This window comes from Prosopis cineraria, unplaced genomic scaffold (assembly GCF_029017545.1).
Source record: "Prosopis cineraria cultivar Desert tree isolate PC_DT_omini unplaced genomic scaffold, ASM2901754v1 PC6, whole genome shotgun sequence".
NCBI lineage: Eukaryota > Viridiplantae > Streptophyta > Magnoliopsida > Fabales > Fabaceae > Prosopis > Prosopis cineraria.
Window position 1 is genome coordinate 9,721,330 of NW_026555337.1, and position 71,852 is coordinate 9,793,181.

At 30.1% G+C, this 71,852-nt stretch overlaps 8 protein-coding genes, 1 non-coding gene and 3 pseudogenes across 12 annotated transcripts in view; 8 read left to right on the top strand and 4 right to left on the bottom strand.

Annotated features, from left to right (window-relative positions):
- Window positions 1-2,172: 2,172 nt before the first annotated feature.
- Window positions 2,173-5,363, bottom strand: LOC129313676 (6-phosphogluconate dehydrogenase, decarboxylating 2). Of its 4 annotated transcripts, none has more exons than XM_054956978.1 (3): window positions 5,236-5,363; window positions 5,043-5,101; window positions 2,173-4,295 (listed from the first exon to the last, which is right to left on the bottom strand). In XM_054956978.1, the coding sequence occupies exon 3, from the start codon at window positions 4,283-4,285 to the stop codon at window positions 2,825-2,827; it is 1,461 nt and encodes a 486-aa protein (XP_054812953.1). In that variant the 5' UTR covers window positions 4,286-4,295; window positions 5,043-5,101; window positions 5,236-5,363; the 3' UTR covers window positions 2,173-2,824. The 4 variants fall into 4 exon arrangements, with proteins under 4 accessions (XP_054812953.1, XP_054812954.1, XP_054812952.1 ...); XM_054956979.1 differs by having other exon boundaries at window positions 5,308-5,326; XM_054956977.1 differs by lacking the exon at window positions 5,236-5,363 and having other exon boundaries at window positions 5,043-5,225.
- A 5,330-nt stretch (window positions 5,364-10,693) lies between these two features.
- LOC129314384 (GEM-like protein 1) lies at window positions 10,694-12,998 on the top strand. The gene is made up of 4 exons (XM_054957819.1): window positions 10,694-10,887; window positions 10,972-11,079; window positions 11,937-12,211; window positions 12,631-12,998. The coding sequence occupies exons 1-4, from the start codon at window positions 10,767-10,769 to the stop codon at window positions 12,817-12,819; spliced, it is 693 nt and encodes a 230-aa protein (XP_054813794.1). The 5' UTR covers window positions 10,694-10,766; the 3' UTR covers window positions 12,820-12,998.
- A 1,323-nt stretch (window positions 12,999-14,321) lies between these two features.
- LOC129313775 (uroporphyrinogen decarboxylase 1, chloroplastic-like) lies at window positions 14,322-17,924 on the bottom strand. Its single transcript, XM_054957151.1, has 6 exons — window positions 17,731-17,924; window positions 17,501-17,646; window positions 16,206-16,588; window positions 15,822-16,106; window positions 15,152-15,387; window positions 14,322-14,696 (listed from the first exon to the last, which is right to left on the bottom strand). Exons 1-6 carry the CDS (start codon window positions 17,748-17,750, stop codon window positions 14,537-14,539), a joined length of 1,230 nt encoding a protein of 409 aa, XP_054813126.1. The 5' UTR covers window positions 17,751-17,924; the 3' UTR covers window positions 14,322-14,536.
- On the top strand, window positions 17,836-21,199 carry LOC129313828 (uncharacterized). Its single transcript, XM_054957240.1, has 4 exons — window positions 17,836-17,886; window positions 18,729-18,820; window positions 18,906-19,169; window positions 20,819-21,199. Exons 1-4 carry the CDS (start codon window positions 17,836-17,838, stop codon window positions 20,910-20,912), a joined length of 501 nt encoding a protein of 166 aa, XP_054813215.1. The 3' UTR covers window positions 20,913-21,199.
- TRNAE-UUC (transfer RNA glutamic acid (anticodon UUC)) lies at window positions 18,565-18,636 on the bottom strand. The gene has a single exon. It is a non-coding gene; the product is annotated as a tRNA-Glu (tRNA).
- Window positions 21,200-22,253: 1,054 nt separating the features above from the next.
- Window positions 22,254-24,311, bottom strand: LOC129314372 (peptide-N4-(N-acetyl-beta-glucosaminyl)asparagine amidase A-like). Its single transcript, XM_054957798.1, has one exon. It carries the CDS (start codon window positions 24,280-24,282, stop codon window positions 22,444-22,446), a length of 1,839 nt encoding a protein of 612 aa, XP_054813773.1. The 5' UTR covers window positions 24,283-24,311; the 3' UTR covers window positions 22,254-22,443.
- Window positions 24,312-33,279: 8,968 nt separating this feature from the next.
- Window positions 33,280-34,420, top strand: LOC129313829 (cytochrome P450 71A1-like; annotated as a pseudogene).
- A 2,356-nt stretch (window positions 34,421-36,776) lies between these two features.
- LOC129313830 (phenylacetaldehyde oxime monooxygenase CYP71AN24-like) lies at window positions 36,777-37,637 on the top strand. Its single transcript, XM_054957241.1, has one exon. It carries the CDS (start codon window positions 36,777-36,779, stop codon window positions 37,635-37,637), a length of 861 nt encoding a protein of 286 aa, XP_054813216.1.
- Window positions 37,638-37,709: 72 nt separating this feature from the next.
- LOC129313831 (phenylacetaldehyde oxime monooxygenase CYP71AN24-like) lies at window positions 37,710-38,547 on the top strand (annotated as a pseudogene).
- Window positions 38,548-42,549: 4,002 nt separating this feature from the next.
- On the top strand, window positions 42,550-44,247 carry LOC129313832 (cytochrome P450 71A1-like). The gene is made up of 2 exons (XM_054957243.1): window positions 42,550-43,506; window positions 43,612-44,247. The coding sequence occupies exons 1-2, from the start codon at window positions 42,550-42,552 to the stop codon at window positions 44,245-44,247; spliced, it is 1,593 nt and encodes a 530-aa protein (XP_054813218.1).
- Window positions 44,248-47,466: 3,219 nt separating this feature from the next.
- On the top strand, window positions 47,467-49,149 carry LOC129313833 (cytochrome P450 71A1-like; annotated as a pseudogene).
- Window positions 49,150-70,365: 21,216 nt separating this feature from the next.
- Window positions 70,366-71,852, top strand: part of LOC129313834 (exo-alpha-bergamotene synthase-like) — a 5,642-nt gene continuing 4,155 nt past the window's right edge. The window contains exons 1-3 of the mRNA XM_054957244.1: window positions 70,366-70,611; window positions 70,722-70,980; window positions 71,665-71,852. The exon at window positions 71,665-71,852 is cut by the window's right edge and continues 191 nt beyond it. Of these exons, the coding sequence (XP_054813219.1) occupies window positions 70,366-70,611; window positions 70,722-70,980; window positions 71,665-71,852 (693 nt within the window). The remainder of the gene's footprint in view (window positions 70,612-70,721; window positions 70,981-71,664) is intronic.

Genomic DNA, 71,852 nt, shown 5'->3' on the forward strand with positions numbered 1-71,852 from the left:
AGTAAATTAATAAAAATTTATAATTATTTAGATTAAATCATTGAAAAATTTCTTATAAATGATATTAGAAGTTTTATCTATGGAGCATCATTCTCATCAAATGATCAAAATGAAACTTTATGTGAAATTAAAGAATCAAATATATACTTTTGCCTAATTTTTTTTAAATATTCAAATTTAAAATTGCTAGAGAACTCTTTTAAATTTCAAGTTTTTTTGCAAATAACCCCTGCTATCAATTATTTCGTTATTTTACTAACAAAGCATAATATTTTATTAATCAAATGCCTCCTTAAACTTGTTTTATATGCAGATAACACCTATCAATTTTTTAGTTATTTGCAGACAATCTCTTAAAGTTAAAATAATAAAGAATATGTGAATAAGTTCCTCGTCAAATTATATTATTTTAATAAAACAATCAACCCATAAGTGTTAGGTGAGTTTTTTGCATAAATGTAAAAATTTAGGGTTTATTGAAGTATAAATATCAAAAAAATCATTTAAACATAACCCAAGCTTAAGGAAGTTTTGTATAATTTAAACTTTCTTTTCTATGTATTGTAAACAATATGACACTCTTATAATTTAACCAGGTTGACTCTATGCTCTAAAATAATTGTGTAAAATCTTATGAATTAAACAACTATTGAGGTAACCAAACTTTTTTGATAAAAACCCTGATTCAATTTCGTTTATCTAAGATTTAGTAATTCAAAAAAGTTATTGTAACTTTCATATTGATATTAATTAAATTATATTAAATTGAATTGAATTAATTAAAATTTATATTAAACTGAATAAAATCAAATAAAATTGAATTTAAAAATGAATATAAAAAATTACGATAATGCCAATTGTTATTATTTCAGAGCGTGACTTCTTATAAATTTAAAACAATACTTGTAACATTTTTAGGTAAGATTGTTTTTTATAAATACAAATATTTTATTTTTCATATTTACAAATTTAGATTTTATTAATTTATCTTTTTTAAATGTTAACATTAAATCCTGTTAATCATATATGTCAAAATAGCATTATATGTTGAATTATAGGGCCTGTTTGGCAATTTATTCTGAGAATAATTTTTTGTTCTATAACAAAAGAACAAAAAAACCTGTTTGATAACATGTTTTCAAAATGTGTTTTAGAAAATAAAAAATAAAATATTGTTCTAAAGAACAGAAAAATGAAAATAACTTTCAGGTGTTCTAAAATTATTGTTTTGAAGAATAAGAAAGAATGAGAAAAATAATTATTTTTTTTATTTTTTTTATTCTTAGAATATATTTTATAAAATACCAGTTTCAGAATAATAAAATAAAAATAGTTTCATACTAACTAATACTGTAGCACAGTTTCTGACTAGTTAAAGCAGTATATTCTTAAATTCATTTTGTCAACATCAAAACAAGGAATGCTGTCATTTAAATTCAAACAATGACCCAAAAAATTTAAATTATAATGGAAAAACATGCCTAAGAAGTTTTGAGTTTGACCACATAAAATAGTGAAAAAAAAAAATTACTTGATCACGATTCAAGAGTGGTCATAACAAGAGGTTCTTTTATGTATCAAAAATTGAAGCGCTATAACCATCCAATTTCAATATTGATAAAGACCGTGCAATAAATTCCTCCATTGGAGAGAACTGAAGAAAAAACTTTTCAGAGACATCCAGTAACGACATTCGTTAATGAAGAGAATTATTGGTCCGTATTTTTCAGGGTCTTGAGATAGAGCAATGCAGATGTTTTAAACCTAAATCAATTTGACATTACTTTTATTAAAAAAAAAAAATTATCATTATCAATCTTATTGATGCTGATATTGCTAGAAAAATGAAAACAACTCTCGAAAAGTATTACCAAATTGGTAATAATCTTAGGGTCAAATCTAGGTTTTGTAAATTGTCAATTAAAGATAGAGAATGGGGTTCAATCTCTACTAATAATCTTAGGGTTCAATTAAAGATTTATCCTTCACCATTAACCCTCTTTGTTAAGACAGGGACTTGGTCTCGAACTTCTTTAACGTGATGCTGCAGGCAAGAATTGAACCTGTGATCTTGGCAAACAAAATTAATTTCCTCTCTACAGGTTATAGACCTAAAGTCAAAGCATTGCAATTTCTTCTTAAGAGCGCTAACAAAAAGGAAGATATTTCAGAAGCAAACAAGAATGCCCATGTTGGAGGAGCATTAAAACAAAGGTAAAGAGTTGCGCTTTGTCATCAGCAGATACAGAAATACTGAAGAGGCTCAAATAAAAAGAATCATACTATGTGTACATTTTCCAATCCAATTTTTAGCTAAAGCTTTGCTCTGAAGGGCTGTTGTGATGAGATCCAAAATTCTGAAGAAACACAGTAAACAGTCATGGATTTTCACTTCAAGCATCTGGTTAACTCAACCAGGGACCAAATTTGCACATCTGCACAAATTCCATATCATTGTCCACGTACTTGGTCCAAAGATTCTTATTCTGGTTCAAAGCAATATCAAGCCAAGGTTTCATCATCAAATAATAAAAAAGTTTCAACTCGTACAGTGACCTACTAAACATAGTTGGCTGGGCTGCGGAAATCTTCGCAGAATGGACAAAAGGCAACATAAATTGAGCCAATTTCAGAAAAGCACAATTCCAGCAGGACCAGCTTTGACATGTTAAACTAGTTGAAAATGTAAAAACCAAACACTCCAAATGAACATAATAAAATAGTTTCATCATATAGCAGTTATGTAATCCCCACTCAACAGACAGTCTAGAGGAGAAAACATTACATTTATTGGGAATTCTGACAGGTTTCAATACCAATAATCTCAAATTTTCGACTGTTTGGCAAGCTTGAACCATTCAGTATGGAAAGACCCCTCTATATCAATCCTTTCATATGTATGAGCGCCGAAGTAGTCTCGCTGAGCTTGCACCAAATTAGCTGGCAATCTTTCCCTTCTGTATGTATCAAAATAGGCAAGACTGGCAGACATGCCTGGGGTACTGATACCAGAATTGATAGCAAGGCATACAACTCTCCTCCAGGCAGATTGCCTATCAATTATTTCCTTTGCAAACTCTGGATCCACAAGAAGGTTTGCAAGGTTAGGGTTCCTGTCATACGCCTTCTTGATTCTGTCCAAGAATATTGCTCTTATGATGCAACCTCCTTTCCAAATTCTTGCTAGTTCTCCCAACTTCAAATCCCATCCCTTCTCAATACTCTTTGCACGAATTAGATTCATTCCCTGTGCATAACTACAGATTTTTGCAGCATAGAGAGCTTGCCTGACATCATCGATCAAATTTTTCTTGTCTACAGGTTGATCAGTCAAGATATCGCCAAAGCCACCTGATTTGAAGACCTTCGCAGCTTCAACTCTTTCCTCCTTCAACCCACTAAGGAACCTACCATCCAAAGAAGCTTCAATAGTGGGAGCAGCAACTGATAAATCAGCAGCTTGCTGAACAGTCCACTTGCCAGTACCCTTCATGCCAGTTTTGTCAAGAACCTTGTCAACTAGATATCCATCTCCTTTATCATCCTTAATTCCAAATATGTCTGCAGTAATTTCAATAAGAAAACTCAGAAGCTCTCCCTTGTTCCATTCAGAGAAGACATCATGTAGTTCCTTGTTCGACAGCTTTCCAACTGACTTCAGTACATCATAAGCCTCAGAAATCAGCTGCATGTCCCCATATTCAATTCCATTATGGACCATTTTCACAAAATTACCAGATCCACCTTTACCAATATATGTCACACAAGGACCACTGTCAGGAACTTGAGCTGCCACCTTCAAAAGAATGTCTTCTATATATTTGAAAGCCTCAAAAGAACCACCAGGCATCAAAGAGGGACCGTATCGAGCACCCTCCTCACCACCTGAAACTCCCATCCCAAGGTAAAGCAAACCCAGTTCAGCCATTGCTTTCTCTCTCCTCTCAGTGTTCTCATACCATTCGTTACCCCCATCAATTATACAATCACCTTTCTCCATGTACATAGATAGGGTCTTAATGGTCTGGTCAACAGGTGCCCCAGCTTTCACAAGCATGATTACAACCCTAGGTTTTTGAACGGACTTGACAAAGGATTCAGGGTCATGGAAGCCATATACAGGGAGATTCCCTTCCTGTTTAGCTCGTTCCACAGTCTCATCAACCTTGGATGTGGTTCGGTTGTAAACAGAAATAGGGAAGCCTTTCTCAGCAATATTAAGAGCCAGATTTTGACCCATCACAGCCAGTCCAGCAAGTCCTATTCTAGTGGGAGGGGTGGCCATAATTTAAATCCTGCTCAACATTTGATAATGCACAAGAAATAATGAAAATAGTAAATATACAGCAAAGTTAAAAAAAAGGGGGGGGGCAAAATCCCTATAGCATCATCCAAAGGAAAATGAAATGTGCAAACCACCAGAACTAAAGACAATAAGTACTTAATTAAGGACATCTACAAAATAATTTTCCTCCACAATGTGAGATATTCAAAACAGGAAAAGAGATATGTAAAAACGCTAGAGCACCTTTATCTTATGGCAAGGTTCTCCGAGCTGCGTCAACAAAGGGAAGATGAGCTACTAAAAAGCCACCCTACAAGCTTGTACTTCTCTAGGTCCACAAGCATGAAACAAGGACCGTGTCTTATAAGCCTAAAAAATGTAAAATGTACCATACATATGCGTGGATATACATAAAATGGCTGGAGTTTTGTAATATGTCACATTATTCCAAACATTGGATGATGCCTGGTAAAGCCAGGGGGAAAAAACAACACATTCACTGGATGCAAATAAATATAACGAAGATCAAGGCAAAGAAACATGTCACACCCGTTAAATAAGAGAAATTTTTTATCAATAGAGGAATCAATTAATCCCAGGTGAAGCAATTATTGTCTGGCCTATTAAGAAACCAGAGACAGTAGACTCTAATCGACGAAAGACCAACAGAAGAAGAAGCAAGGTGGAATTTTTCGGCAACAGAAAGATCGGCATACGAATAATACCGCAAAAAGGTGGAAAGGTAAAAAAGGCAAACCTGAATCCTGAATCTTTAGGATTGAAAAATGAAAACAGTTGAATTGCAGGAAATGAGATCTGGGTATGGCAAAAGGCAACAGGTTAAAAGGGCTGATGGTATATAAAAGTGAGGAGCAAGATCGATACAAATAATTATATAATAACAATTTGGCGTCACAAGCCGACAGCGCACCACTACCAAACTACACCACCTTCCAGTAGAGGGAGGGAATCAAGTCTAAAAGATAAGAAATGAAGACATAAACGAGTCAAAGTTGCTCAACTAATCGGTAGGTGGAAATGTTTCGAGGAATCAAGACCGTTGATTTCGCAAAGCAGCCGGATCATGGACGAGTAGCTCACGTCGATTCATCTTCTTTGTACCTTGATCCCTCCCGCTTCACAGGTTGGGCTGTTGGGATTGATTTTGGATAAAACATCAAACTAATTAAACCCAGTTTGGCAAATCTTTAAATGGGTTTTAAGGTTAGTTTGTTTCTGTTTAGCTTGCTTCGGCTTATGCTAAAATTAGAGTTTAATTGAAAAAATAATATTTTTTATTGTGTATTAATAAAATAGATTTAAATATATGTTTTCTTACAATAAAAATAATGACCGTAATGTGAATTTAATTTATAATTTATAAAGTTATGAGATCAAATCTCATTATTAATATAAAAATTTTATTAGTAAATAATTTATAAATATTTTTATAAATACTCTTTAATTTATAAGTGTGCCTAGCAATTATGGTGAGCATCTGCTATTCAACTCACCTAAAAAATTTAGTTAAATAAAAATAATGTAACATATTTTATACACTAGTGATTCTATGCTGGTTATTTTAAGCATCACTTAGTATAACAAAACAAGTTGTTCCTCCGCAAAGACGACCCTCACTAAGGATTATGATTCATGAATGATGTGGAGGCCATTTTATTCCTTTTTTTTTTTTTTTTGGGTTCTCTATGTCATATTCGTTTAGAATTCAATTCAGCAACCTTTACGACTCTATAACTTGTTTGTTTGCCTTTATATTTGTTGGAGTTATGTTTTTAGATCATCTGTAAAATTAATTCAAAAGGATGTATAGTATGTCATTTTCAACATCAAAAACGATGAACAAACATTGAGTATGTTTGAAAGCTTAGTAGCTTACTGCAGAATTGAATTGGAGGACAATAGTCAAATCGGGTGGAAGGGATGGTCTCAGAATCAATCGGAGGTGGCTTCCTTCTCTCACTCCCATCCTCCTCTCACGTTTTTATTAAATCTACACCATTTAAATTAAATACTCCTTTTGTTTAAAATATAAAATATTTTTTAATTAAATTTTATTTTTTAATAAAATAATTATCTACTTTTAAATTAACGCTATTTTTTTATACTTGCCCATATTAGACACTCTACAATAAATATAAAGTCATTATCAATAAGGGCATTTTTGAAAAAAAGATAATGATTATACCTCGAAAGACAAAAATATCTTACATTTTTAAACATCCAACTCCTCAAAAAATGCCTTACATTTTTTAACGCAGGGAGTATATTTTTTTATATTAATTTTAAAATTATGAAAAAATGTTAATAAATATGTTTATTACTAATTTGAAATAGTACAGATTTAATATGAGTGGTTTAATTTTTATACTAAAATTTTTATAATTTTTATAAATTGATCACCTAGTATACTCCAGATAATCTAGATTGCTTACTAAAATTAATAATTTTTTAAATTTTTTTATTTTCATAAATATATTTAATCTACTATCCAAGTTTAATTTAAATATTCATATTTAACAGGGGGTGAGAGGAGGATGGAAGAAGGGAAGCCAACTTCAAATCAATGAGGGGGCAAACCAATAGATGAGATATGTGATTATCTATAGAAAAAAAAATTTAAATAGATCATGTATAGTAGATTTATTTATAAATAAATGTTACGAGATTTATAAATTACAACTAAACCCTCTAAAACTTAAGTGTAATTTGAGATTGGGATGTAAAGATAATATTATCCTTATTAATTGGATTCACTTACAATTGTAAACTTTACAATTTACAAGTAAAAAGTTCATATTTCATAAGTTAAGTTTATTGTTTAACGCTTAATATAATATAGAGTTTTCATAGAGTTAATTATGTCTACCTAAGACTATAATTACATAGTAAATTATGAAATTTTTATTCCACTTAGACCAATTATAGTCTTAAGGAAGCATAATTAATTTTATGGAGGAACATGTTACATCAAATGTAAAATAAGAAATTTTGACCTATAAATTATAAATTTTTACTTGAAATTGTGAAATTGCAGTTATATGTAAAAGTTAAATTAACAGGATAATATTGTTTTTCACATTGCAACTACAAATTACACTCAAGTTTTAAAAATTTATCTATAGTTTTTGAATTTTGCAAAACTTATTTGTAAATAAGTTATTTGTAAATAAGTTTACTATATGGAATCTATTCGCAATTTTCTCTTAATTACATTTATTATAGGCTAAAGTATACATTTAGTTTCTCTAACTTTATATAAGATTTTAATTTAATCCTTTAATTTTGTAAAGTATCTTTTTAGTTATTTAACCTAATATCATGACTTTCAAATGATTTTTTTCTTCAATCATTGTACTTTTAAAAAATTTAAACTTAATATATTAACATCTGAGAACGTTCTGTCAATATTTGAAAGTTCAATGTAAAAATTTATTAGGATAAACTAATAGTGTTAGAATTAAACGATTAAAAAAACTTTATAAAATTAAGGTACTAATAGGAATCGTCGTGTAAAGTTAAAATATTAAAAGTATATTTTAGCCTATTTTATATGATATAAAGATTAGGATTTTTATTTTATTGGAATTATTTCTTAGATTTATTTGAATTTTTTAATTAAAGACAAACTTCATTTAAAATAAATAAAATGATTATAAATTAAAAGATCATTAGTTAAAACTAAACGGCCCAACAGAAAACACAACGAGATTATAAGCAGATAAAACAAAGACTCGAACACGCAAACTCAATAAAAAAAAAAAAAGAACACACAAACAGATTTGATAAAATTTGAATATTAAATTTGGATTATGGATATTAAATATGAAATGTTGTTTTGATAGTGAAACATACTTATTAATTTTTTTTAATATATATAGTATATATAAATAAATATTTTAAACCGAGATGGTCCATATTCACAATCCTTAATAGAGGGACATTGGAGGGATTTCGCCCTGGGGGTTAGGAAAGGATGCTAAAGTAAAGAGTGACACGTAGCATAAATATTTCACAAGTTTTTTTTAAATATATATAGCGACCCATGTACGAGGGTAACTCATAGCCATTCAACTTGTTAACAATCAACACGAATGATTTGTAATAAAATTAACCTGCCTATTTTTTCTCTTAATATTTTGGTTTTGCATTTTTCATATTTTCTGTTAATATTTGGTTCTGCATTTTTCATTCAACTTCAATTTGTGAGTTATTTACTGGCCTTTAGTTAACATCATATCCAAGGGCGGAACCAGGGTAACTATTCAGGGAGGCCAACTTTTAGATAACAAAAATGTTAATTTAAAATTTTAAAGATTTATCATGTTGAATTTTTTAAAATTAATTTTATGATTTAAAAAATATTAGATAACAAATCATGTATAATTAAATTCACTTTTAGAAAAATTTAAGATGCTCAATCTATTTATCAAATGATGCTCCATCTTTACCTCCTATAATTTTAATAGTTTTTTTTGTAATTAACTTAAACAAGACATAATGGAGTTCTCTTTAATAAAGGGTGAAGGGAGTCATGTACTCCCTTAAAACCACAATATAAAATAAAAAAAAATTACATATAGATTCTATATAAAAAAATTAATCATTATGAGATTCATTAATAATTGATGTAAGGTGATTTACAAGACAAACAATTGTAAATCGCCTTATATCAATTGTTAAGGATCTCGCAATAATTATTTTCCTCATGTGAAATTTTAATATAATTATCCTTATAAAGTATCTTTTAAAAATTTTATTTGATTTAAAATATATGATATTGTGTTGTTTTTATGATTACTTTTTTAATTATACTTCTACTTTATTTATTAATTATCTCTCACAATACATGTAGTTACTCTCCCGATCATATCTAATATTCTATAACTTGGAAGCATATTTTTTCTTTCTATCTGTTTGTTTGTCTTTTTTAAATAAGCAAACAACTAAAATTGTGTTACGTACGTATACCAACCTATCTTTAGCCAAAAAAAAAAAAAAAAACTAATCCAATAGTTCCAGGTCAGAATCCAATTAATGGTTAGATTGAAAGGTCGCTCACGCATGATCTCGTTTGTAAATAACAACTTCTTGCAAATTCTACCAATATTGTACAAATAGATCTATTAAATTTATATATTTGTATAAAATTTTTTACACAGCTCAATATCTGGTTTTATTTAAAATAAAAATACTAAATTAAAATAATTCAATTATTCCAGGCATATATCACTTAAAAATACCACATAATTAATATTTCACTAAATATATAAAACTTTTTTAAATTTTAAGACAGTTACATAAAATTTTTTTATATTAAAACTTTAAAATTAATCTACATAACCTTTTTTTTTTACCACATATTCTTCTACTGGTATTTTTTAGTTATTTTATTAATAGAAGTTGTCATGTTATAATAAAAAAAAAAAACTGTAGCAGCTTATGTAATATTAACTAGGTAGCTTTATAACAATATCATTGACTTATATTGGATGATGTAGAAGCTGCTATGGTGTTATTTTTTTAATATATCATGACAATTTTTGTTAGTAAAATAATTAAAAATAATAATAAGTATACAATAAGAAAAGTTAGGAAAATTAATTTTAACTTTTTTAAAAATTTTAATTTAATTAAAATATATCTTTAATTTTTAAATTTTATATAATATTTTATTTTAATTTCTTAATTTATAGAGTGTTTTTTCAATGCTTTAATTATAACAATATTAGTTGTCTTACAATTTTTTTTACATTATATTTTTAAATATTGATAAATATTTTTAAGAGTTAACATATTCAATTTATTTTTTAAAATAATAATAATTGACATAAAAAAAATCATTTAAATTAATAGTATCAGAAAAAAAAAAAAATATTTTATAAAATTAAAGAATTAAATTAAAATTTTATATAAAATTAGAGAATTAAAAATATGTTTTAATTTTATTATTTATTCTTAAAACATAATGTAAAATTTAAGGAACCAATTATATTATCATCAATTATCAATCAATTTATAATAAGATGTATCATAAATTTATATCATATATATTGACATCTTACCATAGAAAAAAATTATACGCTTAATTTTAGTTGAAATTTTTATTTTTGATATGTAATTTTTTTATAAATTATTTATTTTATAATAAAATTTTTTCATTAATATTATTAATATATAAAAATTTATATGTTTTGATTTGATCGTTAAAAGTAGAATAAAATAAGATTAAGTACATGAATTTTACGCATTAATTTATTGTTTAGTGCAAAATAATGTAATTGAATCATTTGGTGACAATATTGGCCAAAAAAAAAAGGAAACATTTGGTGGCAAAGGGAAGCAAATTGTAGCCCACATATTTAGTTACCATTCTGTCCCCTGCTCCTAACTTACTCTGTTCTCTTTTTCATCGCCTCGTCCTCTCCACGCCATCTCTCTCTCTCTCTCTGTCTCGATCCAGATGGCCGATTACAGAGAAATACCTATTCGATCAAATTCTCCAGACACGGCTGGTCATAACAACAATAACAATCCCTATATTAACGTTTCCCCTATTCCTACTTCCACTGCTTACAACAACAGTGAGTATTTCTCAGAGAGATTTTGTTTACTGTACGAATTCCTTACCGTTTCACTTTTATTTCTTCTTTCTGCCATGATTTCAGGCCCTAATCCCGTGGATATTATTTGCGATACGTTATATCGCTGTGGCAAAACTGTTGAAAGGGCAACCAGGCAAGCGGAGAACATGGCTGATAACTTCTGGAATCACAGTGAGTTCTCTTTGTCTTCGTGATTCTTTCCATGGACTAAAGCGGAAAATGAAACATGAGAAACCATAGACTGCTTATGAAGTCAAGTGGACTTGAGAAGAACCAGGTGGAGATGTAATTGTTACAGTTGTGATAATGACTTAAGAGCTATGAAATGGTTAATGTTCTTTATGTAATATTAGAATATAGAATTTCAAATCTGAATCCAGCGACGTGAGGTTTCTATCACTTATATATGAAAATAAAAGTAGGATGCTAGTACTTTGTGTTAAACTTCCGAAACTTTCAATTCAAAGGTTCTGGATTTTACCTCAAACATTCTCTCTCTCTCGCCCCCTAGGAGAAGTTTCTTCCTTGCTGTGTCTGTTGTTTCTTTTCATGATATCTTAATCATTAAACAACAACAACAAAGACAAGAGGCAAAATCCAGATTTAATTATTGGAAGAAAATTAATTACAAAAGGAAACTAGTTGGATAAGTCTAGTTAGGATCGCACAAAAATAAGTAGGAGATAAAGTAAACTGGATTTTATTCTTTCACTTTCAACTTCTCTCAACTGTGTTTCACGCAAAATTTTTTATCAGCTGAACAAGACTAGAATGCTAAGAGTTAACACCTATGTGACAATGAAAACGGCTGCATTTAACAACCAATTGCGGCTCTTTTCCAGCAAGTTTCGCTTTTTGCTCTTTCCTTGCTCACGGTGATTTTATAAACTAAAAGTTGTTTTCAACATTAAGATTGTACTAAACTATTATATTTTATTTTTTAATCTCTGGACTCTAGTTTCAAGTTTAGCGGATGAATTTAGTTGTTTTGAAGTTCTGAGCCACTGGAATATGTTTTCAATATGCAGTCAGATTGGGCTCTAATCCAGCTGATGCAGCAATGGCTAGACTTGTTCAAGGAACAAAAGTGCTCACGCAAGGAGGGCATGACAGAGTATTTCAGAATACATTTGGTATATTGCAAGGAGAGAAGCTGATAAAGCAATATGCCTGCTACCTATCAACTTCCTCTGGACCTATAATTGGAACACTTTACATATCAACAAAAAGAATGGCCTTTTGCAGTGATTATCCACTCTATAATTACCCATTCTCCCTCTACGGTCAATCCATATACTATAAGGTAGTTGTTACCTTCCTTTTTCCCCATCGAAAGTTAACATTAGTTCTTGTTATGCTGTCATTATGATCCTAGCATCTTGCTTATCAGTAGACATCTATGATTGTATTCTTGTTATTGGTATTCAAGATGCTTGATATTAACCCAAGATACAAGGAAGCATAATATGACATCAAGAACTGATAGGATTTCACATGCCTTGAGTTTTGGCTTTGATAGCTTTTGCAGACTGTCTATTGTATTCTAATTAGAAACTTTAGAAGCTTAAATCTGATATGTCACACCTTGCTAGAAGGCTAGGATAAAATGATCTTATATAGTTACTTCCTGGGAAGATCATGGTTAACTACTTCAATTTCTTGATGCTTGTAACTCTTATTTTTTTTCTAATATCAGCTTCTGATTTTGTGTTTGATATGTAGGTGGTAGTTCCAATGGAACAATTGAGCAGGGTCACTCCTTCCTCAAGTAGATGGAACCCTTCAGAAAGATACATTGAGGTTGTCACAGTGGATGGCTATGGATTCACTTTTATGGGGTTTATAGCATATGACAAGGCTCTCAAGACTCTAAGTGAAGCCTTACAACAATATCGCAACCATTCCACTTGAAGTTGAATGCTCTGCTGTTGTAAGAATGTACATGGCTCATAAAAACGCGTACTGAATTCAGTGGTGCTGTATGATCAATAATGTGCTTAGATATGCCGTTGACTAACAGAGGCCTTGTAGCTTTCTGTTTTCCTGTTTATATGTGTTTAACAAAGATCAAATATATAATTGCTTTTTAACCCTTTGTTTAGATAGGAAGAAAGAAAATGGGAGGAGATACAATAGAAAGAAAAGAAAACTGAAAAAAAAAAAGAATTATCATTTATTGTGTTTGGATAGATAAGAGAAAACTAGGTAAAAAGGAAATGAACAAATATTATAATAACTGTAATAGCTGCACATTGAAATATCTCATGTTTCATGTATAAAAATTAATTGGAGGAAAAAAATATATTAAAATCAGTATCATCAAAATAATTTAAAATCAAATTACTTGGTAAAAATATATTTTCATGTTATTATATTTTAAAATTTAATAATTTAATAACAACATGTTATTTTTCTATTTAAAAAACCAAAAGTGAATAATTTTTTCCATTTAAAATTAAACAGTGCTTCCCCTCCCCAAAAAGGCGGGGGGTGATGGGGTTTTTGGCTGTCAAAATTTGTTAGTATTGCTATGAAATAATTAATTGAAGTCAGTGGGAATAACGCGTTGTATACAGTATTTTCTTGCAAAATCAATCCATGTGTGGAGAAAAATAAATGGGCAAACAATATTATGGGTTTCATGTCTCATTTTCTCTTCTAATTTTTTTTCCTTTCACTTTTTCTTTCTTCATCCAGACAAGGTAAACATTGTCCTCCTCCTTTTTGTCTTCTTCAAGTTTTTTCTCCATCCAAATAGAACATAGATGACTGTTATTATTCTGTTGCAGAAGAAATGTGGCAAATTTAAAAAAAAAAAAATCTTTCTGAAGCAAAATCTGAAATAAGAATTCATAGGTATCAAAAATCTCAGGTCAATAGATAGCACAAGCAGAGATCTAGTTACTAGGCAATTTGATCATACAAGCCAAAATTCCTTAATGACTTAAACTTGGATCAATTAGAATTATATTAAAAATAATAATTTGGATCAAGTCTTACGTACTAGCCCAAATAGACCCAAAAAATCTTAATTGGGAATTTTGAAGATTTTCTTTACTCTAAATTTATTTCAACTGTTTGAATAAACCAAAAGAAATTCGGGCTAACCCAAATAGGCTTAACTTGAATACCCAAATTCCTTTTTATTTATAAATAATATAAAAATAAGATAAAAATTGAAAATATTAATTTTTAAAATAAAAATTGAAATTACATAAAAAAATAAAATAAAATAAAAATTGACAATTCGGGTATTTGGGCCAGTGGAAAAGCATGAGGGGTTTAGGCCAAATTTAGCTATATAAGTTTTTTTTACATGGTAAGATATTTTAAGCTCGCCTTGCAAGAATAACCCACTCTAGACTATACCACACACTGAATACATATTCAATATATTGAATAAGACTAGACAATTGGAAGGAATTCCTCAATATATTCAATAATAGAATAGCCGAATGTAAAACAGCAAGTTCACCGAGTTAGCTGGCACAACAATGTACAGCACCTTGGACCTTTCATCCTATAGCTACATGAGATCAATTGAGTCTGAATGCATTCTTCTACAAAAATGCTTGAACTTGCTGACAAGCAAAAGGAAAACATGTGGTAACTTTAGCAGGATTTGTCCTCATATTACAAGTTCAGCAGCTCTATCACTAAATAGTGTTTCAAACTCCAAGCTCTTTGCTACTTCAAAGAAATGTGCAACTGCTTCTTCAGGTGTGCCAACGAGAACGCCATGCCCTAGATTAAGAATGTGTCGTCTAGGCCCAGCACACCTCACAACCCTGACAAACAATTTCCTCAGTCTAATTATCATATGAAAGGACGAAAATAACTCAAGATCCATCAAATTAGTGTTTTCTTGATTATGGTAATTTGATTAGCTTAGGCACAACGGTTAATATGGTATCTAGTGACTTCAAATTCAGGTCACCAATCAATGAAACTACGAAAGTATGCCCCTTCTTCCAAAGGCCCTAATCCGACTCAATCAGTCAATCTCTGTTAAATTAAAAACAGCTGAATTTCTTGACGTTATTTCTGTTTGTATTTGTTAGTAGCTACTCCCAATTTCACTATTTTTAGTGCTATGATCCTACTGTAAGCATATATCAGGTGGAGTTCAATCTTCATAATTTAGATGATAGATCATAAGTCATAAGAATTATTACAGCCTGTAATGGTCAAGATTGGGTCTAAATTTTGTATATACTGAAGTTTAGAGTATCAAGTCACTAACCTCCGAATTTCTTCAGTCACAGCATTAAGAGGGGAGAACAAGTAAGCAGGGTCCACATTTCCCTGCACACTTATTCCATTACCCAATCGTCTTCTTCCATCAGCCATATCTACTGTCCAGTCTAGACCAATAACATCAACTCCAGTTTCTTTCATACGCTCAAGAAGGCCACCGTTACCATTTATATACAGGACAAGGGGGGTTTCAGGGCACTTTTCCTTCACCGAATTAACAATCTGGGGAAAAAAAGAATAACTATTGAAGAGAAGATAGAATTTGGCTAGAAGGGCAAAATACTATAGAAATATTAATCTTAAAATTCAACATAAGCACATGAAAAATGTGGCTTCCTGATTGGGATTTAGCCCTCTAGTATTAGTAAACAAATAAGTTCCGAACTTCTGATAGTTTTCTTCACCAGGTCAACTAGCCAATAACAGGCCAAAGAGGCTTCAAGCTCCGTACCAATTATCTAAAAATGAAACCAGTAATAATGAAAATATATGCAAGCTATGAACCATTGATCTACTTTGTCTCTTCAACTATACAAAGGCTATGAATCTGTTTTAACATAAGCATGAATTTATATAGGCATTGATACCAAAAAATGCAGGGTGAAAATGAAACATAATTTGAAAACAAAAAACATAGTGGAGTATATTTAAGTTACCTCTTTGATATAAGGCTTTGACCAGCGTTCCCACATATCAGGTGGTAGTTGTCCGCCCCATGAATCAAATATTTGTATGCAATGAGCCCCAGACTGAACTTGGAAAATAACGTATTCTGTTATTGCCTGTGTCAAATGAGAAAGAAGAGTCTTCAATACATGTGGTTCTGTATGGCACATGCTCTTTATCTTCGTATATGTGCGCGTTGTGCCCCCTTCCACTATGTATGTAGCTATTGTCCAAGGTGCTCCCACAAAACCCAAAACAGCAGCTTGACCACCAACCTACATAAAACCATAAAGAAAATAAATTAAATGTTAACTCAAGGAAACAGAATTACTTGAATGGTCATGTTAAAGATGAAGGGAGACAACTGAAGTTACCTCCTGGCGTAGTATCTTGAGTGATTCTCCAACAAAACTAAGTTTGTCCAAATCAATTGGATGCAAGGATTTTAAATCCTCTGCAGAGCGTATTGGTGATGATATAACAGGTCCTCTCACATCTTCTATGTCAAATGGGACACCAAATGCAGGAAGAGGGGTAAGTATGTCCGAGAAAATAATGACTCCATCAGGTCTGAAAGCTCTCCAAGGCTGCAAAGAAATTTCCACAATGAGATCAGTTGTCTCTGACCTCTGTCGGAAGGATGGATATTTCTCAGCAAGCTTTCTGTAAACAGCCATGTACCTTCCTGCCTGGCGCATCATCCATGCTGGAGGACGACTAACGGGATCTCCTCTGGCAGCCTTTACTAATAGTGGGTCTGAATAAGAACAGAAAATGAAAGGATACATAAAAAAGTAAAGTCAATTGTGATGGAAACAGGTTTACATGGACATGTAAGTTCATGTGTCTGCACAGGAGAAATGAAAAGAGAAGGCAAGACTGTAAGGGATGAAAACAAATCCTGTGGGACTTAGGTGTGAAGGGCTTGTTATCGCTGCCTTAAGCACATTATGGATTTGTGTTCCTTACTAATAAAGACGAAGCCTATAAGGAGAATTAACATCAAAATGACCATCATACCCTACTCAATAGAAGTAATATAATGAACAAATACAAGTTAGCGCCTTCAATAGTACCTCTCCTGTTCCTTTCAAAGAAATGATACAAAACATAGTTAGGAAGTAATGGAATGAAGGACTGAGGGAGATCAATGCTCAAAAGTTCTTTTTAATTCCATCGAAGCAGTGATCCTATGAGTCACTCCCCAGGCAACATTCAATCAATCAGCCGTTCAAATTTCCAAACCAGGTTAAATTGCTTCTAGCCAATTTCACTCCAAGAACCATCTATACACAAACATATTCTTATAAATGATAGTAAAAAACAGAAGAGAATCTTGGGGTTCTAAAACAGTTACCCCCCCCCCAAAAAAAAAAAAAAAAAACTAGCAGCCGTATCTTTCAGGGCACAAGTACACCTGATAGAGCCACACATGCAGTGCAAACAGATATATTATTCTTTCCTAGTAATCATTCTGACGAATTCTCTTCACCTCTTAATTATTGACCCATATCATTCTTCCCTGAAGAATCTCCACCAACGCCAGAACAGATAAAACAACTTCATTTCCAGTAAAATAGAACGTAATCAACAGAAGAAACAAGAAGCAGAGCAACCCAATTCGCTATTGATGCTCGAAAATGTTTCAGGAATAGACAATAGGCCATACCGTCATTAGAAGGTGCGGATGTCGAACAAGTGACAGAAAATTTTCTGTGGGGCGATTTTGCTTTTGCAGGGACTGAAATCACAATGGAGCCACCATAGTTGAAGCCAGATTGCACAAATAAGGAGGAAGACTTCCACCCCACAGCACTGTACAAAGCAAATTCCAAAGTCAACACAAATTGAAGTTACCAACTATAGAAAGAGAGACAGATAGAGAGAGGAAGAACTAGCCTGTTAACGGAAGCACTCATCTGGAGGGGGAAGAAATAAGCGGGGCTTGCTAATTTTCTTCGTTAAGGATAAAATTTCGTTGTTGCTGAGATTCCTTATCCTTCAATGCTTCTTCGTCTTCGTCTTCCCCCAGCTGCTGATAGTGGGGACCTGCAAGTGAATGATAGACCCACGGCCCATGAGGCAGCACACCAGGAGAGAGAGAGAAAATCGAGATAAAATTTTCCCCCCGGAAAAATATTGCTCTTTTGTTTGCCAACAAACAAAATTTATATTGAGTCAATATATTAACATCCTTCCTCCACTTTCTCCTATTCTATTCTAGTTGCAAGGTGAAAAAAAAAATTATTTATAAATCATGTTATTTATTTTTTCTTTATTTTATTAAATATTGACCTTAGAAAATATGTTATTTAAATGTACATATTTGATTGGAATAAATTTAAAAATATATAAAATTTTTAAGCAAAATTAATGAATTTTAAAATTTCCATTTCTTAAAAATAGGATTGGAAAGAAAATTGTGTATAAAATAAGTTTTACAAATAACTCATTTATCATAAATTATAAATATAGTTTTTCAAAAAAATAAAGAATTTAATAATTACATGGTAAAGATGTCTCTTTAGGACCCTTGGAGGAAACATATTCTCAATCTCAATTGGTTATTCTGTTACTGTTATTTACTCATTTAAATTAATTATTAATGTAAAGTATAGAATTTCGTTCAGCTGTAGAAACGGCTCCATCCGGCAAAAGAAATAAGAAAAAGAAAAAGACCGTTCGATTAATTTGATTTTTATTGTTACATTAAAACAAAACATATTAGTTTCATTCCGTTGCCGGGAATCGAACCCGGGTCTCCTGGGTGAAAGCCAGATATCCTAACCGCTGGACGACAACGGAATTATGGTGAACGTATCGTTTGAAATTATGTTCTATTATACCAATGGCCTCTTTTATCACCACCAAATTGGTTTGCCCATTTGGATGCCTAGACTGAACATGGGCTTGGCGGGGGCGATGGTTTTGCGTGCAGCATTTGTCGCCGGCGACTGAGAGAGTTGTCCGAGAAGAGGGAATCGTTGCCGTCGGTGACAGTACAATTGCCTTTATGTCAATCTGTTTTGTTTCTTCATGATAGTTCAGTAAACTTATCTGCCTCTCCCGTCCAGGACCCAACGCCGCCAGCTGGTGGAAGGGAGGCTGGCTTCCATTTCCTGTGCTAAAATTTTGCCCAACCAAACGGGTCCTAACTCTGTGAGCTGTTCTCCTTGGAGGTGCTTTCGAATGATTTCATCTAAAGAAAATGCATTTTGGGGATGGATTTTTATATCACTTGGCTCTATATTCTTTGTTGGGTACTTCTTTGCTGCAATTATTTCCAAGCTTCTCCCACCTTCAAATATAGCGATAGTATCTGCCATGCAAAATGACTGGTAATCAATTATAATGTGAAGTTTCTATCTTTATATTTATTTTTTGTCTGATTTGTTTATATATATAACGGAACGATACATGCATAAATCATAAGGCCTCGACATTGAATTATGTTCCATACTGGACTTTCTGCTTTTAACTTCACGTACTGTTGGTGGATTCGATATACAGTTTTATCATTCATGCTACCAGATGGCTAGATTTACTATCTCTGTTTCATTTTGATAGAGTCATATGCTAATTTTTTAATCATATGAAATAACATGGTCAAAGTTTTACTCTTGCCATTTTGAGTGTGTAGATGCTAGGGAGGAATGAACGTGGATCAATTGTGGGCAACAACTTGGAAAATATTTTGTTTTTTTAGCATTTAGATCAAAGTTTTAAATTTAGCTTTGAGGGAAGATAAAGCAAATGCTTCTAACTTCTTTCAAAATTTCTGACAGGCTGCTCTGGGGTAAAACTTAGAGGCATTTATTGTGTGTGTAGTTTCATTTTTTAGAGAACCAAGTTGTAAGAGTATGTCAAGAGGGTTCTGTGACCTCTTCTTCTTTTTCTTTTAATTGTATGGAGTGCCTTCAAAATAGCTGGTTTGGTCTGAGGTCCTTTAGCTTCATGTCTAATATACTACTAATCAGGTCAACTTTATCAGCTTGACAACATGCTAGGTATATCATGGATTGGGGAGCTTGTGCCTTCTCATATATTAATAAAGGGGCTACATAGGGTTCTTGTTCATCATTTGATGAAAATGACTTGTTAGTTTATGCTTGTCAGAACATGATTGATGCAGTTATTTTACGTTAAAATTGCTAGTTCTTGTTATTTTTCCATTTAAATGATTGCTAGTTCTAGTTACTTTTCCATTTACATGATCTATTGAAATGCGGGGATTTATTTGGTTTTTATCATTGCTTAATCATGCATTTTCATAATTCATTCTGAATGAAGAAAGATTCAGAAATGAAAGACAGCTAATCTATGGAATTGCATCCAAATACAGATCAAATTAAATTAGTCTTCGAAAAGATATCCCTTACTATTTGAAGTTTTGTTTGAAAATTCATTCACCACCATTTATGTACATTATGGGTTTTTGAGGTAAGTTCATGTGTGACATCACATGCTTTGACTCCAATAAAAGGGCATTGTTTCCAGCTAGTGAAATGGTTATGTCCTCTGGTGCAGAGTTACAGCTAACCTATTTAGGTTAAGTCTTTTAGCCTTTATAGAATATGGGGAATTGTTTGGTACACTTGTTTCATAAATTCCCACTTCTTAGGTATGTCAAATGTCTTCTTGAGTGGGATCCCAAAAATACCTTTGAAGGGGACGTGAGGTTCTTGAATTCACCCTGATGAGTTGTTTTTTAACTGTCATAATATGTGGGAAATAACTTTTCTCTTCCTGGTGGATTATTTCTAAAGAATTTTATTTATTTATTTTTCTATTATAGCTTTTTCAATTGTATGTTTTACTAGTGTTATCATAATTATTCTTAATAACTTGATCATCGTCATTGTTGATAATAATGCTGCTATTACTTTCCAGTCTTCTTTTTTCTATTTTTTTCCTTTTAGTGTCTATCTATCCCAAAACATTTTTTTTTTTTAAAAAAATTTCCTAATCTGTATTTGGCTTATTGTAGGTATTACTGCTTCTTGGTGCCGTTGACTCTGCCTATAGTTGTGGTTGCTGTATACTTTCATTGGCTCAGCATGAAGATGTTCAAGCATGCTTAACGTCTAATTATTCATCCGATCATTATTTGGAGCTGGAGGCACGCAGGATTTCTTTCTGCTTCAAAACTGACATTTAATTTGGTCCCTGTAAATATAATTAACACTTGTTCCCTAATCATGTCCTATGTTTCAAAAGCCTATAAATTTATCCTCATGGTTATCTTTCTTTTTCTTTTCCTTTTTCCTTTTTCCTTTTTTCTTTCTGTGTGGCGCCAATCCCTATTGTATATGAAATACTAATAATTATCTGAAGATTGAACATCATCATCGGTTGGATTCAAATGTCAAATCCCTCATTCTTTGCAGCTCCTATTTCTCAAACTTGTGTATATTTATTTTTTATTTAATTGAATCAAAATACTTTGTCATGAGAAATTAAATTTTTTTCATTAAAAAATCACTTATTTTTGGAAAATTGTTGGTATAAAAAATTTTATGATGTTTTTTAAGTTTTTAAAATAATCAAGATCTTGAGGAAAAAAACCTTAATTTTTTCTTTTTTTTTTTTTGAGAGAGATCTTCAAATACCGAGACTAAAAGCTTACTCTATATGATTGGACCAACAAGATAGTCCATGTTGAATATCATGCTATGGACAAAATGAAATGGAGATTGTTAGATCTTAATTGAGTTAGACTTGATGTTGATGGGGTAGTCAATCACGAAGGAGAAGCTGCGTGCGGTGGTCTTATTTGAGATGAGGCTAGTAATTGGAGTGGTAGGTTTATGTCGACAATGCGCTACTATCCTTACACTACAACAAAAATGATGAGCATCAATGAAGGCTTAAATCTTTGCTTGACTCTCGATTTCAAAAAAGTTAATCTGTTTTTCTGATTCCATGAAGGCCTTAGAAAACATTCAAAAAATCAGGATAGGTCTCACCCAACTTTTGAAGTTGGAAACAATATTAGGAAAATGTTTATGCATGATTGGGGAGGTTTCCTCTGAGTACATGTTTAAGGAAGTAAACAATTGTACAGATTAGTTAGCACGCAATATTATCCTCAGATCACCAACAACACATTATTATAGAACCACCTCCATGTGATTTTTTTCTTCTTATGGAAGTGGATACATGTAATTTGTTTCCTGGAATTTGTGGCAACGTTGTTATGGAGCATCTTGAAACAAAGATTTATTTACCTTCATCAAAAATTTACTTGAATAATCTGTACATGTCTATATATAACTACACTTTGAGCCATGTGGGCTATTTTGGCCTTGATGAACCTTTGGTACCAAGTCACCTAATATTTTTTATATGCCCCCAAAAAAAGAAAGAAAGAAATGAGATATCCACCAGAATGAAATCAACATAGTAAAAAGAGATTCATGATGTTTGATTTCAGATTTGCTAGTACTGATGAGTAGAACCTGGCCACAACAGAATCTTATTATTGCAAACATGAAGAAAAAGATGCTTTAAATATCTAAACAACATCCAACTCTCTTGCAGCACAGAAATAGAAAATTGAGGCCCCTTGGATGAAGCATCAATGGTAGCCTCTATACAAAGCTCTTGGAAGAATCAACCACTCTGCATACTCAACACATGTTCGGACTTGTCTTTGGAGAAAGGTCCCTTGAACATAATAGAACCAAGATCATGGTTACTTCTCTGGTTGCATGAGGATGCAACTTTATCATAGAGAATAGAGTACCCTAAATTACTCACATTCCTAAAATAGCAAAACTCATGGCTTTTGTACTTGTATACTTGTTGTGTGCTACCAAATGCTTTAACCAAAGTATCATTCTTCACAACCACAGTGCTGTGAGCATTCTGCAGATTCTTGAGAGACCTGCTTGAGAATCCGGAATCATGACTCTCATCAAATCCCAACGTGACATTTGCAACAGATAAAGAGGTTTCATTTCCTTGATTCAGTTCATCCAAGTAGAAGGATAGGGAAAATTTTCTGGAAGTTTTATCCACAAAATGGACAGGAAAGTATGGAAGCTTGGCATCAACAGTGTTATTGAAAAGGATTGTTTGGTTTGCACTTTCCATAGCCCCATCTTTCCCAAATACCAGTGAGTTCATGTAACTGAAGTCTTGAACTAAACTGGTTGTGATATTACCAAAAGAAGATATCACCCACCCAGTTGATGAAATTGATCTCCTTGCACTAGTCTGAAAATTTCCATTCAAGCCTTTATAATGTGAAACAGAGGATTCAACCAGAGGCTTGACAATGAGGTTGGAAATTTCCCCTTCAGTTTTTCTGCTCTTTCTATCCAACCAAACATGCAGATTTGCATCTATGAACCAGACATTCAAAGCATTTGTTACCCTAAACCCTAATGAGTGGGAATCTCCATCCAATATCATACCCAAAAGTGGTGTGATTTCAATATCATAAGAAGGAAGATCAAATGACCCTATTCCAGTTATGGGTCTCCACAGCAATGGCTCTATCCCTCCTGTGTAAATCACAGTAAAAGGCCAAACCCCACCAATAATCTGATCATCAAGAGTGACCAAAACCTCTCTGAATGGTCCATTCCCAGGTGTATCAGTAAGGTTGTTTGCAGCAATGTACTCATTTGGAGGATTGCCATACCAAAATTCATCTTTCTCATGATACGAAATATAGACCTCTAACACAGCCCTATAAGCATTTTGGGGGATTTTGAATTCTTTCATAGCTGTATCACTAGAATTCACAATTTCAAACCACAACCCATCACTCAAAGGAAGATTTCGTGAAACGGGTAAGATCAAATCAGCTGGAAAACCATACCCAAAAGCTAAACTTGCATCAGATTTTGGTTCATCACCAGAAAAACTCTTCACTTGAGGATAAAAGTGAAAGTAAACATCAACATGGTAAACCCCAGTGTAAGTATTGTCCACAAGATTTCCCAAATAAACAGCAAGGAGGTGATCATCACTCATGAGCAACGAAGAGTACCTAGTGATGTCCTTTTTAACAGTCCAAACAATCCCAGTAGGCCTAGGCTCCGCCGTACAACTCCGAAGCAGCTCAACCCCACCGAGCCACACACCGAAAATGCGATCGAATTGGATTCCTCTACAAGTCGCCTTCCACTCGAGAACAATCTTGGAAAACTCGCGAGGGCAATGTTTGGGAGGACTGTAATTAGCGAAAACTGGGGGTTTTCCATACGTGAAGCCAAAATCGTGATGAAGTATGCGGTATGAACAAGGCTTTGTTTGAGGGAGTTTAATGGGTTTGGTTACCTCGAAGAACTCAGTCGGTGAGGTATCATTCGGGGAAGATCCGAGTTGAGCAAGATGGTGTGGTCTGAGATGCTTGATTTTGTGAAGATTAGTTGCAGAACTGGGGTGTCGAAAACTCAAGAGGACGAGGGAGAAGAAGAGAAAGATGAAAGAAAAGTTCATCTCTGTGGTCTCAAGTATGCACCGTGGAAGTGGAAGTTGCTCTGCATTGAGCTAAATTCATATGCGATTGCTTCATTGGCCTGTTTATAGGATCCGAGCTCGACAAGAGTCAATGCAAAGTCCATGCCTCGATGGATTTAAATATTAGAGAAAAATAATTAATTAAAGAAACTTAATTAAATATAGTAATTATATTTAAAATAAAAATATTAGATTAAATTATTTCCATAATTAATAAAATAAATCTGTCTCGTGAATATAAATATTGATTTTGTAAAAAAAAATTAAGAACAATGTAATAAATGTTTATTAAAATTTGTAATTTTGCTTGTAAAAAAATAAGGAGGCAGGTAAAAGTTTCTCTTGAAATTAAAAAAATAAAAGTGGAGGGAGTAAGAATCTTGAGACAGGGTTTAATATTGAATCAATTTTGAGCTTTGATCGGGTGCTTTGTTTCATTGATCATATATGCAACCACGGCTGTTATATAAATACTTAAATAGAAAGTAGTGTGTTCAATCCCACTCATAAATATAAGCTATTAATGCTTGCCTTTCTAGTTAAAAAAAAAAAAAAAAGAGCTTAAGGCATTCCTGGATTATGAAATTGCTGTTGGTAATGACAGTTACACACAACAAAAATCTGAATTAGTTGAGCAAGTAGTAATAATGGCCAAATTTTTTAAGATACAGGTAATGGAATAAAAAAAAAAACTAAGAAGAGTTTACATTTTTTTGTAAGTTGTTTAAGTAAATCAAATGATTAAATTTTGCTCGAAGTATTCCCAGCACAAACTAAAGAGATGCATAGGTGGTTAACTGAGTCTTCCAAAACACAACTGAAGGTGACATGAATTTATTTAATGTCAAGTAATAGCCTCTTATGGCATCATAAAAATTGATGATAATACAAATAATTAAATCACAATTCACAAGAAGGACTAAATATAAAGTGGAATCAAAAGCTTTAAGATGATTTTATTTAAGTCATACCTATTCTAATTTATATATATTCATTTAATTATACCTGTCATTTACTATTATCTGTTCAATAGAAAAATGAGGATTATTTTTTACTCACATTTTCATTCTCTTTAATTTTCTTTTATTTCACATGTGAAACATACGTATAATCAATCATAAATTCATTCTGGCAAAAAAAAAAAAAAAATCAATCATAAATTCATAATTGCCACCATTTTTAGGTCATATTTAATTTAATGTAATAAGTTTCTCCCAATCATTGATTTACTTCCTAAAATTTAATTTTTATCGATTCAAATCCCTAAATTTTAATAATCATGCACAATTAGTTTTTTATGATTTGAAGATATATAATAACTAAACACATTAACACGTATGTGATATAACCTTTAACTTAAGGATGACAGAATCGTCCTGAATTTCTCTCCATTATTCTTTCTATTTCTTATTTAGCTTCTGATTCCCTCCTAACTTCTAATACTCGGTTCACTCACCAGGTTTATTAATTTTTAATTTATTATCTGTTGTTCATTTTCTTTTCAATATTATTTGCCTTATATTAAAAAGAAATACTAGTCAAATTGAGATTAATAAAAGTATAAAACTATGAAATTGTGGGTGAAATTTTAAGAATTTAATTGATAATATTAAATTTTAAGGACTAAATTTAATAACAGAAATAAATTTGAATGACAAAAATAATTTACTATCCCATATAAATATAATAAAAAAATAATCACGACTCTAACTTTCACTGCTACTTTTGGGGGACAATCTTACCACTGCCTTTCTACTTTTATATCAAAATAATTTATCTTTGTCTGGCCTTTAAAAATAAGGGACCTTCAATTTATTTATTTATTATTGGGTCCTCCCTTTCTATATTTTTGTTTTACTCCCACAACAACTTTTGTGAAAGCTCCCCTCCCCCAAACAATTTTTGAGACTGGGATAGGTATTAAATGTAAGAATCTTTTTTTTAATAAAGATTCGAATTTTAATTTATCATATTATAGTGATTAGATTTTTTTCGAATCCAACTTTCATTAGTTGTTAATGTTTATATTGATTATAATAAAAATTAAAAATAATTACAACCGAACTCCTTCAATTTTTTATTAACAATTTTGGAAATACAAACTTGATTTCAATGACATATGGAAATACAATTTTCTTTTTTTTTGGATAAAACGGAAAATAAAGTTTGCTTAATAATTTCAAGAACGAGATTCACGGTGTCATCATTTGTGTAACCCTTTTCTCGCGTGTCTCACGAGTTAGCAATTCTCTGTCGAGATCGAGAAAGACGAAAGGGAGATTAATAGATTATATTCTCCATTTTTCTTTTCTTTTTTTCTCTGCTTTTGCTTTTTTACCCAAGAAGTTCTTTTCTTTGTTGGTCAACAAGTTCTTTTCGTTTCAATTACACTTTATCATCTTAATTTAATGAAAAATAAATTTGTATTCCAATGATTTGAAATATTTTAATATAGGACAAAAGAGTAAATTAGCTTTTAAATTATAAGTCTAGAAATATCTAAAAACCCTAATTTTATGTTTGATATGTAATATTTTTTTTTCAACTTTTAAAAATAGTGTAATTTAACCCAAGCCTTTAACAAAAGTTAATTTTAACCTTTAGCTAATCAGAAAATGACAAAAAATATTAAGAAAATCTTCTAAGTCCTATATGTAACTTTTGGATTCTTAATATAATTTTGAAGGTCATTTTCTAATTAATTAATAATTAAAATTAACTTTTATTAATCATAGGAGTCAAATTGCACTATTCTCAAAAGTTGAAAGATAATATTACATTAGAAATAAATTTTGGATCCTAAAAACTCTTAAGCCTATAGTTTAAAGATTAATTTATTTTTTTTATCCTTTAATATATTAATCCATTTGATATAGTGCTGTAGAGCTTTTACTAGTTGGTAGGGAGATGATAACAGTGCCTATTTTTTATGACTGATTATTTTAATTAAAAAAACTTTTATTAATTGACATTTTTCAAATGTAATAGATTTTTTTTTGAAATTAAATGTAATAGAAAGTTAACTTTGAGCCATATCACGTGGAATTATCAAACAATCTTATCCCCACTTTGCTGCTGCTTTTGCTTTTAGCAAACAGTCTAGTTTCGCTACTCTCTCCCTCTCTTTACAATTAATTATTATTCATGAATTTAGTGAGGTAAGATCATATTGATGATAAAACTTTTTCAATAAATATTTAACATAGATGCACATTCAGAATTTGAACTGAAGACCACTACTTAAGCTGGTTAATTAACAACTTATGTAAGAATATTTTTTCTCAAAAAAAATATTACTATATATATCATTTCTATTAAAAAGGATTAAATATCTCAATGCTAATTCTTTAAAAGAGGTATGACTGAAAAAAGATATACCTAATGATAGTTGGCTCGAATAAAAAGAATTCAATTATCCTTAAATAAGTTGAGAATTTGAACTTTATGGATGAAAAACATTAAGTTGAAATAAGTATCCTTTTGTAAAACCAGAAATATTTAAATTTGATTTATATAATATTAAACACCAGATGCTTGTGCAAAAAAATACGTATACGTCAAGAACAAAGGTAATAATAGTCATGAAGATGTTAGGTCATGTTCATACTTGCTATTTTGAGTACAAGGTTTCCAACCTATTTTATTTTAAATACACTATAAAGGCCTTTCTTAAAAGACAAATAAGCATAATCACGCACATTTATAATCATCAACAGGTGCTAGTTCCAGTGGAAGAGATTATGGCCACTTAAAACTGAAATCCTGAATTCAAATTCATGTGAATATAAGAAATACTTTTGGAAGAACTAGTCCCCATTTGAGCTATGTATGGAGCTTTCTCCTCACATTCAACCAATTTCATACTCCTTTTGTCCTAAAACTTGATCTCTTCTCTTTATTGTTTTCAACTTCGACTAAATAAATTTGACTTGTTTAATGAGATTTGGATTTTTTCCATATTATTTCATTAGAATCATAACACATTTAGCGCTCATTAAGGGTGGTGATAAGTACCTGAAGCTCGTCACCTTTGATCAAATTTTTGGACCATCTAGAATTAACTTCAATGATTCATATTTAAATATTTTTATTTTTATTTTATATTTATCAAAATAATAATTTATATTTTTTAATAAATATGCTCATCACAAATTTAAATTATTTAGAATATCCAAATTTAATATTAATTTTCATGTAATTGTTGTAAATTAACAATTCAGATTTTCTTTAAATAATCTAGATTTAATATTAATTTTTTTATAAAAAGAATAACAAGTTAAAGATTTCAAATCTAAATTGTTCAGAATAAATCTATATAATAAATTTATAAAAAATTTAATATTAAATTTAGACTATTTATATAAATTTATAAAAATTATAAAAAATTTAATAAAAATAAAAATAAAAAATTTTAAATATGAACTTGTAGATTAAATCTCAAAGATCTATCTCACGCCACGAGCCCAGAGTGGGAACCCCACTGGAATCTAACATCCATTGGTTCCTAATTCATTATACTCCCTTCCTTTTCCATTGTAAGAATGAATTACATCGACGTTATTGGTCAAAACATATTACATGCATGCTGACAAGTGTCTGCAAAAGTACTAGCACCGTGACAAGTGTTTAGTTGCAGTTAAATGGAGTATTCTGTATTCTTCAGAACGAAAGAAAGAAAACAAAAGAGGAAACATTTCTTAGTTACAGTTCTTGCGCGCACATCTAGGTGTAAGCGCCGCTTTGATTTGATTCGGCGCCAGAATCTATAAAACTTATGGATCGAACAACACCAAAATATGAATCGAATCAAATAAAATAAGATAATCAAACTAATTAAGAACCGAATCAAAATTTAATAATTAAGTTCACTCAGTTAATTTAATTTTGAGTTTTATAATTAACTTATTGGACTTGAGTCAGTTTTATTATTTTTTCCTATTGAAATAAATAAGACTTATATCTAAAATTAGACTTATAAAATGATAGTAATCCATTTTAAAGAGAAGTTATCTATTTTAAAGAGAAGTTAGGATTTCACATTATCAAATTATATATTTATTTTTATTTAAGTATAAAATAAAAAAGTAATTAATAAACTAAATTTAATTTATAAATTAGTAAATTATATATATACATAATAATTTGGGTAATTCATTCTATTCAATTTTAAATCTTATTAATTGAATTGAACCAATATCAACATATTTTTTTTAAAAAATAAATCAATCTAAAAAATTAAATAGACTAAATTAAATAATAAAAATTAATTTAATTTTTAATTTTAATTTGGTTTTACTTGCCCCTACACGCATCTCAATACGTTTATTCCAAGAGATTATGTATGGTTATGCTGACATGAAAGCTTAATAATCAGATCGTGATATTTGATTAACTTTATTTAAAAATATATAAATATTCAATTTTATTTTTATTCAAACAAAATTAAATTTACATTACACTCTCTCTCATAATTAAATAGTTTAAAGAAAAATAATATAAAAAATATGATGAATACCCCAACAACTATTTTATATTAAGGACCAAATTTTTTTTAAAAAATGTGCCCTATAATAAAGCTGAGAGAAAGTGTATGTTATGCTCTCTCCGTTAAAAAATTTAAAGCATTTTCAATCAAATTTTACTTTCTAATAAAATAGTTAGTTGTATTCAAATTAATATTATATTTCATATTTACTCCTATTTAATAGAATATTTTACTTTAAAATAAATATAAAGTGATTTATTTATTATGAATACTTTTTGAAAAATACATTCATTGCACATTAAAATATTAAATATTCTTATATTTTTAAACATCTAGCCTTTCAAACAATATCTTAGCTCTTGAACTTTCAAGGGAGGGGAAGGGAGTATAAATTAGACTTGATTCTTAGCCTAAATGTAAAAGGTTTCTTCTATGATTGATACATATGCCCACTGTTTTGAGTATATTCATAATTTAATAAAAATAAGATTTTATTAATTATGCTTTTTTAATTACCACTTTAAGTAGAGAGAGAATTGAAAATGATTATAGTGCAATGATTCAGTATATAAATTTAAAGTCATATTAAATGATATACATTTTTAGAAGTTTATAATTTTATCTTAAAAAATAAATTTCTAAGTGTCGTCATTGATCTTTGTTGATATATATAATCTTATCTTAAATTATTTTATAATTTGAGTTGGAGGGAGTATTAGTTAAGAGTTATAATAATAAATGACGCATTGCATTAATGTGACATTAAATCCTAGTAATTGATAGGTGTATAAACAATGGTTGGTACTTTTATTTGATATCAAGTTCATGGAAAGATCAATGGCCGTGGAACTAATTAATCAAAACCTTAACCTCTTTGTCTTGTGGTGCTTCGTCTTCACCATCATTGCGTATAAGCTCACAGGAACAAGAAGCAAATCCAGTAATCTTCCTCCTTCTCCTCCCAAGTTACCCATCATTGGCAATCTTCATCAGATAGGAACAAACTCGCATCGTTCTTTGAGATGTCTCTGACATAAGTAGGGCTGTGCAAAAGTCTCGTGGTCTCGCGGTTCGACCCATGAAAATCCGATCCTGTCCAATCCTGTAAAATGTTGGTCCTATAGGACCAAAAAGACCAAAAAGATAGGACTGATTTTTCGGGTAAGACTAGACTAGAGACCAAGCATCTGGACTAAGTGGTCCGGTTTGGTCCTATATAATTATTTTAATATAATTAAAATTAATTTATAAATTATTAATTAATAAGCCTTAGAAAAAAAGTCTTAATCCTCCCTTGCACTTTGCACTCTGATCGAAAAAAAACCTCAACACTGTTACTCAACAGTACTTAGCGTCTCAGCCACTTACTCAACTTTGCTCTCATTCTTAATTTCTTCAGTGCGCCAAAGTCCTAGCCCCTGCCTTGCACTTTGCACTCTGATCTTGATCTGTTCGAACTTTGAAGGAACATGTCTGTGGGTTGATTTTTATTACTTCTATTCTTGTTGATTTTTTTCCTCTGATCTATTTCTGGTCTTTCCTCTGATTTTTTATTGAAGTTATGTATTTAAATCATTTGGAGTTTGGACTGTAACTAAAATATTATTTTCTTGGTTTTAGAAATTATTATGAATTTATTATGATTATAAGTGTTTTTATTATCTTAATTGAGTTTGTTAAGTTGAAATAGATTATTGGTCATCATAGAGAAAAAAAAAAGATCAAGTGAGTATTGGACTAACAGGACCAGTCTCCTCAATCCTATGGACCAAGTCCAGTCTTGTTAATCTCCGAGTTTTCACAGGACCAGACCGGACTACGGGTTACCTAAGCCAGTCCTTTTCATGAAAAGGACCAGACTACGGGTTAAGCTAAAGTCCAGTCCTGTCCAGTCTTTTGTGCAGCCCTAGACATAAGTATGGCCCTCTTATGTTGCTGCACTTTGGTCAAATTCCAACTCTGGTGGTTTCTTCTGCAAATATTGACAGAGAAATGGCCACAACCAACGACATCGTTTTCTCTTCTCGTTCCTCAAAGACGGTAGCAGCATCTGTTTCTATGGATGCAAGGACATTAGTTTTGAACCCTATGGAGAAGATTGGAGATGCAAAAGAAAAATCCCCGTTGTTGAATTCCTAAGCTCGAAAAAGGTGAGTTCTTTTCAATTCATCAGAGAAGAGGAAGTTTCAGATTTGGTTAACAGATTCGTGAAGCGTGCACGAAGAATGTATCAGTGAATCTGATTAAGATGCTTGTTGAAACCTCAGGAAATATACATTGCAGATGTGTTTTTGGGCACAAGTCTGAAACCCTAGATGGTGAAAGCAATAACAGGTTTGGGGATTTAGTCATGGAAATGTTGCATCATTTCAGAGAGTTCAGCTTTGGGGATTTTTTTCCCCTCACTGTGGTGGATGGATGTTGTTAATGGGTTTCTACCCAGAATCAAGGCCACTTTCAGAGAATTGGATGCTTTTATCAACCAAGAAATTGGGCAACACAAGAGTGATGAGAAAAGAAATGCTGAGAATAAAGACTCTGCGAATATTTTGCTTCCCCTTCAACGAGACGATGATATGCCTGACGTTGGCCTCTCCCTAGCATCAAGAGAATGACTCTGGTGTGTACATGTACATAGATCACACACACACCTCTTTCACACATGCACTTAGGTTAATGGATACTTTTACTTTTTTAATTTTACATTATTTTTTTTTAATTTTATAAAGTATATTTATAATCTTTTAATTCTAATATCGTTAGTTTCATTACAAAAAAATTTTACATTGAACTTTTAAATATTAATAAAACATTTTCAAATGTTGACTTATTATATTTATTTATTTTTGAAATAACAATGGTTGGCTAAAAAAAAAAAAGTCATTTGAGACTAAAGGTATTTGGATTAAAAGACTAAAAATATACTTAATAAAATTAAAAAACTAAATTGAAAACTTGCATAAAGTTAGAGAACCAAATTAAAGGTATGCTTTAGCCATCCATTTAAGTTCTTTTTCAGGTTTGGTCATTGAAAATTGAAATATTTTTATATAATCTTTTAAGCTTGGCCTGTTTAAGTCTTAAAAAACAGACTTGAACTCTGAGTTACTTGTTTAAGCTGTATTTGTTTTAACCCTAAAAATTGAAATGAATTTTTAGGTTAAATTTAGACTTTTAAATTAGGATTTAAATTACTTATTTTTTATTTTAAAATATTATACTTTGTGTTTTAGAGAATGAATATGTGATATTATAATGTAAAAAATAAATTTAAAAAAATTAAAAAAGGGGCTTCTTTGCCCAACCTTAAACCTGATCAAAGGGTAACACTTAAAAAATGACAAATTTTAAAATAAAAAGCTTTTGACTTGGGCTCATAAAGTTTAGGCCTACCTGTTTCCTGCTCTAACACTGACACCCACATTTCATGGTAAACCATGTACTTAATGTGAGAGGACTAACACAAGCATTGAAAAAAAAAATCGCAGGGAATGATTGCAGGGGGAATGGAAACTACTTCAACAGTTATAGAATGGGTTATGGCAGAACTGATGAGACATCCTGGGAAAATGAAGAAAGCTCAAGAAAAGATTCGAAGAGTTGTGGGGAACAAATCAAAAATAGAAGAAAATGGTGTGAATCAGATGAGCTACTTGAGATGTGTTGTGAAGGAAACTATGAGACTTCATCCACCTGGTCCTATTCTTCTTGCAAGGCAAACTAATAGCAATGTGAAACCAGGAGGGTATAATATTCCACCAAACACAAGAGTGATTGTTAATGCATGGGCGATTCAGAGAGATCCTAATGCTTGGGAGATGCCTGAAGAGTTCACACTAGAGAGATTTGAGAACGGTGAGGTGGATTTCAAAGGCTGAGACTTTGAGTTGATACCTTTTCGTTTTGGAAGAAGAGTGTGCCCTGGAATCTTATTTTCGGTTGCATGAATTGAATATACACTTGTGAATCTCTTGTATTAGTTTGACTGGAAGCTGCCTGATGATGGAATAGATACATTTGCAAAGCACATAGATATCAGTGAGACCAATGGCATCCTTTCTTTCATGAAGCTTCCTCTTCATCTTCAACCAATGACCCATGCCCTAAAACCTGATGATCTCTTGTTTGAATCGTTCTCACTTTTCTATAAATAAGTCATGCTGTTGCATGCTGCAATAAATTGTATATTCTAGTGTGTTTGAGTATCTTCTTGTGTTAGAAGAGTAATTTAATCATGAGTTCGTATTGTAATTTGATGTGTATAAATGTTTTAAAAGACTTTCTACTCACGCTTTTATATGCGCTTCAAAATTTTCGTCTCAACTTTTTAAAGCGTGTTTACATGAAATACAGTTTCAATGCTAAGCGCAAAGATGAGTAGGAGTAGCTTATCACCGTAAAAAGGGATAGGAGATTTAGCTATTATTAACTCACTAAAATGATGCCATCCAGGGCTCCTTTGAAAAATAATAAATTTACATCAGCTTGTTCAGGTTTCTCCTATCCCTTTGCTGCTCACTCATAAGGGGTTCGGGCATTGCTCCTCCCTTTACTGCTCATCCAAAAGCTTGTGCTCGTCTAGCAAAAACAAACGGGAATGGAGACAAGCTTGATGAAGTGGGCTCCACATGAGACAAGGTTTGAAATATGACCATATCTGCAAATCCAAAACCTTGCTCTGAAATCTTAAATTAGCAGAATATTTGTCATTGCCAACAAGCTTAAAAAACACTCACTCTAAACGCGATCTCGATGGAGCGAGATTTTTCTTTTTTCTTTTTCCTAGGCTAATTTACTGAAATACAATTCATTTCCTTAATTTGGTCAAAATTCAATGAGGCGCCAGGGCCTGTATGTCTAAATTGAAAAACCTCTTTGTTCTTTGAGATTAGAGAATATTAACCAAAGCAAAAAGAAAAAAAATTCATATCTAGTCTGAGTACCACCACGCCATCAATCAGAAAAGATGAGCTCCAAGCCTTGCTGTTGTTAATGGAGAAAGAGAAGTGGTTAAGAAAGAAATCACCCATGAGATTGGAAAAACTCATGATGGCTAAGCCAGCAAAACAAACTGGTTTGGGAGGAGCTGGGAAGGGAATGCCAGAGGTTTCATGAAGTGAAAAAATAGTAAATAAAATGAATGACTAAGATTAAAAGGTTAAAATTAAAATATAATGAATGGCCAAGATTGTTTCTTCTTTTATTAAAACTGTGTGTTTTGTGGATGAGCTCATCTTTGCACTTAGCACCAAAACTGAATCCGTTTGCATGTAAGCTCTCCAATATTGACGTTGCTATCATTAATACAAAACAAAGTTTTAATGACACATTTTTTACCTTAGTTTATTAAAAACTATGATAATATTAGATTTAATAGCAAATATGTAAATAAATTAAGCAAACATTTATGGTTACGGTCCTAAAAACAAACTATCACCATAAATATTTGTGTGACACATTAAATGAAATCAAATTAATTAATTATTAATTAAATTTTTACTTGTGTTTGATTTCATGCGTCTGAAATCATGAAATCAAACACATTTATGGTGACAAGCCTATGGGATGCCTATTGCTATAAATGTGTTGAATTAGGAGTAATAATAGTAAGTATTTTCATATAGAATTATAATGTTAAATCAGGACTTGTAGAAAATTGTGAAAAGCACTTAAAAAAAAACATAGAAGGTCATGAATAAACCATACAAATAGACATCTTATATTATGTCAACGTATAAAAAGATTTCTACAATCACCTAAGAAGACTAATTGCTTTTAAATGATGGTACACGTAAGAAGGCTAGTTGCTTTTAATCATTTTTAATATTATTGAGGTAATATTTAGACCTTACATTCAAGAATATGAAGAGAATTAAAGACTTCTTAATTGTTTGTGTGTTTAATTCTTGGAATTAATATGATAAAATAAAACAGTAGTAGTTATAGCGAAAGAGCATGACACATATACTCGTGGCTTAGGTAGTGTTTTTGGGTTTGGGATAGCTAAAAGTTTTGAGAAGATTTTTTTTTTTTTTGAAAAAAAAGGGAGTAAAATGGCTTGGAATTACTTTCCATACTCTCCTAAATCTGTTTTCTCTTGCCCCCTATTTGGAGGGTCAAGGATAGAATGGTGTTATATAAATGACATTATTGTAAAATTACATTCATTCTTCTCACCCTCTCACTTTCACCATCTCTCACCCTAATATTAAAAAACATAGCTATATCTAATTTAAATTAATTAATTTTATAATAATTATTAAATAAAATCATTTATTCCTTTGGTAAGACTTACAAAAAATGAAAGGTTTCATTTTGTTTCACTCCATCTCATTCCACTTCATTCTATTTCTTGAATGATTGTTCTTTTCATTTTATTGTATACTCACAAATATAAAGAGGAATCAAAGTTTTAGGATAATTTTACTATCAACCCATTGAAAATTTATTCAAATATTGACTTTTTTCGGTAAGATCTTGTTTTCCTATATATTCAACTTTTTCAGATCTGATTTAGTATACATAGAGAATTTTCGATGACCAATTATAAACTTGTTTAACTCTTTTTGGTTGGTGACTTTGTCTTTGCGATTTTTTCTTCTTATTGTATATAATTTTGACCAATTATGAAAAACTTTAAGAATTCAAACTTGTTATGACATAAGTTAAACTTGATTTTTTGCCCAAAATTGAAGTATCACGTCCATCCACTATTTTGCATGGACCATGATTCATATTTAGGTCCATTTTCTTGAGTCCATTGTCTAGAACCTTTCTGAACGTGGTAGATGTTAGCTAAGAGTTGGAAAGTTGATAGGTGCATCAAATCTTGCATTAAATATTGGTCATTGAAAACTGCATCGGATCTTGCATAAAATGCTACACAAATTAAGAGTTATAATGAGAATAGAATCCTTCCTAAACCTATATAAATAAGGGTGGGTGCTTCCATTTGATATCAAACAAAACACAGTTCATGAAAGCATCAATGGCTTTGGAATTACTGAATCAAAACATTTGCCTCTCTATATTGTGGTGCCTCATCTTCACCATCATTTTGTTTAAGCTCATAAGCACAAGAAGCAATACGCTTAATCTGCCTCCATCTCCTCCTGAATTACCCATCATTGGCAATCTTTATCAGGTCATAGGAACACTCCCTCAAATCTCTTTGAGATCTATCTCACAAAAGTATGGTCTGCACTTTGGTCAAATCCCCACTGTGGTGGTTTCTTCTGCAAATCTTGTCAGAGAAATGACCACGACCAACGACGTCATTTTCTCTTCTCGTTTCTCAATGACAGTTGGAAAAATCTTTTACTATGGAGGCAAGAACGCTAGTTTTTCACCCTCTGGTGAAGATTGGAAATACAAAAGGAATATCTCCGTTGTTGAATTCTTGAACTCAAAAAAGGCGAGATCCTTTCAACTCATCAGAGAAGAGGAAGTTGCAAACTTGGTTGACAAGATTCGTGAAGCCTGCATGAAGAATGTACCAGTGAATCTGATTAAGATGCTTGTTGCAACCTCAGGCAACGTACTTTGTAGATGTGTTTTTGGGCACACGTATGACACCCTAGATGGTAAAAGCAGCAGGATTGAAGAGTTAACATTGGACTTGATGCATCATTTCGGAGAATTCAGTTTTGGAGATTTCTTTTCTTCACTGTGGTGGATAGATTATGTAACAGGACTTATTCCCAAAATGAAGGCCAACTTTAAAGAATTGGAAGCTATCATCGACAAAGAGAGTCTTTCACTTCACTCTTGCTTCCTTCATCTAATTGGTACTGCTTTCACTAATTCCGTCTATTGCTCCTTAACAGGAGGTGATAAAGACTCTGTTTAGTTAACAGTTAAGCGGTAAGTAAAGGGGCGAAGCGGTTAAGCAGGTAAGAAACAACAACATAACAACGAGGAAATGAATATTGAGAATAAGGACTTTGTAGATTGCATGCTTCAACTTCAACAAGAGGATGATAGGCCTAACGTTGTCCTCTCTTTACTTAACATCAAGACACTGATACTGGTACACACACACACACACACTTAATCATAAAACATAACGTATATGAGTGAGCTAACACATAATTCATTTAAAAAATCATCAGGATATGATTGCAGGGGGATGGGAAACTACTTCAACTGTTATAGAATGGGTTATGGCAGAACTGATGAGGAATCCAGAGAAGATGAAGAAAGTCAAGGAAGAGGTGAGAAGACTTGTGGGAAACAACAAACCAGAAATAGAAGAAAATGATGTGAATCAGATGAGCTACTGGAAATGTGTTGTGAAGGAAACTATGAGACTGCATCCACCTGGTCCTCTTCTTCTGGCAAGGCAAACTAATAGCATCAGTGTGAAACTAGGAGGGTATGATATTCCACCTAAAACAAAAGTTATTGTGAATGCATGGGCGATTCAGAGAGATCCTGATGTTTGGGAGAGGCCTGAAGTGTTCATACCAGAGAGGTTTGAGAAAAGTAAGGTTGATTTCAAGGGCTAAGACTTTGAGCTAATTCCCTTCGGTTTTGGAAGAAGAGCGTGTCCTGGAATCCTATTTGCAGTTACATCAATTGAGAATACAGTTGCAAATCTCTTACATTGGTTTGATTGGAAGGTTCCTGATAATGGAACAACAGATTCATCTGGAAAGGACATAGACGTCAGTGAAACAAAGGGCATGCTTGCTGCCATGAAGCTTCCTCTTCAGCTTCAACCAGTTCCATATACCCCTTTTAATTGCCCTAAAACTTGATCTCGTCTCCTGATCGTTTTCACCTTTGACTAAATAAATGTGGCTCTTGCATGCTGCAACAAATTATATATTCTGGCGTATTTTTGCGATTAATTATGCTCTCTTCCTTTTCATTTATATTTTACGCTTAACTAATTGATGGAAAGTAAAAAAAAAAAGTTAGAATTATTTTTTTTAAATTACTTCATTTTAATTTCCACAAATATTCTTAATTAAATATAAATTAAATTCATGATCATCCTCTGTCACAACTCCTCTTCCCACTATAACAACTCAAAAATATTAATTTATGCGAAGGGCACTATTATAATAACTATTAGTTGTTACATAGATTTTACAGAATGACTTCTACAAGGAACATAAAAAACTTGTGTGAGTTATAATTGAAAATAATGTAAGAAAATTAATGTAAAATGAAGACTATTTGAGATTTCATTAGTCATTTTTTTTAAAAAAATCATCTTAAAAAGTGGCTTATAATTAATATAATTATTTACTCCCTTTAGTCCTATTTGTAAGATAATATATCTTTTAGAAGTAATTTTTTATTCAAAATATATAACATATTGTAATAATTAAATTACTATTTTTTAATTTTATCTTTTCTTGATTAGCATGAAAGTATTTACTGTAATTATATAATTATTTAAAGTGAAGGATAAAAATAAAAGTATATATCATTTTTTAAAATATAAAAAAGTTAAATTTTTTTAAAATTAATAAAATAATTGAAAGTGTCTTACAATATAGATAGGAGAAAGTGTGTATATATTTATATAGTTATATATATTATTTTTTCGAAGACATTCTACTAACTCTTGCTTTGTAATTAGGGAAAATTACATTTTGGAACTAAATAATGCAGATAATGAGAATTTAAAATCTTGAATATATATATATATATATATATAAGATGACTGAAAAAAATGCTTTAGTTCTCATACAGGAAGTTGGAAATCCTAGCTAGAAGCCTTAAATTGAAAGCTTTTTCAATAACGGTTTTTCATATATAATTTTTCGACATTTTTAACCTTTGTGTGTGTGGGGGTATTTATTGTTTTCCCACTCGTAAGTTTGGCCAAAAGCAAACTTGTAAGTTTTAATCATTGATCGGAGCGATGTCACTTGGATTTGACTGAAATACTTAAATTATTTTTTATTTTGACATCTTCAATTTTTTTTTAAAAAATTCAGAGTTGAAATGCGTGCTTGCGTGTCATTGATGAGGGTTTTTCAATAGATGAAAAAAAAAAAGCCAGAATGATGGTTTGGGTCTCATAAAATTGAATTAAATAAATAGATAAACCCCCAACAAAATTTTTTACAAAATAAATTTAAAATATTAATTCAAATTGTTATAAATAAAAAATTTTGTTTCAATTTAAGAGTTATATTTAATATTTAAATACTTATTTATAATTAAAATTCATGAATTTATAATTATTTGGATTTATATTTTCAACTAGTTTTTTTAAAAAATTATTGAGGACTTAATTGTCATTAATTTATAGTTTTAAAACCTCACTATCATTCTCTCTCAAAAAAATCATATTAAAAATTAATATTTTTCTCTTTAGACCCTTTTGAATCTAGAATCTAAAATTAGTGAATATCATAAGAAAAGCTAAATACTATTCTCACCAAAACAAGATAGAACACAAGGAAGCGCTTATAAAAATAAGTGATCTAATATGTACAGATTTTAGAGCACTTTTTACAAAAAGCACTCCTGCAGGCAGATTTTAAAAAATAAAAAATAAAGACCTTTGGAGGCGCTTAGTTCAATTTTTCTTTTATGTGTCCTCATGAAAGTGCTCTGATAATCTTAACTTTATCAAAGCTGTTTCTAAAAAGCGCTCCAATATCTAAAGTTAATAAAAGAAAATTAAAAAAAAAACCTGTATTTCAGAGTGCTTTTTGGAAAAAACGCTTGGATAGGCATTACATAAGGAAGCGCTGCCTCAAGAAGCGCTCCAAAATCCTTTATCCCATTAGCAAGTCGAGACATATCTCGGCTCCAGTTTTCCTCACTCTCTCACCCAAACCCTTCGAGACACTCACTCCTTTTTCAGTTTACCGCGTCCGTGCAGATTTGTGTTCCGCCTGTGCTGGTGGTCGGATTTTTTTGGCCAAGAAAGATAATTGAGGGGTTGAACCCTACGACCTTTCATTCTTTTACTCATCGTATTATGTAAAAAAGCTTTGATTCTTTTAATAATTATATTTTATGTTTTATTTCCTGAATATTTGGATCATTTAATTGTTTATTAATTATTAATTCTGCTCATCACATATGTGCATACATTTGTTGTATGTGCACTCTAAATGTTTAGCTCCACAAACCACAAGTTTACATGAAAAGTCTCATTCTCTTGGTATATATTTTTGTTGTTTTATGATAGCAGAGGTCTCTTGTGATACAATGCGTGTGATTTAGTGGACTAGTGTTAGATGTCTAGGATTGATAGAATATATTGTCATATTTTCTGCCATAAGATACATAGAACATACTTTTCCTTGCGACATACACCGCATCTTGATTTTTTAAAATATTATTCTTCAGGACTCTTTCCTCCGATTGCTGCATGGTATACATAGTGCATTAGGGAGAGCGAAAGAAGATAGGGAGAATCACACAACTAATTTATTTACTTTATGATTCAGTCAATTTCAAAATATCAAGGAAATCATTTAGTTCTTAAGTAACATTTTGATGTACCAGAGAAAGTCTAAAAATTGATAACTTTGGTGAAAATTTTCCATAATTTTATTATGAAAAAATTAACCATTTGGTCCTTGTAATTTTGACTCTGTTATAATTTAGTACCTGAATTTTAACTCATTGTAACTTAGTCTCTGAAGTTTTGACTCAATTGTAACTCTTGTAAATTAATCCTTATATTTTAATCATTTAAATATTAGTCCTTATATCTTAAAAATAAAATTATGAAGATTAAAATTATGTTAAAATTTATGACTAATATTTTAAATTACTAAACCCTTTTAAATATTATGAATATTGTAATTATTAAAAGTTTAAAATCTTTTTAATCTTTATAATTTTATTTTTAAGATATAGGGACTAAGTTGCAAAAGACAAAATTCAAGGATTGAGTTTCAATTGAATTAAAACTATAAAAATTGATTTACAATGAGTCACAGTTTAGAAATTGAGTTACAATCAAGTTAAAAATATAATGATTGAGTTACAACGAGTTAAAATTTAAAGATTGAGTTATAACTAGATCAAATTGTAAGGACTAGATGATTACTTTTTTCTTTTACTACCAACTAGCTGAAAAATTACTCAAATACTAACTTCCTTCAAAAGATCTTGCGTTCCTATATTCAACTTTTTTAGCTCCTTTTAAAGTGTTCGTAGAAAATTTTCAATCCCAATTTCAAATAGAGTTGTCAATAAAAATTCATCCAATTCTTAAGGATTCAAGCCTGTATACCCCTTAATTACCCTAAAATCAGAAGTTTTCTCTAGCCTAATCCTTATTAACAAGACTCAATTAATTTGGCCAGGCACAAGAGCCTAAAAGGGTAACTCACTAAGCCCGGCCATTAACTATTTACAAACTTGTTTAATCTTGTTTCATTATTATTCACTTTATCTTTGTAATTTTTCCTTTTATTGTATATAATTTTGACCGTTTATTAAAAAAAAATTAAGGAATTCAAATTTTATATGTTATAAATTAAACTTAATTTTTGGCCAAAAGTGTCAAGTCTCCATGCACTATTTTTGTATGGGCCATGATTCATAATTAAGTCCATCTCATTGAGTCCATTATCTAGAACACACTTTTTGAAAGCGGTGGATGTTGAAAGTTGGAAAGTTGATCGATGCATTATCCAGGTCTTAGCATTAAATATTGATCATTGATAGGTTCATCGAAACTTGCATTAAATACAGCTAATTGATTGGTGCAATAAATGCTACTAATTAAGAGTTGTAATAAATATAGAAGCCTTCCTAAACCAGTATAAATAAGCATGGGTATGCCTCTCTGTGATAACAAAAAAAACCAGTTCCTGGAAGCATCAACGACTATGGAATTGTCAAATCAAAACCTTTACCTCTCTATGTTGTGGTGTCTCATCTTCATCATCATTGTGTTGAAGCTCATAAGTACAAGAAGCAATAAGCCAAATCCGCCTCCATGTCCTCCTAAATTACCTTTTATTGGCAATCTTCATCAGATCACAGGAACACTCACTCAAATCTCTTTGAGATCTCTCTCACAGAAGTATGGTCCTCTTATGTTGCTGCACTTTGGTCAAATCCCAACTTTAGTGGTTTCTTCTGCAAATCTTGTCAGAGAAATGGCCACAACCAACGACGTCGTTTTCTCTTCTCGTCCCTCAATGACAGTCGCAAGAATCTTTTACTATGGATGTAAGGACCTGAGTTTTTCACCCTATGGTGAAGATTGGAAATACAAAAGGAAACTCTCCATTATTGAGTTCTTGAGCTCGAAAAAGGTGAGGTCCTTTCAACTTATCAGAGAAGAGGAAGTTGCAAACTTGGTTAATAAGATTCCTGAAGCTTGCAGGAAGAATATACCAGTGAATTTGATTAAGATGCTTGTTGCAACCTCAGGAAATATACATTGTAGATGTGTTTTTGGTCACAAGTATGAAACCCTAGATGGTAAAAGCAGCAGGCTTGAAGAATTAGTCATGGACTTGATGCATCACTTCGGAGAGTTCAGTTTTGGAGATTTCTTTCCTTCACTGTGGTGGATGGATTTTGTTACAGGGCTCATCCCCAGAATGAAGGCCAATTTTAGAGAATTGGAAGCTTTCATCGACAAAGAGATCCAACAACATAAGGGCGGGAAAATGAATATTGAGAATAAGGACTTCGTAGATTGCATGCTTCAACTTCAACATGAGGATGATACGCCTAACGTTGGCCTCTCTTTACCTAGCATCAAGACACTGATACTGGTACACGCACACCCCCCCCCTCTCTCTCTCACACACACACACTTAATCAAAACGTAACATATATGAGTGAGCTAACACATATATTGATTTAAAAAAAATGATCAGGATATGGTCGCAGGGGGATGGGAAACTACTTCAACTGCTATAGAATGGGTTATGGCGGAACTGATGAAGAATCCAGAGAAGATGAAGAAAGCCCAAGAAGAGGTGAGAAGAGTTGTGGGAAACAAACCAAAAATAGAAGAAAATGATGTGAATCAGATGAGCTACTTGAGATGTGTTGTGAAGGAAACTATGAGACTTCACCCACCTGGTCCTCTTCTTCTTGCAAGGAAAACTGATGGCAGTGTGAAACTGGGAGGGTACGATATTCCACCAAAAACAAGAGTGATTGTGAATGCATGGGCGATTCAGAGAGATCCTGATGTGTGGGAGAGGCCTGAAGAGTTCACACCAGAGAGATTTGAGAATAGTGAGGTTGATTTCAAAGGCCAAGACTTCGAGTTAATACCCTTTGGTTTTGGAAGAAGAGTGTGTCCTGGAATCTTATTTTCGGTTGCGTCAATTGAGTATACACTTGTGAATCTCTTATATTGGTTTGATTGGAAGCTGCCTGATAATAATAATGGAACTAAAGATGAATCTGGAAAGGACATAGATATTAGTGAGACAAAGGGCATGCTTGCTGCCATGAAGCTTCCTCTTCTGCTTCAACCAGTTCCATATTGCCCTAAAACTTGATCTTTTCTCTTGGTTGTTTTCACCTTTGACTAAATAAGTGTGGCTCTTGCATGCTGCAATAAATTATATATTCTGGTGTATTTTTTCCAATAAATTATAGTCTCACCTTTTTCATTCATATTCACGTTTAACTAAGTTAAGAAAACTAGAAAAAATAGTTAGAATTAATTGATTTTTTTAAAATTACTTCATTTTTAATTTCCATAAATATTCTTAATTAAATGTAGATTTGTGATCATTTTTCTTTCTCATTCCCTCTCTACACTAGTAAGGGTGTTCAAAGGTTTAATTCAATTTTGAATAAAACATGAACCAAATCAAACAAATCGATTTGCACAAAAATATACTTGATCTTTTTTTTTTTTTTTTTCAATTGAAGTTGATTTGGTTCAGTTTTTAGGTGGCCTCGGTCATTTATAGATCAAGTTTAAATTATTCTTTAATATATCAAATTATATATTATGTCTAAAGATAATGTTTCTCTCTTTTCTTCTTTCTATTCTAATTTCAAGTCACATCCACAACATTATCTTTCATTATTAATATTGATATTTTATCTTTCATTATTAATAAACATGAGAGTATAATGATATGAAAGAGAATATAATTCTCGGAATAAAACCAATATAACATCCTGGTTAAGTTTAACATATAAAAAGGAAGGAAATATATTGAAATATGAACTCTACATAGTGGTTATGAAAATTAAAAATCACAGCATAACTCAAATATATAAAATGAAGGGGTTAGGGATTCTATTAACTTTCAGTGAAAAGTTTTCACTCTCGGGATGAGAGGAAGAAAATGATAAAATGTCACGACCAACTATATTATTGAAAGGCGTGAATGAGTTTTTTTCTTTAATTTTTAAAGTATTTTATAATAGGCTTTAATCAAAATTAAAGTGAAAAAGTAAAAAAAAAAACTAATAGACTAATGTTCTAATCTAACCATAAAAAATAATATAACAGATTTGGTTTAGGTTTAGTTCAGATTTCAGAAGAAGAAAAAACCAAACCAAATCTTTTTAATAATCAGTTTTTATCATTTTTAGTTGGATTGACTTAGTTTGGTTTATGATGGTTGGTTTTGTTCGGTTTTGATGAAATTAAAAACTACTCAAAAATATTTATACTGCAGCCACTATTAAAAAAATTATTAATTGTTACTCTTTCTATATCACAATATAGGCTATTGATAATTATTTCATGGTTCTCAAAAAAATTAGTTGAAACCTTGATCATTTAAAAAAAGTTTTATCTTTCCAATCACACTCTTATTGAATACGTTATAGATAAGTGTCTTGATAATGATAATTAAAATTTTAATGTATCATTTTTCAAAAGGAGTAATAAATAAAATAGGGTAGAATTAGAAAAAAGTTACAAAAATTATTCAATACTTTATATTTCAAATCAAGCAAGATTTTTAAAAGATATATATCCTATATTATAGTCTAGAGACAGTACATATATTTTATAAAATGACTTATAGGGAACATAAAATTGTGAATTATAATTTAAGATCATGTAAGTAAATTGATTTTTCCTGAATTGTAAATATAAAAGTGTGGGTAGTAAATTAACATGTCTTCATTTTACATTAATTAACTTTATTATATGGTTTTCAATTGTCATTTATCTAAAAAAACTCTTAAAAAGTTGCTTATAAATAAAAATGTAGAGGCAATACATATAATTTTGTTTAAATATATGTAGTTGTATATATTAATGTTTTCGAAGACATTCTACTAACACTTTCTCTGTAGTTAGGGAAAAACGACATTTTGGAACTAAATAATACATATAATGAGAATTTAAAATCTTGAATGTATACATAGAGAGAGAGAGTTCACCTACAGCAGGGTGGAAATCTTAGAAGCCTTAAATTGAAAACGTTTTCAATTACAGTTTTTTCAAAAATGTAATTTTTCAACATTTTTAACTTGTGTGTGTATACTCTCTTTATTTAAAAATGTAAGATATTTTTAATTAAATTTTACCTTAATAAAATAGTTATTTATCTTTTTATATTTACATCTATTTAATAAGATTGTTTTACTTTACAATGAATATAAAATAATTTATTATTTTACTCATTAGTGATACTTTTTTTAAAAAATCACAATAAGAGATGGAGTATTATATTTTCAATTTGTAAGTCATATTTTGGTCAAAACCAAACGTGTAACTTTTAATCATTGGTCGAGAGGATGGAATATCCGTTTTGGATTTGACTGAAATACCTAAATTATTCTTACTTTGGCATCTTCATTTAAAAAAAATAAAAAACCTTCTCAGTTAAAGCACTTGTTCAACATGCTTGCGTGTCCTTTAAAAACCATCCTAACTGACTCCTGAGGACAGTACGTAGGCGAAGACACTTGTAAGCATGCATGTAACCCCTTCTGCCACGTTTTGCATCGCAAATGGTCTTTGAAACTTGTAAGTCGTGTTCTTTGTGTCACGGCTTCCCCGGAATACAATGAGTTCAGATCTCATATGCTTCCGTCTCTAATAAGTCACTTATAACTAATTTATTGAATTAATAAAAATTAATAATACCTCCATCTTACTCGTTTATAAGAAACTTTTAGAGCGAGATTTTGCATTCCAAGATATAAGAAAATATAATAAACATAAAATTTTATTAATAATATATTTTAAATATTATTCTTCTTATATATTTTTTTCAAATGAAAAATAAAGGTTATTCTTAAAAAATTATATTTTTGTTTTGAAAAAGTATAGCTATAAATTGTATTTAATAAATTTTATTTAAAAATATTTTATAAATTAAAATAGAGTAATACATTTAGTAAAATTGTTGTAATTTTTATTTTTAACCCTAATAAATGTCATAAATTAAAAAAAAATGCTCTATCTTCTCATAAGAAATTGAGAGACAGTTTATTTGAAAAAGAACAATTAATACTATACAAGCTCTTACAAAGTGACTTATATTTGAGATCACATTTTTGTAGAAAGCGACTAATAGGACTGGTGGGAGTGCAAATGTTCAAGTTCATTGTATATATTTATTATGAATTCAAGTAATTTAGACATTTAAAAGTTCATTTAAAGAGATAACTGATCCTCATTTACTATGGTTCATGTCCTTAGAGTTCCATGAGTCTACAAGTCAGCACCTATAAGTAAGCATTTCGGAAGCAACCAAGTAAAAAGTAAGCTTAAAGATCTGTTTACAGCAGCCTCATCCATGGAAGGAGCAATAGTTGCAGAGCAAAATCAAAACCTTTACCTCTCTTTCTTTTGGTGCCTCATCATCTTCGTCATCATTGCATTTAAGCTCATCACAAGAACAACAAGAATCAAATCCAATTTGCCTCCATCTCCTCCTAGATTACCCATCATTGGTAATCTTCATCAGATAGGCTCGCCCTCTCACCAATCTTTCATATCTCTCTCACAGAAGCATGGCTCTCTCATGTTGCTGCATTTAGGTCAAGTCCCAACTCTGGTTGTTTCTTCTGCTGATCTTGCCAGAGGAATGGCCAAAACAAATGACATTCTTTTCTCTTCTCGTCCTTCAATCACTGCTGCAAAAATCCATTTCTATGGATGCAACGATGTCATTTTTGCACCCTTTGGCGAAGGATGGAAACAGAGAAGAAAAATCTCTATCACAGAATTCTTAGGCTTGAAGAGAGTGAAATCCTTTCATTACATAAGTGAAGACGAAGTTGCAAACTTGGTTGCTAAGATTCGCAAAGCATGCAAGAAGGAGAATGATGATTATGGGTCTCCTGTGTCAGTACATCTGCTTCAGATGCTGATTGTAACTTTGAACAATGTACTGTATAGATGTATTTTTGGGCACAAGTATGAAACTCTAGATGGTGAAAGTAGTAGGTTTAGAGAGATAACCATGAAGATGATGCATGAGTTTGGAGAGTTCAGTTTTGGGAATTTTTTCCCTTCACTATGGTGGATGGATTACGTCACAGGACTTATTCCAAGAATGAAGGCCACTTCTAAAGAATTAGAAGCTTTCATCAACCATGAGATTGAACAACATAAGAGCAAGAAAAGGAATAATACTAATGAGAATGACAAGGACCTTCTTGATATTCTGCTTCAACTTCGACAAGATGGTATGCCTGACTCTGATCTCTCTCTACTTAGCATCAAGGCAATCATAGTGGTCTCTCTCTCTCTCTCTCTCTCTCTCTGTCTCTCACAGTTCACACACACACTTGCATAAAATATACATAGAGCTGAGGCATTTTCTTTTAATCTCTGATTTACAGAATATGTTTGCAGCAGGAATTGACACTACTTCAACTACAATGGAATGGGCTATGGCAGAGCTGATGAGGAATCCAGAAAAATGAAGAGGGCACAAGAAGAGGTAAGAGGAATTGTAGGGTGTAAACGAAGAATAGATGAAACTGATGTTAATCAGATGAGTTTCTTGAGATGTGTGGTGAAAGAAACTCTGAGATTGCATCCACCTGGTATTATTCCAAGAAAAACTAACAGCAGTATCAAAGTAGGAGGGTATAATATTCCCCCTAAAACAAACATCCTTGTGAATCCATTTGCAATTCATAGGGATCCAAATCAGTGGAAGAGACCTGAAGAGTTTGTTCCAGAGAGATTTGAGAACAATGAGGTTGATTTCAGAGGCCAAGACTTTCACTTCATACCCTTTGGTTTTGGGAGAAGAGGGTGTCCAGGACTAGCCTTTGGGGTTTTATCAGTTGAGTATACTCTTGCTAATCTCTTGCATTGGTTTAATTGGAAGCTTCCTGAATATTATGGAACAGCTACAAGTTCTGTAATGGACTTAGACATGAGAGAAGCAGATGGCCAAGCTATTCGCAAGAAGATACCTCTTCTTATTCAACCAACTTTACATTCCTTTTGCCCTAAAACTTGACGCTTACCTTCATCATTCTCAGTGCCTGTCTGCGATTAGGTGTGGCTGATGAATTCAAGTTCTTCTTGTGGCGGTTCTGTATGTTCTCCTGAAGGAAGAATACAACAGTTCAAACATGTTCTATTATAAAGTATATTTTGTTTGCCAGTTGCTCTGAAGCATTTGATTAATTTAGTCAAATGTTTGGAGAGTTTATCTTTGATCAGGATGCTTATTTAGGCTTTCATATCAGCATAAATCTCTTGGAATAAATGTATTGCTGTTTCTGCAAGAACTGTAACTAAGAGATGTTTCTTAATTAATTTGTTGTTTTCTTTCTTTTGTCTTGAAGAATACAGAAGAAAGTTAATATGGAAATGAACAAGTACAAATGACATTTAATTGCAAGCAAACACTTGTCACGGTGCATGTAATTATGCAGACACTTGTCAGCAACCATGTAATTCCTTTTAACAATAACATGCATACAATTAATATTTGACCAGTATACGCTGAAGCATAGTGTGTGATACTACTTATTAAAGCTTACTGATTTGTCCTTTTTCTTTTATCAAAAGGAAATTTCATTAATAAAAACAAAAGACGGAAATATCAATACAGCAAGACAAGTTTATGTCTGTGTTTGTTTGTTGGCTTTCTTGACCCATAAAATGTTATTTACTTAGTTTCTCTGGGCTTTATATGTAATCTTTTTATTTGTAATAATGTTTGATATTTTTACAAAAATAGAAAAAGAAAACAAGATCCAACTCAATATATCACCCTAGGAGACCACAAAGACACATGATCAAAATTGGCCCAATCTCTTTCACTCTTAAGTTTTTTTTTTTTCTTATTGCATAAATGTTTTTTTTTTTGGAGATAATTCTACTAGAAACATGGTCAGGTAATAAATGCAAGTATTTTTTCGAATGAAAATATGAATATCAATTAACCACACTGTGAAGAATCAGTCTCTTCCACTAGTAAACAATTTTATGAGAAGCACCTAGTATTCTAGTATATTTGTTATTGTAATTTCACCTTTAAAGTCATTATAACATAGCATATTTGTTCTTGACATTAAATACCGCCACATTAACAATTAAAAATGCTGAATAAAACATTTTTGGTGCTATCAAATTAGGTGGATTCAAGTTAAAATACATTTTTGTTCCTAAATTATGCTTTAAAAAACACCTAGCGTTCTAAACTATTCATCATGAAGTAATATCAACCTTAAAGTAATTAAAACATAGTATGTCTTCAAATTCATCTAGCACAGCAGTAGCTTTTTTTGGTCAAACTTAAATTTCAGTTTGCATTTTTAACGATTAATGTTGTGGTATTCAACGTCTCGAGCAAATATGCTATATTTTAATTACTTCAAAGATAAAATAACTATGACAAATAATTTAGGATATCAGGTGCTCATCGGAGAATAGTTCAGGGGCAAAAACTCACCTAAATAGTTGAGTTAAAATAATGGCTTTAGTTTGATTAAGAGTACTTTTTATTTTGACCTTGGATTAAGGGTACTTAAAACTAAACCGTTTCAAGTCATGCATATATAAAAAATTTCTTTTTCATGTAATATATACGGAACCCACATTTTTGTTAATTACGTATATTCTACACATCAATGTATTGATATATGAATAAGAAATAAAATTTACCGAAAGTTAATTATGCTATTAGCATGCAAAGCACATACTCGAAAACTCTTACTCGATAGCAGGTGTAGAGATTTCTAAACAGATCAAAATTTGGTTGCATTTGTCTGAATTAATCTTCTCCTCCTCCTCTTCTTCTAGGAATGGCAGATAGATCGACGAGGTTAGGGCAAGTTTGGTTATTTGGACTTTTTTTTTTTTAATAAATTCGAGTTTACTTTACCTGTGTAACTGAATAAGCCTAGCGACTCCAGTTGGCCTGATTTTTGGTTCTTGGGAACCAAATTTCAAGGCAAAACCTTGAAAATAAATTCCTTAGCCATCCCAGTGGAAAATTTTATGTTCCTGGATAAATGATTCTCATCCTCATTTTGCCCTCTTCCATAACCCACATAAAATGTCGGGAAAAAAAAAATGCTGGAACCAACGGTAAAATATGAACAAAATATAAAAACTCAGAGTTATGTTTTTTTCAAAAATTTAATATTGAATATAATTTATAGTGTTTATCAGGAAATGAGCACCATGATGCTCATTACTTTTTATGAGATTTGAACCATTCAAATTCAAAATTTTTTTATTTTTATTTTGTATTTGTTAAAATAAAATTTATAAAAAAGTATAAAAAATTTAATAAATCAGTTTGTTACCAACTTACTAGTACAAATTTAATCTAGGCAGTTCAATTTAATATTAAAAATTTTTTTATTCCACGATCTCAATCTGGTTTGAATGATGGTCTGCCTTTTACGGTGGGCGTTTAACTTGGGTGCTCATCAAGATCCATATTTAAAATTTTTATTTTTTATTTATTAAAATAAAAAATTATATAAATATATTCTTTATCAATTTAGACAGACTAAATTTAAAAATTTAATTTAATATTAAAAAATTTAATAATTTATAAATTCATTATTCAAATTACCTTAAACAGTTCAAATTTAAAATTTCTAACTTTTAATTTAAAAAAATGTTTTTAAAAAATTTTCCACTGGAAGGTTATTTTTATTTTTAATATTTTATTTATAAAATAAAAGTTTTAAAATATTTAATATCAAATTTGAACCTTCATAATTATATATAGATGATTAATTTATAAAAATTATAAAAAAATTAATATTAAAATGAACTATTTAGTTTAAATATGTACTATCTAAATTAATTATGATCATATTTATCTATAAATTTTATAAATTTTTATTTTAATAAATATAAAAATAAATATAAATTAAAAAAGTTTGAACTATTTAAATCAAGTTTAAATGACCCAGATTTTTTTTAATTCAAGAAATGGTGGGTGCTCGTGAGGCGCGTAAACAAATTAATTACAGGATTTTTTTTCTTACTTTTTAAGAAAAAATTGCATATAGGTCTCATATAGCTAACTTATTTATAAATAAATTTTACAATTAAAAATTATAGTCAAGTCTTTTGAGATCTAAGTATAATTTGATATTGAGATGCAAAGATAATAATGTCCCTATTAAAAATATATTACATAAATTAAATAATTTATAGCTCTTTTATCAGTAATTTACAATTATAATTTTAATATTTTATAATTGAAACTTCACATATATAATAGTTAAATCGATCACATGTTACTAATGAAGCTTTACACTAATTATTTACAATTATATCATTAATAATTTATAACTATTACTTTAATATTTTACAACTGTAACTTCAATATTTTTAATAAGGGTAGTATTATTATTGTGCTTTAATTTTAAATTACACTTGAGTTTCAAGAAACTTAATTATGATTTTTGAATTTTATATTTATTTATAAATAGATCTATTCAATAAGACGGATACACAATTTTTCCCTTTTTCAATCTATCAAACATTTTTTTAAACTCAATTCCTCTTCCTTCCACGATTCTATTTTAAATTTTATTTTTATTTTTATCAAAATGCTTCCCACCAGCAAAACTAAACTTGAAATAAGTTTAGTTTTGTAAAACATTTGTAAATTATTTTTATTTGTTATAGTACTTTTTATAAGATGTATGTGTCTCACTGTTGTAGTAAAACTATTAAGTTAATTTTTAAAGTTTCAGGAATTTTTTTTTTTTTACTTCTGTTTGTTATGTTTTTTATGTTATGTATTTGTGATAATTTTGTGAAATGAAAATTTTCACAGTTTTCACAATGGCTAGTTTTAAAATCTAGTACCAACCGGATATCTAGATCTAAATAGAATAAGTTGATTTTTTTCAAATTTTGTACTATAAAGTAAATAATTCATTTTTAAATTATTAATTATGTTTTCAAAATTATTTATTGACAAAAAGATAAAGAGAGGAGGAGGAGGAGATACCTAACTTAATGATTAGGAAGAGGAAGAAGAAGACACCTAACTTAATGATCAGGAAGAGGAAGAAGAGGAAGAGGAGGAAGAGGAAGGAGAACAAGAGGAGGAGGAAGAAGAGGAAGAAGGAAAAGGAGACAAGAAGAAGAAGAAGAAGAAGAAGAAGATACCTAACTTAATGATCAGCAATTAATTTTTGTTAACTATTCAATATTCCAACAATATGAATTGATTTAGACACTATATAACTATTACGAATTTAAGAGAGTTATTTAGTTACTTATGTAATTTAATCAGGTTATTCATAAGGCCAAAGAAGAATATGCCCAAAAAATATGGATTTATGAAAGCTGACACCTCCTATTTCATATTCACCAGAGCTGGGCCTCCTATGGCAAAGAGCATATCGACTCAATATTATATTGCTAGCTCCCTCCAGTCCCTATTAATCCATTATCAGATAACTAATTGGTGTTTAATATAAATCACATAAAGGGTTATTAATTGACATTATTTAATTCTTCCCCTAACAAATTACTAAAAATAAATTTTAATTCTAATTTAATTAGTATTTTTATGTGACTAATCAAATGTGTTTCTCTCTTTCTTTAACAACAATAAAATTGAAATATTCTTTAATTTTAAGACATAATTAATAAATTAATTGAATTTTTAAAAAGTTCCCCCCCCCCAAAAAAAAAGGGCTGTTCCCTGTATTATATTCCAAAATGCCAACATCCTCCTTTGTCTGTGTTTGTTAATCTCGTCAGTCTCTTCAATTGGGTAAAAACAAAAAATCAAAAAAGAGAGTGGCAAAACGACATCACTCGTGCGAGTACAGCCAGTGGATTAATTAGATATGTTGTCATCCAAAATCGGGCATAACAATATATGGTTACATAAATAAACCCTCTTAATTATTGGATTCCAAAATGCCCTCTTCATTATCTTATTTATAAGTTATTTTTAACATATTTTATTAAAATTAAAAAGTCATAACTTTATTAACTTTATTTTAAAATTTATTAAGTTTCTACCTTTATTCCTAACAATGATAATCTTCCTTAATATTTAATAAGAATAAAAAGATAAAGATATACATAGAAAATAATAAAGTGTTTTGTAAATAGAATTAAAATTAATTTTTTTTGCTTATCTTACAGATAAACTAGAGGAATAAATTAAAAAGCGCATGAGCTCCCGTCCAAGGCCTAACTCATGAACCATGAGTTTCATCTACTCTTCTATTATGCTTACTTAATTAAGGCATGTTTGTTTTATATTTTTAAAACTTTTTTTTCTTTAGAATAATAAATTTACAAACTCATTTAGATAGTTATTTTGAATTTAATTATTTTTAAAATTTTTTTATTTTTGTTTTAAAAAGCAAAAAAAAAATAGAAACAGTTTTATTTTTTGCAGTGACATTTGATTACTGAATGCTACAGTACAGTTAGATGTGATTTTAACATGTGGCTGCTTGAGAAAAATTTAAATCAAATTTGATGAAGATATGATAAGATAGAGGTGTTGAGCGGTGGATTTCCGAGCCAATTAGAGGGTGAAAAGCTTATAAATTAAAATAAACCACCGAGAGCCTCCAAAAATCATTCCATCATACAGCTGAGTTGGGAGGCACGCAAGATTTGTCTGAGTGTTGAGGTGTCAAGTGTGAGTTGACGATGTGAGAAAAAAAGTCCAATGTTAGATAAAATTAGATTAGAGAAGAACCATATAAGTGGAGAAAATTTGGGTTACAAATCAATTTTTTTTTTATAATTTGAGCTTGAATGACCCAAATTATTTCTAAACCTAATTTAAAAGTTAAAACTAAATTTAATAGCTATTTCTAACTATTCTTAAACCTAATTATATTTAAATTTATATAATTTCTTTTTATTAAATTAATAAATCATAAAAAAAATTTAAAATGTTACAAACACTCTCTCCTCAACGCACACGACATGGCGTACCCTTGGTCATAATTGATATGAGTGATTATTAGCTCCGATAGGTGCCAAATGCAAAATTCAAATAGGAGTGCGTTGTTATCATTTATTATAAATAGGCAACAACAGCATAATTAAAAAATTTTGACACTTTGTCAAATTTATTCAATATTATTTACTATTGAAATTTTTTTAAGTAAAAGTATTATAATTTTTTTTTCATTTAAAATTATTTTTAATTCTTTAATTTTGTAATAATATTTCACAACTTTTTAACCCTTATTTAATAGTAAATTGCTTTTACGATCCTTCAAGATCATGTGATCTCTTAATAATTGGATTCGTACAGTGAAAGTCGAACAATGTTTTACACACGCATGTAATGTCACGTCAATCTTTAATAAAGATTGCAATGATTCAACCAAAATTTAAAAAAATTCAAAGATTACATTTGTTATTTTCCTTGATTGCATCTCAAAAGTCAAACTTGATACTGTTTTTTAAAGGGGAAAACTTAGCACTTTAATGTCCTAATCTTTAATATTTTCAAACCTCTCCCACACCAAAATCGCTTTTCTTAACTGGCGCGAGGCGGATCTCAGCCATATCTTTCCTTAATGAATAGTGCTTACCTAACTAATCTTTAACTCTTTTCTCTCGATAGATCTACATCGTTCTATTTCTATTCATTCTTATGCTAGTTAAACAAAGGATAAAGGTATAAATTTAATTATAAATTATTTTTTGAAAAATATATGATAACTTAAATTATTAGATAATGTAAAATAAATTATTTATTTTTAAAAATAAAACATTCAGTAGTTCACCGTTAATTTAAGTTAATAGACTTTATGTGAAACCCACAATAACATATGGCGCGATACTTTAGCATGGTAAAAGTGTAAATTTAGTTATAAACTATTTTTTGAGGAGCGTTGGGTAACTTCTATTATAAAAAAATAGACCATCCAACACATTTCCCTCAATTTTGATTAAATATCATTTATTTGCATACTTATGAGGCCCATAAAGCATTAATCTCTTCATCTTCTTGCCTTCTTTTTCAATCTCAATTTGAGAAGAAGAAGTTTAAGGAGTTCTTATCTGGAGATATTCACGAAGATGATGCTAACAAAATAGAAGAAATAATCCATGACTAAATTAAGCTAAAATCAAGCTTTTCTCATACGTAATAAAATCAAACTTCTATTTCATTAACATCGTCCTTGTGAATATCTTCAGATAAAAACTCATTGAATCTCTTCTTCTGGAGCTTATAGTGAGAATGAAGGTAAGAAGATTAGAGAGTTTAATTCTTTGTGGGCCTCATAAGTATGAAAATAAACGATGTTTAGTCAAAATTAAGAGAAAGATATTGGATGGTCTGTTTTTTTTAAATAGAGGCTACTCAGTGCTCCTCAAAAAATAGTTTGTTGTTAAATTTACACCTTTACTATGCTGACGTGTCGCGCCACTTGTCATTGTGAGCCCCACATAATGTCCGTTAGCTTAAGTTAATGACGGGCTACTAGACGCTCCATTTTTAAAAGTTCATGATTTATTTTGTACCATCTGATAGTTTAGGTTACCAGATGCTCCTTAAAAAATAATTTGTGGCCAAATTTACTACTTTATTATTAAATGAATATAGAAATTTCTAATATTACAAGTTGTATTTTATGATCTCATAATGAACCTTAACTTCTCCTGCTTAAATTTATTTTATGTTAAATATGGAAATTTCCACTATTACAAAGGTATATTAAAAAAAATCTTGAAAATCTTCTACCTATTATTACATTTTTTGAGACTTAATCATATTTTTTAAGATTCTCTTTCCATATGCTCCCTATAACATCCCAATTTAAATTAATAGAAATTAAAAAGAATATTTAAAAGTAATTAAATTAATTAGAAGATGATCATTAGGGGTGACTTAATATAAAATTTTAGGTGATGTTTTGGAATAGAAATAAATAATAATAATTATAATTATAATGATAATAAGAGAGAAAAGAAGAGAGAAATATAAATTATAAAAAAAAGAAAGAAAAGTAAAAACTTTAAACGGTGGCAGAAGCATTCCTAAAAGAAATTTTAAAAAAAAAGGGAGAGACATGGAAAGGGCAAGTGACGTGGGACCCACACTTTTAAACAAATTCACCACCTATGACCCACAACTTGTCTTCCCCTGTATATTCTCCTTTTTCTTCGTTGCGGGGGAGAGGCTGAGCGATTTTTAAAGGTAATGCTTCGTAGTAGGATATTTTAAATAAAATTTTAAGCTTTTTAAGATTATATAAGTATTTTAAATATTCTTTTAGTCAAACAATCTTTTTAGTTTTTTTTTATAATGAAAAACTTAGGGTTTGGTATATTTTAAATTTATGAGTATTTCAATTGATTATTTGGTTTTTAGTAGGGCTAATGATGTTAGAATACTAGTTTGTGTGGTTTAAATTTGTCCAAATTGTTGATTTGAGAGATTAAAGCTAGGTTTTAATTGAGAAAATTTTGATGTATGAATATGGTGGTGGGGTTTATTCAAATTTAATTACTTATTTTGGTTTAATGGAGATTATATTGATGATTAAATGGATTGGTTTTGAGGTTTATGATTGAATGTTAATATTAGTGATTTTTGTAGGTATTGTAAATGCTATAATTTGAAATTATGGATGATTTGGAGAAATTATCGTTGTTTAATACCTCTAATAAATGAAATGAGGTTATTGAATGATATGAATGTAATTGGGATGGAGAAATTTATTTGTAGTAGTGAATAGAAATTTTTAAAGAAAATAAAGTTTAGAGAAAATTGAGGTTTATTTGTAATGATTAGGAGTCTATTTGAATTTAGAATGATTGTAAGGTGCTACAGTGATGATTTGTGACATGAGACTAAATTTTTTATTTATGGGATATTTTTGTGCGAATTTATAGAATGAAAAAGAGGAAAATGGTGATACTAAAAAAAATAATAACAATAAATAAATTAGAGGCTAATTATAGCTAGTTAATGTTTATAATTTGTTAGAAGAAGGTTAGAATTTTGGTTTGTCATACTAACCTTAGAAATGATATAAATAATAAAATTGAAAATATAAGTTATATCCTCTAACTCTAAAATTAGAGTTGTTTTATTGGTTTCAATAGTTGAAACTAATATGTTATAACATTATGCCATGTGTAGATTGTTTTATTAGTGAAAATTGTGGTGAAAGAGAAATTGTAAAGGGTAATTTATCAACAAAGTTATAAGGTAACACCATGCTTTTAATTTGTACTTAGTGTTGCTTCATGTTAATTAGGTGATTATTGAGAAAATTATAAATTGCTGTTGAGAAATTACCTTATTATGTTTATGAAAAAATTGTGAAATTGTGAATTTGTATTTTGAAGCATTTTTGCCAAGTGGGATGTCATATAATAATATTGTTAAAAATGAGAAAATTATGAAGATTGTAATATTGTATAATTATACAATATTGTTATGAATTTGTTTAATTAGTGTGGGAGGTATTGGGAGACTTGTTTTTGTTGTTGCATTTATGTACCACGTGATACGCCCCTATTAGAGCCCAAAAGGTGGCTTGTAAGAGCTCGGGCTAATCTACTTATGGCCGAGTAATTTAGCACCGAGTGAGGGTTACGGCTCGAGGTTAATAGAGGGAGATAAGGATGATTGTTTGTTATGTATTATAATATTTCTTGTATTTTTGTTAGAATTATATGACTGTTGTTTTCCCACTTAGCAAGCACACATTTAATGTTTTTATACACTATCATAAATTGGCATTGGTTACTGAAACTTTTGAGTCTCATTATGTGGTTAACAATTTTCAGGAGAAGAGCCATGAGTGGCGCATGGAGGAGTTCCTGAGGCTTAGTGGCATAGATCCACTGTCTCTTTTGGATATTTGATTTATAATTTTTAATGTGTTATATTACCAATACTAGGGCTTTTTGTTTATTGACAATTACATGAATGCAATGATGTAATCATGCCCTTCAAACTACTTCTACTTTTGATACATTTTGGATGATTGTAACTTTAATCTTTCATTTATTTTGGATGGTTTGAAATGGCATGATTATGAGGCCAAATAATTGGCTTATTTTGAAAATTGATTAAGTTGTTTATTTTAGTCATTGGTCTATGGTTTGCACTTGTTAGAAGTATAAGGATGAAAAATATGATTTTTAGCCTAATGGTATGTGGGAAGTAAAAATTTATCTGAGATATTGTATTATACAAGCTTAAGTCAATTATAAAATGTTTTATATTAAATTTATTAACATAAAATGTGTTGGGTGGCTGTAACCCAACTATGGTTATAAATGTATATTAGTTGTATAAAATTGTTTTGTATTATTTGAAAAGGGGTTTAATCTTTTCTACCATGGTAGTTAATTTAAAAAGTGAAATATTTTATGAGGCTATATTTTATCGTTTCTTACCATAGTAGTGTTTTAAATTATAAAATTATTTTAAAAAAATATAAGATAAGTTGACTTCTGTTTACCATGGTAGACACTTTTCTACCATGGTTGAGTTAAATTGTTTTCTTTTTAAAAAAAATTAGGGTGTTACACTCTCCTTTTTTGAGATTGTTAATTAAGTGATGATAGTGAAAAACCTATTTATTTTAGTTTCATAATTAACAATCTCAAATCATTAAATCAAAATAATAATAAAATGAATGAATGAAATTGGGTAAGAAAAGATATATTGAGGGAGAGTATGGAGATGATCCAAATTTTACTAATAAATGATAGTGACTACTTTTTTTTTTTGTCATCACTAAAAAATACATTGCGCTATACATTGTGTGAAAAATTTTTAGATAGACTAAGTGAGACATGTCATTTATAATCTGCGCAATTAAAAGGCCTCAAGTAATTTAAATAAAATCTTAAGTGATATTATTTTACTCAATTTTATTCTTATAATAAAATACATATTTAATTTTTTATTTTTATCTCTCTACTATCATTAATGTGACAATCAATTTATATTTAAATATCATATTTTTATTAAATAGACCAAAAATAACGTGATGCACTTGTCTACCTAAAAATTTTTCCACATTGCCATGTGTGACCTCATTCCACTCACCATCTCCCCTAATGTGTTGTGGAAATTGAACAAGGGGAAGAAAATGAGCAAACTTTGTTCATGATTATGATAGGGAATTACAATGAAAAAAAAAAATCTTTCATGAAGAATTGTACAACACTCGAGGGGCGAGGATTATTTAACCTTCCTACTGAATATATACCTAAACCCTTGAACTTTTATGCAGGTTCAGGATTCTCAATTCAAGGATCGTCTTCGTTCATTGCTTTTTGAGCCCATTCCCATTTAGGTGATGATAATCAAAGTCTTGAGCTTGTTTCAAGTCATTGTACTCCATATTAAAGAAAAAAAGAAATGTATATAACTTTAATTTATATCTTAATTGTGTGTTGCAACATTTTCAGTAAAAAACAATTAAATTAAATTAATGCTCCCTATGTCTAGAATTCAAGACATGTTGATAGAACTAATGGCTACACAACTAAATGAAAACCTTCATGCCTCTCTCTCTTTAACTTGGTCCTATTGTCGGATTCCAGATCTGCGTCTCGTCTGCTCTACAGTCCGTTCAAGTTCTGATTTCCAGTTTGCTATATGTACGTTTCATTCTCACTCCGTCGATGATGCTGCGTTTTAGAGGGCTAGATACTCGCAAAAATTTTACTGATCATTTACATGCTATGCGTTAGTGCGGAAAGGGATTGTAACTTTTAGTATATTATTTATACGACTTATTAAATGTTGTGTTTCTCTTTCTTTAACGAGAATAAAATTGGAATATTGTTAAATTTTAAGACATAATTAATAAATTAATTGATTCTTTAAAATGTTTGTTTGCCAAAAAAAAAAAGCCGTTCCCTGTATTATATTCCAAAATGTCACTATTCTTCTTTCTCTGTGTTTATTAGTGTCGTCAGTCTCTTCAGTTGGGGAAAAAAATAAGAGAGAATCACACCAAGGGCCTTGAAAAAAGAAGAAATTACACTGTCAAAGGGCTCTTGTTATAAATTTTTTGAGAGCAAAAACATAAGTTTGTTCTTGTGTGATTTGAAAACTTAGATTATGTATAACACAATATTCATAGTGCACAACATGATATTTATAAATTCTCAACAAAATGTCCATATGTGTTTAATTGATCAATAGGTTTAATAAAATGTACAAGTAATGTACACAATATACAACTCCATGTCTATGGGTGCGTAACATGATGTTCATGCATTTTCAATTGAATGTCCATATATGTCATAGACATTGTGTTGAGAATTCATAAACATTGTATTGTGCACACATGGATATTGTGTTATACATGCTATAAAGATGACTTGCATATTTTAATTAAATTATAGATCAATTGAACATGCATGAATATTATGTTAAAAATTCATGAACATCGTGTTGTGCATCTATGAACACTATGTTGTATATACTCTATGTAACTTATATATTTTAATTAACCTATGGATCAATTGAACAATCATGGACATTGTATTAAAAATTCATGAATATCATATTGTGTATCCATTGACATTATATTGTACATGCTTTGTGTGACTTGTACATTTTAACCTACAGATCAACTGAACACGTATGAATATTGTGTTGAGAATTCATGAATATCATATTGTATATCTATGAACATCATATTGTGCTTTGTGGATGAGAGTTTTTCATAGGTTGAGTTTTCAAATCACAAGATAAAATTATACTTTCGCTTCCAAGAAAAATTGTAACAAACCCTTGAGCCTACAATGCAATATTAGAATGTATTGAACCCAAAGTATCATTTTTCTATTTTCAAAGCCTGCAGTGTGATTTCCTCAAAAAAACAAAAAAGAGAGTAGCAAAGCAAGGTGGTGGTAGGGTAAATGACCAGTGCCGTCCCTCGTGAGAGTACAACTAGTGGATTAGACATATAGTGATCCAAAGTCGGGCATAATAATACATACTCTTCTCGTCTTATTTATAAAATAAAAAAATTAATTTTATTTATAAAATATTTATCAATTTTCAATGCTTTTTTTTATATTTTTACCCTTATTAAATATTTTAAACAAAAATATCAATAATGAAATTTAAGAACATTTATTAAGGATAAAGGTGAAAACTTGTTAAATTTTGAGGCAAAATTAATGAGGTTTAAAGTTTTTTTATTCCGATGAAATATATTGAAAGTGACTTATAAATTGTATTAGAGGGAATAGTTAATAAATAAACCATCTTAATTACTGGATTCCAAAATTCTCTTCATTATCCTATTTATAAATCACTTTTAACATATTTTATTAAAAGTAAAAAGTCATGATTTTTATTAACTTTATTTTAAAATTTATTAAGTTTCTACCTCTATCCCTAACAAGGATAAACTTTCCTAATAATTAATAAAGGAAAAAAAATAAAGATAAATGTAAAATTAGTGAAGTTATATTATAAATAAGATAAAAAATAAATTGTTAACCTTATAAGCTCCCATCTAAGGCCTACCTCGTGAACCATGCGTTTCATCTACTCTTCTATCACGTTTCCTTAGGACATGTTTGTTTTATATTTTTAAAAATTTTTTTATTTTTGAAAATAAAAAATTTACAAATCCTTTAAATAAGTGTTTCATATTTAATTATTTTTAAAAAAAAAGAAAATGAAAATTAGAAATAACTTCAAGTTATTTCTGTTTTATTTTTTTTTATTTTTAAAAGGCACTACATTTGATTACTGGATATTACAGCTAGATTGACCAGTTTCTATCATAAATTACAATTATTTATCGTCTGTAACCATTACTATTAAGTTATTTTTTAATTTTAAAATTAAGATAATCAAACATATTTTTATCTTGTTTTATTTTGAAAAATAATTCTAAAAAATTATTACAAAATAATTTTAAAAATAAAAAAATTAGAATAAAAAAAACACAAGCTCTTTTTATTTTATTTTTTGGGTGTCTTTTTTCACCCTCCAAACTAAGCCCATCGATCTTGCGTGTCGCGCAGCCAGTTTGGAACTTGGGAGAACCGTTAGCCACAATTATGATGTTAACGGCGTCCGCACCATGTCATCGTCCCTTGTATGATTTTTAGAAGGGAAAATTATATATAAATTCTATCGAATAAACTAATTTATCAAGTCTTATAAAATTTAAAAATTATAGTCATATAGGTCTCTGGGGACCTAAATGTTGTTTGAATTTAGATTGTAGAAATAATAATGTCCCTATTAGCGTGAAATCAATAACATTTTGTAAACAAAATATTAGCATCCATTGCACACAAGTATCTTGGTTTTCTTCTGTGAGTTGTCATATATCTGACAAAGGAAAACGTACATATCTTAGTTATATTCGTGCTATTAATAATATTATTACTCTATACATATAATTCTTCCGATCAATTAACTAGCAAAATATGGATTAGAAGCATAATGTCAAGTCCCATATCGAAGAAATTTGGAGAGGATCCTGGCTATATAAGCGGATGCGTTGTACACCCTAATGAGTTATCTTTTTGGAGAGAAAGTAATGACCCCATGACAAAATAATATCAGAGCCATTGCTTAATCGTTGAATCTCTTTGGTGGCCACCCGTGATGGGAGCATCAAGGATTGGCTGGGGGGTTGTCAGGTCCCACATCGGAGGGACTTGAGAAAGATTCTGACTATATAAACAGGTGCACTACACACATTAATGAGCTAGCTTTTTAAGAAGAGAATAATGGTCCTATGACAATAAGCTTTAAGAAATTCCTGTTAATAATTTTTTTAATTCTTTTTTTTTTTGGGCTCCGTTGTGTAATGTACGTTATGAATGGTAGTCTTCCAACGGTGTATATATTGTTAATGTAGTGGAATTGGTTGATGGACTTGCATCCTATTAATTATATCATCCCAAACATAACGTGATCGAGCAGTAGAGAATGTCAAATGTTAGCCGTTTATGCATGATAAGAAAAATTCCCTCTGCTCTAATTTTAACCTTTACATGCGCATTTACAATGTCGTTAGAACAGTGTATGGCGGAGCTAGAAATCTATATCTATAATCTATAATACATATGTAAATGCCATCGATGGGTAGTGTAGATCTGCAGTACCCATCTGGCTTTTTATGTCTTTTTTTTTTTACTTTTTAATTGTTTGATATGTAGCATTGCTTTTTTTTTTTTTTGCTTTTTAATTTTTAATTTTTTTAATATGATACAATAAAAAAGTTAAAGAATAGCGTGGGCCCTCTGGTAAAAGAGGTACATGTGGGACTTATAAAAATAAATTGTTAATATGAAAGTTATAGTTAAAAATGAGTAAAATATTTTATCTTTTTTTATCTTAGTTAATGATATCTCTCTTATATTTTTAAAAATCTATATGAACATTTTTTTAGTATAGATAGTTATAAAATACAAGCCTCTCTCTTATTTTTAAGATTTTATTTTCATCCACCCAACCATTAGTTGAATGTTAAGTCATGTATGTTGGACTAAAATACCTCCATTTAAATATAAATTTTGTCTAAAATTATTTAAATGACCAAAAAATAAATTTTTTTTATTATTTAAATGTATTTATCTTGTAACTTTTTAAAAAAATTAAATACATAAATTGGCCAAAAAATATTCAAAGACACAATTTATGAACTTAATAAAGAGAAAAATAAAGTAAAATAATTTTTAATAATTTGGGACAGTTAAACTAGTCTAAAAAAAGTCAAGATCTAGATGCCTCAAGAATTGGATATAACTATAAATTTTTTATGTATTTAGATATTTTAAACTTGATATGAATTGAGGCTTAAAGGGTAATGGAGTAAGTGTAAGATTTTAATAAACTTAATTTTTAAAAAATTAAAGTAGTGTGGTTTAAAAAAGTGGTGTGTGGGATCTACCATTAAAAAATACGGTGGGGTCTACATTTATAAATTTTAAAAATTTAAATAAGGTGTAAAAAATAATAAAAATGTTATATTTTGAGAGATTATGTAGGATTGATAGCAAAAATTAATGGTGAATATAAGATCTTTATTAAAAAGATAGGCGTTAGATATATAAAAAAATTTCTATGTACTTATTATTGTGGGGTTTTTGCATATATAACTCATATTATAGAATCAAACTAAACAAACAACCCAATATTTGTTATATTTTGCATTATGGCCAGTTTATTATATTTGTCAATGACATACCATTATATATAAATGATAAACCTCTTGTATATCAATGTTAACAAGCCATACTTTCAAATTTTTAAAAATTTAATCCATATTTTCAAGATGCAAAAGTTTTGGCCATACTCTCAAAACTTGTGGCAACCCCTTGTAATAATATATTATTTTATTATTTATATGTAAACGTTGATTATAATTTGAACACCTGTGAAAACTATTGATATAGTTATGTGTCTCAAGTCTGAACAAATAAAATTATGAGCTACAAGTTAATTGTATGATGTTAATGAATTTATCTTCCACTACACACATAATCTTTTCTCAATAATCATTTTGTTACCTTTAATGATTGTACATATGACTGATGAATGGTATTATAACATGAATTATATTATTTACTTGAGATATATGTTTTATTTTCCTTAAGGTGTTAAATGGGGCAATATATTTTGAAAAAGAACAAGTTCTGTTATATTTCAAATTGTAGGAAGTGAAAAATTTTAAAAAACAATGCTATATATATAAGTAGCACATTGCAAAATAAAAGCCGTTCTTTATAGGTATCATCTCATTAAAATTATAGTCTCATACTTACCGATTGTGGAGATACTTTAAGAAACAAGAAGAAGTTAAGTCACATATGTTGGACTAAAATACTCCTATTTAAATATAAATATTGTCTAAAAATTATTTAAATTTTAAAAATAATTTTTTTATTTAAATTTTTATTATTTAAATGTATTGATTTTGTAAATTTTTAAAAGTTAAATATATAAAAAATATATTCAAAAATGTAGTTTATGGACTCAATAAATATAAAAATAAAATAAAATATTCTTTAATAATTGGAGCAGTTAAACCAACTTAAAGAAATCCGAAAGTTAAAGGTGTCAACAGTCAGACTTAATTATAATTTTTTTATATGTTTAGATATTTGAAACTCTACAGGTAATAGAGAAAATGTAAGATTTTAGTAAACTTTATTTTTTAAAAAATAGAGTAGTATGGTTTAAAAAAGTGGTGCATGGGACCTACATTAAAAAATGTGAGTAAGGTTTACATTTATAAATTCAAAAAGTTTAAATAAGTTGTACAAACTAATAAGATTTTTATATTTTGAGAGATTATGTAAGATTCATAGTAAAAATTAATGGTGAATATAAGATTCTTAGTAAAATAATAGATGTTAGATATACAAAAGTGAGAATATATTTCAAATTGCAAGAGGGGAGAAATTAAAAAAAAAAAGACAATGCTATTGTTATATATATATATATATATATATATATGTATATGTATATAAAAGAGTAGTACATTGAAAAATAGAAGCCGTTCCTTATAAGTATCATCCCATTAAAATTTTAGTTTCATATTTGCCAACTATAGAGATATAGGAAGAGGATTTTAATTTATTAATTTTCACAAATTAATAAATTATAGAGTAAAATATATTGACATCCCTTTTATTCTGTTAAAGTTATAAAGACTTCTTCTTTATTTTTAAAACTTAAACTTTAGTCTCATTTTGATATTTATTTTAGAGTGAAACACTCAATTAAATAGTAAATATGAAAAATAGTGCTATTTTAAAGACAAATATCTATTTTATAGGAGTAAGATTTAGTTATAAATATCTTACATTTTTAAAAACATAGAGCATGTATTTAGTTTTTTATGTATTTAATTTTTTTAAAAAATATTAAATAAATCGTTTGTATGACTAATAAATTTAAATTATAAATAAAAATTTAAAAGAATATATCAAGAATGGTATTTTAGTCCAAAGTATGTGATTTAACTATCAACTAATGATTGAATGTGTGAAAATAAAAATTTAAACATAGAAGGTATATTTGTATTTTATAACTCTTAACTATAGATTTTTAAGAGGAATTTGTATATATTTTAAACATAAAAAAATTTATAATTAAGTTAAAATAAAGGGAAAAGTAATATATTTTATTTAAGGATATTAAAATAATTTTTTAACAAGGTTAATATGTAATTTGAACATTAAACTATTGGTTCAAGGGCGATTTGAATTCTAAAATTTAAAAAAATATTTTGAACCTTAAATAATTAAAATTGGAACAATTTTATCCCTATCATTAAAATTCGAACAAACATCCGTCAGTTTTTTAAAATTGAAACCTAACGTGTAATGTTTACCAAATTCTACCATCTAATGTGCGATGTTTATTAAATTCTACAGTCTCTCTTACCCATGCATTGCATGGGGGTAAAAATCTAGATTTTATTAAAAGGGGTTGATATGATAAAGTATATATAATGATTAAAGATAAGTATTATATATATATATATATATATTATTGATATAATATAAATATTTTAACATATATACTTATAGGACTGAGCCAAGGACAAGTTTGGGCCTTATTGGGCAATAAGTGGACTCCGAATCTCCAAAGAAATAGGCTTTCTCAAAATTACATTACTAGCTCCCTCCAGTCCCTATTAATCCATTATCAGATAATTAATTGGTGCTTAACATAAATCACATAAAGGGTTATTAATTGACATTATTTAATTCTTCCCCTAACAAATTACTAAAAATAAATTTTAATTCTAATTTAATTAGTATTTTTATATGACTACTCAAATGTAAAATTGAAATATTTTTTTAATTTTAAGACATAATTAATAAATTAATTGAACTTTTAAAATGTTTGTTTGCCCAAAAAAAGGGCCGTTCCCTGTATTATATTCCAAAATGTCACCATCCTTCTTTGTCTTTGTTTATTAGTGTCGTAAGTCTCCTCAATTGGGTAAAAAAACAGAGAGAGAGAGGGGGGGGGGGGGGGGGGGAACGAGGTGGTGGGAGGGTAAATGGCCAGTGCCATCACTCGTGAGAGTACAACCAGTGGATTAATTAGACACGTAAGATCTGTTTGGTTTGGTTTAAGAAGAGGGGAGGGAAACTCACCCTCAATTTGGAGGGAAGGCTTTGAAGGGGAGGGGAGGGGAGCCCTTCCTTTCCCCCCAACCAAATATACCTGTAGTCATCCAGAGACGGGCATAACAATATATTACAAAAATAAACCCTCTTAATTATTGGATTCCAAAATACCCTTCATTATCTTATTTATAAATTATTTTTAACATATTTTATTAAAATTAAAAATTTATACTCTTTCCATTCAAAAATATAAGATATTTTTTAAAGAGTTAATGTTAAAAAAATGTAAGATATTTTTAGCCTTTCGAGGTGTAATCGTTGTCTTTTTTTTTCTGATGATAACTTTATATTTATTACAGGATATTTAATAAGGATAAAAATAAAAATATAAGGTTAGTTTGAAAGTAGATAACTACTTTATTAGGAGGTGAGATTTGATTAAAAATGCATTATATTTTTTAACGGAGGGAGTAACTTTTATTAACTTTGTTTTAAAATTTATTAAGTTTCTACCTTTATTCCTAATAAAGATAATCTTTCTTAATATTTAATAAGGGTAAAAAGATAAAAATGCACATAGAAAATAATGAAATGCTTTATAAATAGAATTAAAATTAATTTTATTTCCCTATCTTAGAGATAAGACTAGAGGAATAAATTAAAAAGCTTATGAGCTCCCATCCAAAGCCAGACTCGTGAGCCATGGGTTTCATCTACTCTTCTATTATGCTTACTTAATTAAGGCATGTTTGTTTTATATTTTTAAATTTTTTTTATTTTTGAGAATAAAAAATTTACAAATTCATTTAGATAAATATTTTGAATTTAATTATTTAAAAAATTATTTTTTATTTAAAAAAATAGAAACAGTTTTATTTTTTGTAGTGACATTTGATTACTGAACACTACAATTAGATGTGATTTTAACATGTGGCTGCTTGAGAAAAATTTAAATCAAATTTGATGAAGATATGATAAGATAGAGATGTTGAGCGGTGGATTTGCGAGCCAAATGGAGGGTGAAAAGCTCATAAATTAAAATAAACCATAGAGAGCCTCCAAAAATCATTCCATCATACGGCTCTGGGTTGGGAGGCACACAAGAGTCTGAGTGTAGGGATTTCAAGCATGAGTTGGCTTGATGTGATACGAGAGAAAAGTTCAATGTTGGATAATATTGGATTAGAGAAGAAGTATATAAGTGGAGAAAACTTGGGTTACAAATCCAATTTTTTTCTACAATTCAAGTTTGGATGACTCAATTCACTTTTGAACTCAATTCAAAAATTAAAACTAAATTCAAAAGCTATCTCTAACTATTCTCGAATTTAATTATATTTAAATTTATATAATTATTTTTTATTAGATTAATAAATCATGAGAAAAAATTTTGGGATGTTGCAAACACTCTGTCCTCAACGCACACGATATAGCATACCCTTGGTCATAATTGGTGATTATCAGCTCCTATTGAAGCCAAACACAAAATTCAAATAGGAGTACGCTGTTATCATTTATTATAAACAAGCAACAAGTGCCATAATTAAAGAAATTTTGACACTTTACCAAATTTACCCAATATTATTCGCTAGTTGAAAAGGTTTTTTTTTTGAAAAAAAATAAAAGTATTATAATCTTTTCTCATTTAAAATTATTTTTAAATTAGTTCCTTGCAATAATATTTCACAACTTTTTAATCCTTATTTAATAGTAAATTGCTTTTACGATCCTTCTAGATCATGTGATCTCTTAATAATTAGGGTGTTCGTGCAGTGAAAGTTGAACAAAGGTTTTACATGCATGTAATGTCACGTCAATCTTTAATAAAGATTGTAATGATTTAACAAAATTAAAAAATTCAAAGATTTCATTTCTTATTAAAAGCTCAAGATATTAAAGATGTAGTTGGCTGTATGTGCTCTATATATATATTTATATATTTTTGGATATTTTAAGTTAGTCTCAAATAAACTTGGTTAGTCCAAATTATCGGTTGTATAATTCTAATGGCTCAGTGAGGTGGGATGGGGCAATTCTTATGGCTTGTGAAATCGGTTAGTCGGGATGAGTCAACTCAGTAATCAGTATATGCCTCTTTTAATTTAAATTGCTGACATTTGGCTCGTGCACGCATAATTGCCTCTCATTAAAAATGGCTCTTCAACTTCCCCTGATTGCTTCTCTGCCTTATGGTTCCCTCACTAAAAATACTAAAACATTCTCTTCTGGTTCAACCCTGTTCAAAAGCTTCAACGTCCCTTCTCTTACAGTCCAATGCAAGGCCTCGTCATCAGTTAGTGTTTCTGATCACAGAAAGCAAGTTTCTCGTCGATCTGGAAATTTCAAACCTGATGTTTGGAACTATGATTATATTCGGTCCTTGGATAATAAATACAAGGTATTGTTATCATTTCATTCTCATACAGTTAGGAAAGATATTATATATAAGACTGAAGATCGACAAAGATTTAATTTCCTCTGAACATGATATCTATTTCTGATGTTCAGGAACAAGCATATGAAGAAGAAAGAAGAAATCTCATGGAAGAAGTAAGGATACTGCTTTCAGAAACGGTGAATCCAGTGGATCAACTTGAGCTTATAGATACCTTACAAAGGCTCGGACTAAGTTATCAGTCTAAAGGTCAGATATGCAAGATACTGGAAAATATTTATAACGCGGAAAAGTTCAAGAACAAGAAGAATCTACATGCCGCAGCACTTGAGTTTCGACTCTTAAGACAGCATGGCTATGATGTATCCACAGGTACATACGTCGTACTTGAACTTTATATTATTAATTAAAAGGAAAAATACAGCAGCAGATCCTTGTACCATGATTACATGTTGTTTTCAGTCTTTGTAGTTTTATTTCATTATTCCTAGTTGTTTTAATTTGATCCATCTAAAACATTAGCCCTCATTGTTGGAATATCAAGCGTGAGTTGATTTGATTTAATATGAGAAAAAAGTTTCACATTGAATAGAATTGGGTTGGAAGAGATATATAAGTAGAAAAAAACATGTAAACTTAATATGTCAATGTTTTGAGTTAAGGATGCGGTATCATGCATATTCACTTCACTTGTATGTGTCTTCTTGGAACCATTAAGCAGCCAGATTGTTTACGCGTACTTAATCTTGCATTTATCTCCCACCTTTTGTTTAATCCAAGCATACAAGAAAGCTTTTTCTAGCTCCTTACCTTTTATTTTAGTCATACTTGGTCCATTTATATTGTCTGTGATAGTTCATACTCTTTACATGTATTTTTAAAATTATAGAGACTAAAATTGCAGTTGCAGATGTATCAAGCTAAAGAAATTGGGAACAACGAAATAAAAAAAAAACATCACAATTAATCAAAGTACAAGGATCTAATATGATATTTTTCCTAATTAAAAATTTTCAACTCGTTAGCACTAACTAGAACTGCTATTTGTTACTGCAGATGCCTTTGATAGTTTTAAAGACGCAAAGGGTTGTGATTTTCAAACAAGTCTATCTCAGGATATCAAGGGAATGATTTCTTTATATGAAGCCTCGTTTCTTTCAATGGAAGATGAAACCGTTTTGGAAAAAGCAGCAGATTTCACATTGAAATCTCTGAACGATTTCGTGAGCAACAACACAGGACAT

Coding starts and splice junctions, on each gene's coding strand:
- LOC129313676 (XM_054956978.1), bottom strand. CDS start 4,285: ATGGCCACCCCTCCCACTAGAATAGGACTTGCTGGACTGGCTGTGATG.
- LOC129314384 (XM_054957819.1), top strand. CDS start 10,767: ATGGCCGATTACAGAGAAATACCTATTCGATCAAATTCTCCAGACACG. Junction 10,888..10,971: donor TTCCACTGCTTACAACAACA/GTGAGTATTTCT, acceptor CCATGATTTCAG/GCCCTAATCCCGTGGATATT. Junction 12,212..12,630: donor GTCAATCCATATACTATAAG/GTAGTTGTTACC, acceptor TTTGATATGTAG/GTGGTAGTTCCAATGGAACA.
- LOC129313775 (XM_054957151.1), bottom strand. CDS start 17,750: ATGAGTGCTTCCGTTAACAG. Junction 17,647..17,730: donor ATGAGTGCTTCCGTTAACAG/GCTAGTTCTTCC, acceptor TGCTTTGTACAG/TGCTGTGGGGTGGAAGTCTT. Junction 16,107..16,205: donor TCAAGATACTACGCCAGGAG/GTAACTTCAGTT, acceptor GGTTTTATGTAG/GTTGGTGGTCAAGCTGCTGT.
- LOC129313828 (XM_054957240.1), top strand. CDS start 17,836: ATGCTTCTTCGTCTTCGTCTTCCCCCAGCTGCTGATAGTGGGGACCTG. Junction 17,887..18,728: donor CTGATAGTGGGGACCTGCAA/GTGAATGATAGA, acceptor TTGGATGCCTAG/ACTGAACATGGGCTTGGCGG. Junction 19,170..20,818: donor TCTGCCATGCAAAATGACTG/GTAATCAATTAT, acceptor GGCTTATTGTAG/GTATTACTGCTTCTTGGTGC.
- LOC129314372 (XM_054957798.1), bottom strand. CDS start 24,282: ATGAACTTTTCTTTCATCTTTCTCTTCTTCTCCCTCGTCCTCTTGAGT.
- LOC129313830 (XM_054957241.1), top strand. CDS start 36,777: ATGGCTTTGGAATTACTGAATCAAAACATTTGCCTCTCTATATTGTGG.
- LOC129313832 (XM_054957243.1), top strand. CDS start 42,550: ATGGGTATGCCTCTCTGTGATAACAAAAAAAACCAGTTCCTGGAAGCA. Junction 43,507..43,611: donor GCATCAAGACACTGATACTG/GTACACGCACAC, acceptor AAAAATGATCAG/GATATGGTCGCAGGGGGATG.